This window comes from Chiloscyllium plagiosum, unplaced genomic scaffold, assembly GCF_037043375.1.
Source record: "Chiloscyllium plagiosum isolate Xiang-an unplaced genomic scaffold, Cpla_swu_hap1 HiC_scaffold_2, whole genome shotgun sequence".
Classification (NCBI taxonomy): Eukaryota; Metazoa; Chordata; class Chondrichthyes; order Orectolobiformes; family Hemiscylliidae; genus Chiloscyllium; species Chiloscyllium plagiosum.
The window spans coordinates 30,299,180-30,371,268 of NW_028270140.1; the positions used below are offsets into that span (position 1 = coordinate 30,299,180).

The window sequence follows — 72,089 nt, forward strand, 5'->3', positions numbered from 1 at the left end:
ATATTCTGCCCTGACTTCCTAGCTGTTTCGTTTTCCAATAAATGATGCTCGTTATGTATTCAAAGGTTCAATAATTTCATCCCTTTAATTTCGCTATTCTCATAACAAGAGTGTTTTCTAAAAACACTCCTTATCAACCAATTTGTCAAGGTGAGCCAAAAAGCTGTCTGATATGCAAGATTTTACACAAGAGGTGGGGCAAACCACAATATCTTGTGACCTTTTGAGTTCAGCCCAGTTAAAGCTGAGCTTTAATTCCCTTTGAAGGAGAAGGGCAGCTAGTGTTTGATATGCCCTCACTAGCTGTGCATGCTTTTCTAATAAAAACATTCTCTGGCATTGTATTTCTGTGGGAGCCAATCCCTGTTATGATCTATGATGCAGTTTATAAAGTCAGCTGCAGAGTCACTTACCTTTCATATCTTTGACCTTGATACTTGCTTCCTCAGAAAAGAGCCAGATTGCATTGAGGCAGGAATACAAAACCTCAAATTTAACCACCTGCAACTTTTCATTTGTTTACTGCTAGCGATAAAGTCGTCATATTGGCAACTTGATTTTCATAAAATATGTCTACACATATTCACCTGCTCCCTTCACATCAGCAAGTGTGAAGTATTCCACTAATTTTCTAGTATTAACTGAAACTAAAGTAAGAAGGCTATCTTAAAATAACAGATATTGATCTTATTCCTTACAGTTTACAGGTAATATTCCAACTAATATTCGCATTCCTGCCACTTTATTTTCAGATTGTCTCATCACAAATTAATACAAGGTTTTGAGCTGAATACAAGGAAACAATGTGGTAGAAAACGATATGGGTAAGTGTGTGAGCTGCAGGTAATTACTGTGTGCAATCTACTGTATGCTAGTGTTGCTCCTGAGAGTATTCCCTTAAATGGCTGGGACCAGACTCATCTGTGCCTTCTATTATTATACTATCATTTGTTTATGTGCCTGGTATATTTGTGGAGCAAGATACTATGCTGTTACAAAGAAGGTATGCTGACCAAAGTGTTCAGTGATACTGCAGTGAGATTAGAACACCGGTATTAAGGCTTCTGTAAATGGGAATAACTATTATATTTTCTGCTAGAAGCAAGAGACAGCTAATGTCAAAGGTATAAAATAAATCGTCCCAGCTCATTCCAGTGATAAAGGGTGTGTTGCCTATGATTACATCATCCTAATGTGTTCACTCCATTGTTTACTGTGTAACTTGGAGGAGTACTATGAACTATTGCACTTAAGTAGTTGTTTTAATTTTTAGTTAAAAATGGAAAACACATTAAAATTAAAATGCGAAGAAATATGAGTGTTGTTCAAATGAATGTCTCTTTGAATTTGTTACTTCTTTACAGAATTAAAGCCTTCACTTGGAGAAACATGTTCTCTTCTGTCAGAAGTATGTGACATTCATTCACATCCATTAGTATGCATTCAGCCTTTTTGAAATGGTTGTGAGACAGTGCATCAGAAGGTTGCTGGTTAACAGCTAAACATAATATTTTGGAAAATGTTTTATCATTCAGATGGAAAATCACTCCCTAATTTTTCTGCTTTATCTTTTCATTTCAAGGAATGAAAACAAACTTTTACTACTGCTATTAAGTATTTTTAATCGATTACACAGGTAGACTTTTTGCTTGATGATTTTCTTTATCTTTTCTGAATATGTTAATATTTACCTGGTTCCATCAACAATGATACTTTGCCCAAATGGTCATTCATCATAAGAAATAAGAACAGGAACAGACATGATGCCTCTATATACCCCTATAAAACCTATAATCTCTGCTCTTAACTCTATTTTCCTTTGCGCTCCCCACATCCAATTATTATCTGTCAACGTTAGTTATATTCAACAATATAGCATTGACATCTCTGAGCTGTACAAAAATTCTCTGCTTTGAGTGAAATCATTTCTTCTCATCTTGCTTTTAAATTATCAAGTCCTTAACTTGATACTGTGCCTCTAAGTTCTAATTTCCTCAGCCAGGGATGACAACTGCTCGGTGTCTTTCCTGTCCATCCCCTGAAGATTCTTGTACATTTCAGTGAGGTGTCCTCGTTCTTCTAAGCTTTGGATAGTATCGGCACAATTTACCCAGTCTCTCATTAAAGGAGATGTGTTAATTCTTCATGGTATTGCCAGCCAATGCAAATATATCCTTTCTGAGAAATGGAGGCGTGAGCTATGCACAGTCCTCTAGTTGTGATATGATCAAAAGTCTATCAGGAGTCCCTTGTTCTTATATTGTGCCCACTTACAATTAAGGTTAACTTTTCGATTTAAATTCTTCATTGCTTGGAGAATTATAGAATCCCTACAGTGTAGAAAGAGTCTGCACCAACCCTCCGAAAAGCATCCTACCCAGATCCAGTTCCACTACCCCATTCCTTTAACCCCACATTTACAATGGCCAATTCACCTAACCTGTACATTTTTGGACTATGAGAGGAAATCAGCTCACCCAGTGGAAACCCACACAGACAGTCACCAAAAGTCAAACCTGGGACCCTGGCACTGTGAAGCAGCAGTGCTAACCACTGACCCACAGTGCTGCCCCAGGTGATGTGATGCCTGCATGCTAACTTTCCATATTTCATGTGTAAGTGCACCCAGTTTTTTCTGAAAATCAACATTTTGATGTGTGAAGTATTTGAAATAGTACATTTTGCTTTGTTTCCCACGCTACAAAGTAAATTTCCTCACATTCTAATCCATCAGAGCCAAAATGCTTCAATACTATTGTATTTGATAGTGCATGTTTCTATGTCACGAGGTGCTTCTGTCAAATATACCAATATTTAAGGTGATTTTTACTATTACATATATCACACACATTGGTCCAGATATGCTGATGGGCAATTTCCTTGTAACCAGGTTCCTCAATAAAAGACTCTTAAAGTCAGAAACTTCAAAGTGTTCCTACTCAGATCAGTTTAATAGTTAGCCAGGTGTTAAACCTACTCTAACCCCTGGGTAACAATTAAATTGACTCCCAACTCAGCACTGACCCCACCACCCATTCCCCACCAAATCCCATTGACCAGACAATAAGCCTCTCCCTTGCTGGCATGCCAACAGCTCTGAAGCCCAACCTCTCTGAAGCACTCATTCACTCACAGCATTCCACCTGCTACCCCACAATCTCATTGGCACCTTAAACACTCAATCATGGAACTCTGACTGATGCAAAAGGGGGTGTGGTTTCTACGACGATCTTCTGAAGTCTTGGATTTGAGGATTCCTGGACAGATTGATCGGAGGCAACTTTCTAAGAACATCCAAAGTGTCAAAAGGTGAGTGAGTAATTTTTAATCCAATCATGACTGGAAATCAGGTTTCTGACATTTATTGGAACATCTGGACCATAACATGCAATTTGACAGGAAGTGAGTATTAATTGTCCTCAATGAGAACTTTATAGCATATTCAAACCATGTGTTTTCCATAGTCTGTAAATTGACAGATATGTGTATTCTCTCCAGGTTTAGTGATGGAGTTGCCAACTCCTTTTCAAGTGTACCTGGGGGTTTCAGCACATGGCCTCTGCTTCCAACATCTCTGCCAAATGAAACAATCTTTTCTCCATTTTCAATATTTTTATAACTACTAAAAAATTCAAATAAAATTAAAATTAACAACTTTTTGCAATGCTCCTATGGTTTTCCTATTTGGTTGCTCGTAGCAGTGTCTGAAAGTTTAATTTTTAATTCTTGGAGACGCCAGGGCAATCCTGGAGGGCTGACAACCAGATTAAGTGGTGGCATTCCTTAAAAAAAAGTCAGAAAATGTTTCCTTGTCCAAAAAAATGTCTCAGATCTAGGTAATTTCTCCACATTTGGTCCCATTAATTTCTCAAGTACTATTTCTTTATTTATTTGTTCATTTAAAATCCTCAATTTCACAAGATCCTTGGTTCTTGATTGGTACGAGCACTTATTTATTATCATTAATTTATTTTTCCTTACTCTGCATTAGAATTCATCATGTTTTTCTGTGTGTCATATTTGCATACCTCACTGATGTTTGTGGGATCATACTGTGTGGAAACTCAATACCGTATTTGTCTACATGTTGACAGTGACAACACATCAGAAATAAATAATTGGTTTGAAGAAGCTTTTAACTGCACAGAAGGAAGCCATTAGGCTCATCATGTCAATGCCAACTATTTGCTCCAGCAATCCAAAACAAAACCCAATGTAGTCAGGAACGATAGTAGAATCATAGAACAATATAGCTCATAAGGAGGCTTTTTGGCCCATAATATCTTTAGCATTTATTTGAAAAATCTATTCAATAGTGCCACTCCCTTGTTTTCTCTCCACAGTGTTGCAGATCATGTAATTTTCAATTAAATTTACTTCAACCATTCTTTTGGATAGTGCATTCAAGATCTAAACAATTCACTATATAATTACTTTTTCTCCTGTCGCCTCGGTTTCTTTTGCCAATTAACTTAAATGTGCACTCTGATGACAAACCCTTCTATGACTAGAAACAGTTTTTCTTTACTCAGTCCAAGCCCTATAAGATTTTGAACACCTTGATTAAATTTTCATTTAGGAGAAAGTGAGGACTGCAGATGCTGGAGATCAGAGCTGAAAAAGTGTTGCTGGAAAAGCACAGCAGGTCAGGCAGCATCCAAGGAGCAGGAGAATCGATGTTTCGGGCATGAGCCCTTCTTCAGGAAGGAGGAAAGTGTGCCAAGTAGGCTAAGATAAAAGGTAGGGAGGAGGGACTTGGGGGAGGGGCGTTAGAAATGCGATAGGTGGAAGGAAGTTAAGGTGAGGGTGATAGGCCGGAGGTTTGGGGGGGGGGGGGGGGGGGGTCGGAGACGTCAAGAAGAAGATTGCAGGTTAGGAAGGTGGGGCTGAGTTCGAGGATTGGGCTGAGACAAGGTGGGGGGAGGGGAAATGAGGAAACTGGAGAAATCTGAGTTCATCCCTTGTGGTTGGAGGGTTCGTAGACGGAAGATGAGGCGCTCTTCCTCCAGCCGTCGTGTTGCTATGGTCTGGCGATGGAGTAGTCCAAGGACTTGCATGTCCTTGATGGGGTTGGAGGGGGAGTTGAAGTGTTGAGTCACGGGGTGGTTGGGTTGGTTGGTCCAGGTGTCCCAGAGTTGTTCTCTGAAACTTTCCACAAGTAGACGGCCTGTCTCCCCAATGTAGAGGAGGCCACATCGGGTGCAGCGGATGCAGAAAATGATGTGTGTGGAGGTGCAGGTGAATTTGTGCCGGATATGGAAGGCGAGGGAAATATATCCCTTCCCTCCCCTATCAGCGTTCCGAAAAGACCACTCCCTCCGTGACTCCCTCATCAGGTCCACACCCCCCACCAACCCAACCTCCACTCCCGGCACCTTCCCCTGCAACAGCAAGAAATGCAAAACTTGCGCCCAAACCTCCCCCCTTACTTCCCTCCAAGGCCCCAAGGGATCCTTCCATATCCGTCACAAATTCACCTGCACCTCCACACACATCATTTACTGCATCTGCTGCACCCTGTGTGGCCTCCTCTATGTTGGGGAGATAGGCCGCCTACTTGCGGAACGTTTTAGAGAACACCTCTGGGACACCCGGACCAACCAACCCAACCACCCCGTGGCTCAACACTTCAACTCCCCCTCCCGCTCCACCAAGGACATGCAGGTCCTTGGACTACTCCATCGCCAGACCATAGCAACATGATGGCTGGAGGAAGAGCGCCTCATCTTCCGCCTAGGAACCCTCCAACCACAGGGGATGAACTCAGATTTCTCCAATTTCCTCATTTCCCCTCCCCCCACCTTGTCTCAGTCCCAACCCTTGAACTAGCCCCACCTTCCTAACCTGCAATCTTCTTCCTGACTTCCCCCCCACTCCGGCCTATCACTCTCACCTTATCACCCTCACCTTAACCTCCTTCCACCTATCGCATTTCCAACACCCCTCCCCCAAATCCCTCCTCCCTACCTTTTATCTTAGCCTGCTTGGCACACTTTCCTCAATCCTGAAGAAGGGCTCATGCCCGAAACGTCGATTTTCCTGCTCCTTGGATGCTGCCTGACCTGCTGCGCTTTTCCAGCAACACTTTGTCAGCTCTAAATTTTCATTTAACCTTCTTTGGTTTTCAGCCTCTCTAGCCTCTTCACATACCCCCCTTTGACCTGTCCTATCTGTCCATCTTTTTTCCCACCTATCTGCTCCACTTTCCCCACTAACCTATCAAATTACCCCCCACCTGCATCCACCTATTGCCTTCGCATCTACCTTCCCCCACCCTCACTACCCTATTTACCTCTCATCCCCCTTCTCCTTCCACATCCCTGATGAAGGGCTTATGCCCAAAACGTAGATTTTCCTGCGATGCTGCATGACCTGCTGTGCTTTTCCAATGTCACCCTTTTCAACTGTCCAGCATCTGCAGTCCTCACTTTCTCCACATAACCGAAGTTCTTTATTTCTGGTACCATTCTTGCAAATATCCTCTGCAGCCCTCTCAATGCCTTCACATCATTCCAAAGTGTTGTGTCCAGAATTGACCACACTAATCCAACTGTCGTCTAACCATTGATTTGTAAGGTAATATTTTGCTTTAAACTCTTTTTAAACTTGGATGCAACACGCCTCAAGGGGATGTGTGGGTTTAATTTGTGCTGTAAATCTCTTTGGCATTTTGAACATAATTCACATAAGACCATACTCCGTTAGGGATATAGACATTTAGATGTTTCTCACCTTTCTTCATTGGCAGCATAGTGTGACTTCAAGTTGAACATATAGATGTAAATGTGTTGCTAAACAGTTTTCTTTCATCATTCAAAGCCTTTAGGCATGCAAGATTTAAGAGAAAGCTGAGAGGTGGTAATGGGGCATAAAAAAAGGGAATTAAAAGCAGGGGGAAGAGGTCAGGCAGACACTGAAAGGCCGCTAAATATATTGAAGCAGTCAGACTCTTATCAAGAGCTTAAGCTCTAGAATTCCATCTCTTTGTTTCTCCTTTCTCTCCTATGAAGCTTCTTAATACCTCTCCCACCACCTGCCTTTTTCTAGGTTGTTGTTAAATTGTGTGTGACAAAGCTTCCGTAACAATGTTCTATAAATACAAATTCCTGAATAACAGAGAGTTGCAGATGTATCGCACGAAGCCCTCTGTATCTTGTTAAAACTCAGTGCAGTATGCAAGTGCTGAAAAACTCCAGTTGTATGGGGCCATTGTGTGAGTCCATACTGTTGTCAGGATGATGATGGCAATGCATCAAAACATTTTATAGCAGTTGGACTGTTCATGATGACTCTAACAGGAAACTAATAATATCTGACACTTGCCCAACTGGAGATTAAACTTGTGCTTGTCTGTGTCTTTATGCCCACCTAATGGCTATCCAGCTCGAGGAGAGTAAGGTAGATTCTTTCGACTGCCAGGGTGGCTCCAGGATGACAAATCAGTACCACATTCCATAATTCCCAGCACACGGACACATTTTGCACGTAAAAATGTGCACGCCGTGGAGTTGCTGTTATGCATGTGCTTCATGCAGATGTCTTTTTGGATCTCAAATGCCTTTACTCTCTACAGTGCAACTCAGCATTAGTCCTAGATCAGCAATGCAACATAATTATGGCCTAAAATATAAAATTATAACACATTTTTCAGTATGCCATTTTCAAAACTATATATTTGGATGCTCTGTTGCTCGTTGGTATTGTGCACAATAATAGAGCCTGCATTCTTAATAATTTTGTATGAGTACAGTTGTCATATTTGTCGTGATTGGAGCATATGAAAGTTATATTGATGCCTTTTCCATGAGTGCAAAGTCAGCCAGTAGAGGGTATTGCAGTAAGTACAATTCAATGCTACAATGCACACAGCATTAAACATTTGATAGTAGAAAATTGGTGGTATCATATTAACCACCTGCTACGCATACACCACAGTTTAACCAAGAGGTCAGTTTTTATAGTTGGACACTTAAAAAGCACAATTTACTGTATTTAATTATCAAAGGTACATGTAACTTAAATAGTCAAATCTAGAATTTTTGGGATGGATGTCACAGAGTGAAGGAAAAGGGTCCCTCCTCTGCCAGATTATTCTGCAGTCATTTAATTGGCTTCAGGACCAAGTTAGGGGAGAAAATCCCACCTCCAATCAATGGTTTAAAGTTCTCTGATCACAGCTGTGACATAGGGAGTGTTGACCAATATGATAATATTATAATATTTCAAAGTATCATAAGGGTGTGACTGCGAAAACGTGGCATTGGTTTACTGCCACCAATCCTTATTGTTGGTACTGGGCAATGTTACAGAGACGGGGGAGTCAGTAACATGAAGTCTTTCACAGAAGGCCTCAACTTTGGGCTCAGTCTTGATAAAAAGGTTTATTACGTTGTATGTATTATCTAGTTACATTACTTATAAGATGCATGATGGTCACATGTATGTATGAGATATCAGCTTCAAATAATCAATACGTACACATCCTGGTTACACACAAAACTGTTGTTATGATCCTAGCTGGTATTATTACTGTACAGTTTAATTTAGATAAATGAGGTGCCATATTTTGGAAAGATAAATCAGGGCAGAACCTGTACACTTAATTGAAAGATCCTGGGGAGTATTGCTGAACAAAGACCTTGGAATGCAGGCTCATAGTTCCTTGAAAGTGGAGTTGCAGGTAGTTAGGATAGTGAAGAAGATGTTTGGTCAGTGCATTGAGTATAGGAGTTGGGAGGTCATGTTGCGGTTGTACATGATATTGTTTAGACTACTTTTGGAATACTGCATGCGACATGGTGGTTCAGTGGTTAGCACTGCAGTTTTATAGCGCAAGGGACCCGGGTTCAATTCCTACCTTGGGCGCCTGTCTGTGTGGAGTTTGCACATTCTCCCAGTGTCTACGTGGGTTTCCTCCCACTGTCCAAAGGATGTGCAGGTCAGGTGAATTGGCCATGCTAAATTGCCACGTCAGGGGTAAATATAAGGTAGGGGAATGGGTCTGGGTGGGTTACTCTTTGGAGGGTCGATGTGGACTTGTTGGGCCAAAGGGCCTGTTTCCATGCTGTAGGGAATCTAATCTAATTCTGGTCTCCCTGCCATAGGAAGGATGTCACGAACCTTGAAAGGGTTCAGAATAGATTTACAAGGATGTTGCCAAGATTAACTGGTTTGTGCTGTAGGGAGAGGCTGAATAGGCTGGGGCTATTTTCCCTGGAATGTCAGAGACTGAGGGGTGACCTTATAGGGGTTTATAAAATCATAGGGGCATGGATAGGGTGAATAGCCAAGATCTTTTTCCTGGGCTGGAGGAGTCCAAAACTAGAGGACATAGGTTTAAAGTGAGAGGAGAGAGATTTAAAAGGGACCTAAGCAGTAACATTTTCACACACAGTGTGGTGCATGTATGGGACAAGCTGCCAGCGGAAGTAATAGAGGCTGGCGCAACAATATTTAAAAGGCATCCTGATAAGTATATGAATAGATTAGATTAGATTCTCTACAGCGTGGAAACAGGCCCTTCGGCCCAACAAGTCCACACTGACCCTCTGAAGAATAACCCACCCAGACCCATTTCCCTCTGACTACGGGCAATTTAGCATGGCCAATTCACCTGACCTGCACATCTTTGGACTGTGGGAGGAAACCCACGCAGACATGGGGAGAATGTGCAAACTGCACACAGACAGTTGCCCGAGGCTGGAATCGAACCTGGGACCCTGGTGCTATGAGGCAGCAGTGCTAACCATTGAACCATCGTTGGAAGGGTTTAGAGGGGTATGGGGCAAATGCTGGTAAATGGAACTAGATTAATTTAAGATATCCTGTCAGCATGGATGAATTGGACCGAAGGATCTGTTTCTGTGCTGTACAATTACTGTATGATTATTGCTACAAAGTTGAATGAGTGTATGTTCACTTTAAAATAGAGAGTGTTTTCTGAATCATGGAGTGAATTTGAAGTGCAGGCTCAGCTGCCCAAATGGAATGGTTAGGAGAAGGGCTGTTCAAAAATAGTTACATGTGACAATTTGGCTGTTAAATGGAGTTTTGGTTGCTGTTTTGACAACAATTCAAATTTAACCAATTAATTTAAATTATGACCAGGATACTAAAACCCCATTGAGCTTGAATTTATTGTTTTGACAACATTGGACCAATGAGAGAGTACAATCTTGGGGAGTATAAAATAAAGGCATTTTGAAAATTGATCAGAGCAACTGTCTGAGAGCTAACTGCCCATCTAAAATCTTGCTCTCAATGAAATTAGAAGACACTCTATATCAAAAGATACCTTTTCCTGTAAAACATACTCGCAGTAAAAAGAAAGAAGAAGACCCAAGGAGATCAGCAGATGGAAGATTGAAAACAGAGACTATGTGAACTTGAGATTAAGTTAATGTAATGTTTAATAATTGTATTATTGAAACTGCATGTTAATAGGATTGTGTTCAATTAGGGCAAAGAGTGTTCATTTGTTAATAGTTTTGTTTAGTGTTCTGTAGGAAAATATTTTTTTAAATAGTGAAAATTAGGAGTTCTATGTCACTCACTCGCATTTTAACAGATTACAAGGCAAGGCAAGCTTTTTTGGGTGTTTGGTTTTAATTAACAGAGGGGTTTGATCTCTGCTTCATAACACTGTATAACAAGTCAGATCCCAGACTGAAATCTGGATTGGTAGATTGTACTTTTTCAGTTGGCTTTTACAAGATGAGCTTTCACTGAAACAGAAAACACAATGCATGGACAGGGGTGAAGAGCTTGCAATGGCACATCCAATCAGTACAGAAGACCTATAAAAGTGTGAGCTGTTCCCTCCCTCTTCACCACCCACCAACTTGTCCAATGAAACTTGTTGAGTTGGATACTTGATGTCAGCCTGCCTTGACATGGGGAAGTCATACCAGTGCTGAAAGAAGACCTTTAAATGGCCATTAAAGAAACACTTGTGGACCACAATTTTCTTACAACCAGGACTCCCAATACCTCCTCAGTCTCAGGTATAATTCATAGAATCACTACAGGAAGCAGGCCATTCAGTCCACACTACTCTCCAAAGAGCAGCCCACCCATGGCTCGTTCACTTCGCCTGCACGTCCCTGGACAATTTAGTATGGCCAATCCACTAAACCTGACAATGTAGCAGAAACCCATGCAGACATGGGAAGGATGTTCAAACATCATATAGTCACCTGAAGATGGAATTGAAGCCGGGTCCTTGGCGTTGTTAGGCAGTAGTGCTGACCACTGATCCACCGTGCTGCAATACGATTGGGGCAGTAGGAGGCATATTAATGTTAGGAACAACAGCCATGGCATTGCACCCAACTTTACAGCCCATGTTTCTGCCAAGCAGCTCTTAGAAGGCAATATAATGCAGGGTTTATTCTTATTTTGAAATAACGCTAGAACTGAGCAATTTGAAAAGAAAATCAATGATGTATCAATTTTGATGTTAAAACATCCCAATATAGGAGAATGAGATATACTTTTAAGTACTTTAGGAACTGTTATTTATTTCTAAAATTCATCATGTAATACAGTGCCATGAGTTAGGAGTCTTTAATTCAAAGTTAATTGGAAGTTCAAATTTTAGTAATGCTGTTATTTATTTAATATGTTAACCAATACAATAAAATTTTATGCTCTGTAGAATCTTGATAGAGAAATTAATGTAATAGTCAACTCACTGACAGGCCAACTTGCTGTAATTTGTGCTTAACAATAGAATGGTATTATCATGAATAAGAAAGGGTCAAACAGTTAGTGTGAAAACCACAGAAGACAGCTTTTAAAATATTAAATGAAATGAAAGTCCCTAAAACATTTTCTGTATAAATGAATTGTAAACACAAAAGAATAGTGGTTAGCTATGTGCAAGTGTTTTGTTTAAACAACACGTTTGTTGGAATCATGTTTAGAAAAGGAATGTTTAAATTACAGTCTGAATCAGGACATAATTTATCTAGTACCCCCTTGTTCAAGCATCATAGTTTCTACAAGGATCTTTTATCTGCCCTGTCTGATCCTGCTTGAAGCTACTCCAATCAGACCTGCTGATGCATGATATCACATTTGTCTGTCTCACACAATCCCCTCACGCTTCCATGGTGTGAGTTCGTATGCAACCGAACTCTAATATCTTGCCATCAAAATGAAGTTTAGCTCAATCCCACTTACTGTTATCCTCTAAAAGAGTTCACTGTCCTCTTTTGTTCTAATCAAATGGTTAAAGTATTGACATTCCCTTTTGTGAATGTCACTTTCTAGAATTCCCTTTGGTTTTAAGCATACAATGCAGCATCCACATTTCAAAGGCCTTCTACAGATCCTTACTTATTGTCCACATATCTGAGACACACAATGAAGTGGTTAGAATGTGGAATCTTTTGAGTTTATTTTCCCTTGTTCAAAGCTTTTCTGTTGTTATTACAACCTTCATTTTCACAAAATTAGTGCTGGCTTCCTCTGTCCTTCTTCTGACTTTGGTTTTGCATCCATCATCATCTGTTATCATTTCTCTTATTTAGATAAAGCTTTCCACTTGTTCCAAGATGACATTATCAATTTCAATCTTCACTCTAGCTTCTAATTTATTCCTTCTGATTACCACTGTGTTTGTCTTTTTGGTCCATATGTTGAATCTATATTCTTGGTTAACTCAGTTGGTTGGAAGGCTAGTGTGTGTACAGAGTGATACCTGCAGTGTGGATTCAATTCCTATACTGATTGAGGTGACCATGAAGGATGCTACTTCTTAACCTATCACCTCACCTGAGTGTGGTTACTCTGGGATTAAACTGCTATAGCCCTGTAGTTAAGTAGGACTATGGTGACTTTATCTTTATAATCTACTTTTTAAAATTTTACTTGGTCTATGATATTTTGTAAGGTTTCTTCTGATTCTTTGAGTAGCACTGTGTTGTCAGCTTGCTGCAAATTTTGTTATATTCTTGCCTCTAATTTCTATCTCTAGAAGTAACTCTGATTCTAGGAATATTTGTTCTGTGTACAGGTTGAACAGTTTTGGCAACAATTCACAGCCTCTCACACCCCTCTCTTCGCTGGAAGCATCTCTGATTGTCAATCTTCTAGCCTCATGTTCACTATTCAATCTCAATGTTTGGGGAAGCTATAGCCTCCTGGTAGGAGAAAGTGAAGACTGCAGGTGCTGGAGATCAGAATCAAAGCGTGTAGCACTGGAAAAGCACTGCAGGTCCTGATGAAGGACTTATGCCCAAAATGTTGATTCTCCTGCTCCTCAGATGCTGCCTGACCTGCTGTGCTTTTCCAGTGCCACACTTTTTAACTATAGCCTCATCATCAAAAAAAACAGATAATGGTCTAGAGATCTGAGTTTGAATCCTGCTATGGCAGAGAAAATTTGAATTCATTAAAAAGCTGGAATTAAGTGTGTAATGATAATAATGAAACTGTTGTTGATTGTCAGAAAAATCCCACGAAGTTCTCAAACGTCTTTCACAGAAAGAAATCTGCCATCCTTACCTGGTCTGGTCTTTCTGTGACTCCAGACCCACAGCATTGAGGTTGCCTCTTAACTATACTCTCGACAACATGGAATGGGCAATAAGTGCTGGCCTAGTCAGCTCTACACACATCCTGTGAATGAATAAAGAAAAGCTCTGGATATATCTCGCATCTTTCCTGTCAATGTTACACTTCAACATTACATCTATTAGCAGGTCTTTTACGAGGACATGCATGAATTGAGTGCATACGTCTCAAATGTCATGCTAAGAATTTGAATATGTTTGAAAGGCCAAGACATGAGAAGATGTTATACTATTTTGTCTGTGGCAAAAGATAAAATTAGATAAACGTGTGAGAAGAGCATATTACATTATTTGTATTATCTGAGTTTGATAATACATGTATTCTTCTCCAGGTAGCAGTTTCAATTATTCAAAGATTGGTGAACCATTTAACTAGAGGGCAGGGTGAGAAGTCTTAGCCAGTACAGGATTAGAGTTCCAAGCTGTTGGCACTATTTGGAACCACATGTTAACTATCAAACCCAACTGAGGTAACCAACTCTCCATTAATATATTAATGTATTATTTCCTAACGTTCCTATGGATTTAAATCTTTTTGACTGGCTTGACTTTAATGCACTGTCTTGGTTAAATCTTGCATTCTAATTAAAATCTAGGGCTCTTGTAGTTGGCGAAAATGATAATTGATCTATTTTTCTTTGCCACTATCTGTGGAGCAATTTATCTTCATAAATGTGCATATTCAATACATAAAGCCAATTGCAAAAACCAATACTAACAAGGCAAAAAAAGTGTAATCAAAGGCAAATGTTGAGAGTATATTAAAATTTCTTTAATCTTTTCTTTTGGTCTGTACTTGTGTCTCCACATTTACACTTTAGTGTTTTGAGTGTTTTTTTTTAAAGTGAAGTCCTGCTCCAGTGTCTCTCTTTGTGGATCAGGAATTATCATAAGCTTCTTAGCAGGAATCGTGTGGCTTTAAAACTGAGTAAGTGAAATCCTTGCTATTGATTGCAGCTTCAATTGTCTAAAGAGACTGCACCTGCAATCCTGGCCTGTTCACTTTCTGGACTTCAGTAGCTTTTTATGTGCATTGTTGCTAATTGATTCATCTGGATTATTTTCCTCTAAGAACAGGGAAAACTTAATAATTAGCCATGATTCAGAGATGCCGGTGTTGGACTGGGGTGTACAAAGTTAAAAATCACACAACACCAGGTTATAGTCCAACAGGTTTAATTGGAAGCACACTAGCTTTCGGAGCGACGCTCCTTCATCCATCACAATCACCTGATGAAGAAGCGTCGCTCCGAAAGCTAGTGTGCTTCCAATTAAACCTGTTGGACTATAACCTGGTGTTGTGTGATTTTTAACTTTGATAATTAGCATTATCCTATCTGCACTGGTTTTGGCACTTCTTGTCCCATTCCCAATGCTCTGCATTTCTTCCAATTATTAATGTTTTATGGATATCTATTTCTAGCAGAATACGCGACCTATTATGGGCAGTTGTAGCCACAGTATTAAATGGCTGGTCTTGTTACGTTGCTGCTCGGTGGTGATTGCAGGATGTTGACACCAGGAAGTTCAGTAAGAGTAATGCTGTTAAATGCAAGCAGTTGCTTAGACAGCCTCTTGTTGGAAGTGGACATTGCCTGCTGTTATGACCAGACCTCAGGTGAGGTTGCCAAATCGTTATTGTTCCAGGCAGGATGTCCCAACTCATTACCTCCCCAGCTGCTGAGGGATGAACTGGCTTTGCTTGATTATTCAGTCAATCCCACTGGTTGGTTGCAACAAGGTTAACTTGAAAGGTATTCATGATTTGGCGATGCTGGTGTTGGACTGGGATGTGCAAAGTTAAAAATCACACAACACCAGGTTATAGTCCAAAAGGTTTAATTGGAAGCACTAGCTTTCGGAACGCCACTTCTTCATCAGGTGGTTGTGGAGTACACAATTGTAAGACATAGAATTTATAACAAAAGTTTACTGTGTGATGTAACTGAAATTATACATTGAAAAATACCTTGATTGTTTGTTGAGTCTCTCATCCATTAGAATGACCATGATAGCTTCACTTCTTTCATATGTAAATCACAAAACTGTAGCAATTGGTGTCAACCTGTTAAGATGTTGAAGGTGTTAGCTCTCTGTGTTCCCTGTCTGTGCCAAAATGTTTAAACTGATTCTGATCTAAAAAGTAAGTTAACAGAGTCTTACATGGATTCATGCAGTTTTTGAGCAAAGTACAATGAAACTCTGCAAGTACAAATTCACCCCACAAACGTGTATGTGTGCATGTGGGTTTTTGTGTGTGTCTGTGTCTGTGTCTGGGGTGGGGGATTGTGAGTGTCTGTGAGAAAGAGTGTATGTGTGTGTGTGAGCGTAAAGTGGTCTAAGTCTGTGAGAGGATGCATGTGAGTGTGGGAGTGTGTGTGTCTGTAGGAGTGTGTATGAGTGTCTGTGTATACGTGTTTCTGTGTGTATGTGTGTGAATAGGAGTGTGTGTGAGTGTAAAGTGGTCTAAGTCTGTGAGAGGATGCATGTGAGTGTGGGAGTGTGTGTGTCTGTAGGAGTGTGTATGAGTGTCTGTGTGTATGTGTGTGAATAGGAGTGTGTGTGTGTGTGTGTGTGAGTGTCTGTGTGTGTGTGTGTATAGTGCAATGGTCGTCACCTGTAGTGTGACATGAATCCAAGGTCCTGGTTGAGGCCCTCCCTATGGGTACGGAACCTAGCTATCAGCCTCTGCTCAGCCACTTTTCACTGCTGCCTGTCCCGAAGTCCGCCTTGGAGGATGGTCACCCAAAAGTCCAAGGTTAAATGTCCTGTACCGCTGAAGTGTTCCCCAACTGGGAGGGAACATCCTGTCTGTTGACTGTTGTGCGGTGCCCATTCATCGTTGCCATAGCCTTTGCTCAGTTTCCCCAATGTACCATGCCTCAGGGCATCCTTGCCTGCAACGTATGAGATAGACAACGTTGTCTGAGTCGCATGAGTACCTGCCATGTACATGGTGGGAGGTGTCCCCATGTGTAATGGTGATGTCCATGTCCACACTCTGACCTGTCTTGCAGCGCCTACAGTGACAGGGTTGTATGAAGTTGTCCTGAGAGCTGGGCAGTTTGCTACAAAAAATGATGTGTTTGAGGTTTGGCGGTTGTTTCAAGGCGAGCAGTGGAGGGGTGGGGAAGGTCTTGGCGAGATGCTCATCCTCATTGATAATGTGTTGCAGGTCGCCAAGAACATGGCGTAGTTTTTCGGCACCTGGAAAATACTGAACAACGAAGGGTACCCTATCGGTTGCAGCACGTGTCCGTCTCCTGAGGAGGTCATTACAGTTCCTTGCTGTGGCACGTCGGAACAGGCGGTCGATGAGTTGAGCATTGTACCCCGTTCTTATGAGGGCATTGCTGAGTACTTCCAGGTGCCCGTCATGTTCCTCCTCATCTGAACAGATCCGGTGTAGCGTAAGGCTTGTCCATAGGGGATGGCTGTTTTAAAATGTTTTGGGTGGAAGCTGGAGAAGTGTAGAATTGTGAGGTTGTCTGTGGGTTTGTGGTAGAGTGTGGTGCTGAGTTGTCCTTCCTTGATGGAGATGCATGTGTCCAAGAATGAGACAGATAGTAGAGTGTAGTCCATGGTGAGTTTGATGGTGGGATGAAACTTGTTGATATCACTGTGTAGTTTTATCAGTGACTCCTCACCATGGGTCCAGAGGAAGAAAATGTCGTCAATGTACCTGGTGTATAATGTTGGTTTGAGGTCCTGCGTAGAGAAGAAGTCTTGTTCGAACCTGTGTATGAAGATTTTGGCATATTGGGGTGCAAATGTGGTCCCCATGTGTCTGGATGAAGAACTGGTTGTCAAAGGTGAAGACTTTGTGATCGAGGATAAAGCAGATGAGTTGTAGGACGGTGTTCAGAGAGTGGCAGTTGTTGGTGTTGAGTACTGAGGCTGTTGCCACGATGCCATCATTGTGGGGAATGCTGGCGTAGAGTGCTGAAATGTCCATTGTGATGAGGAGTGTTCCCTGTTCGACTGGTCCATGGGTGCTGAGTTTCTGTAAGAAATCTGCAGTGTCACGACAGAAACTGGGGATCCCCTGTACAATGGGTTTCAAGATGCCTTCAACATAGCTGGAGAGATTCTCACACAGGGTCCCGTTGCCTGAAATGATGGGGCGTCCTGGTGTATTGGCTTTGTGTATCTTTGGAAGGCAGTAGAAGTCGCCTACGCAAGAAGTACGTTGGATTATGGGGCATAGGGAATTCTGAAGGACTGGATTCAAAGTCCTGATCAATGTATTTAGTTCACAGGTGTGTTCTTTAGTCGGATCAGCCGATAGTTGCCTGTAGTGTTCCTGGTTGTTCAGTTGTCGGTACACTTCCTTGCAGTAATCAGTTCTATTCTGAATGACGATAGCTCCTCCTTTATCTGCTGATTTGATGACAATGTTGTGATTGGTTTTGAGAGCATAGACTGTGTTGCAGATCCCTGTGATGACTGTTCCAGTTTGTCAGTTGGCTCATTAGGATCACTGCTGGCATGTATGTAAGACTGCTGTGTCTTACAATTGTGTACTCCACAACCACCTGATGAAGGAGTGGCGCTCTGAAAGCTAGTGCTTCCAATTAAACCTATTGGACTATAACCTGGTGTTGTGTGATTTTTAGCTTTGTAAAGCATTCCATCCCTTATTGATAACTTCTTGTTGATTCTTGCAAATGAATTATTTCAAATGATTTAAAAGGAGCCACATTAACCAACAATAAATTGTAATGCAACACACACAACTCCAGATTAGAAATAACAAGTGAGTCCAAAAAAGCAGTCTCCGAGTTGTTTGTGAACAGCAAATCTGAACATTTTGTAACTTTAATTGGATGGCATTGGTAGCATTGATATTGGCAATTGAGCAGTTAATCCTGAAAATATTGAGTTTGTAGTTCGATTGAAATTCCTTTGTTCTGATATCTTTTGAGCTGACTGGCCACACTCAGAGTAACAGAATTATTCCCTTTTACCTGCAGCGCACGGATGTTAAAATGGCTATTGTATGGCTCTCACAGGACTCTAGTCCACACATTTAGATGTCTGGCCAATAACACAGACAGACTATTGCTGCAATTAGCTTTTAACCTAATTTTTGTATATTCTTGGAGAGTAGAACAGACTTGTTTGTGAAAGCTTTTCACATAAAAAGGAGTAGATAGCCAACCATTCTTATTTCTTCTTGTTATTGTCATTCTCTGTTTGAAGTATCTCAGACTCTTTACAAATGTAGCATTCCAATGGATTCACACAGGACTTTGCCAGTTAGTCACTGAATTTACATCCACAGCTTTTTCTTTATCTGTGATTAAAGAAAAACAGATTTTGGAATTAAGAACAAAAACTAACTATAGATACTTTGGGATTCTGATTCATTGTCATAATCCTGGCATCTGTGTGACACAAACATTACCAATCACTTATTAGCCCAAAGCGGAGTGTGGTTGTGGTCTTGCTGCTTACGGACAGAGTGTTTCATTGTCTGATCAGTTTTGAATGGACGGGACCACTGAGCAATCATCAGCAAGCATTCCCACATCTGACCTTAGGATGGAGGACAAGTGAAGACCTGAGGCAGCCAAAAATAGTTAGGCCTAGGTAGTATATCCTGTGAAACTCCTTAGGTGATGGCCTGAGAGCTGAGATTGCATACTTTCTGCTTTTGGATTGGGTTTGATTCCAGTCAGTCCCATAAAGAGCATTTCATTTTAATTTTCAGTACTTTTGATTGTAAACTAAAATGGAAAGTAAGAACTATTTTAAATCCAAAGAACTGGACTATCATTTGATTAAACCAAAATGGTATAACTCAACCCTAGTATAACCCATTTGGTGCAATAAAGTTGATGTTGAAAGGGTGTTGAAGGGTGCCGCTCGGGGTGGCACGGTGGCTCAATGGTTAGCATTGCTGCCTCACAGTGCCAGGGACCAGGTTCGATTCCAGCCTCAGGTGATAGTCTGTGTGGAGTTTGCAAATTCTCCCTGAGTCTGTGTGGGTTTCTTTTGGGTGCTCCGGTTTCCTCCCACAGTCCAAAGGTGTGCAGGTTAGGTGGGTTGGTCATGCTGGCAGCACGGTGGCTCAGTGGTTAGCACTGCTGCCTCACAGCACCAGGGACCTGGGTTCAATTCCCGCCTGTCTGTGTGGAGTTTGCACGTTCTCCCTGTGTCTGTGTGGGTTTCCTCCAGGTGCTCCGGTTTCCTCCTACAATCCAAAGATGTGCAGGTCAGGTGAATTGGCCATGCTTAATTGCCCACTATGTTAGGGGTAAAAATAGGGTTGGGGAATGGGTTTGGGTGGGTTACTCTTCGGAGAGGTGGTGTGGACTTGTTGGGCCGAAGGGCCTATTTCCACACTATAGATAATTAATCTAATCTAATCTATTACCCATAGTGTTAGGTCTATTAGGCAGAGGGAAATGGGTTTGGGTGGGTTATTCTTCGGAGGGTCGATGTGGACTTGTTGGGACAAAGGGTCTGTTTCCACACTATAGGGAATCTAAAAATCTAATCTAAACCTTGTTAAAGCATCTGGAGTTCACCAGTTGTGTTGGCTATTAAACCAGATAAATTAGTTCGATTCCATGTTGCCCTCAGAAAGGGGAAGAAAATCACGAAAACAGATTTGTACCCAATTCTACAATTAAAAGACTGTATCGGCAGGGTTACAATCATAGAATTCCTGTAATGCAGAAAGATGATCCCATTCAGACCACCCCATCCCCATAGTCCCACATGGGCTTTTACCATGACTTAACCTGCGCATCTCTGGACCCTATGGATCAATTTTAGTATGGCCAACCCTCCTAACCTGCAAATCTTTGCATTTTGGAATGGAACCGCTGCACACCCACACAGATATACTAAACTGGAAAGAAAGAGCTATTTTAAAGCCAATTGACTGGGCAATCATTTGATTAAACTAGTTAAAGCATCTGGGGTTTACCAGTTGTCTTGGTTCAGTGAACTTACAAATTCCACACAGACAGTCACCAAAAGCTGGGCCCTGGGCACTGGGAGGCAACAGTGTTAATCATGGTACCATCACGCCACCCATTGACAGTGCTTCATTCCTTTTTAAAATTGATCTATTGAAGGGGCATTAGCAGGTGTCATTAATATCAAGCTGAAAATGTGTTGCTGGAAAAGCGCAGCAGGTCAGGCAGCATCCAGGGAACAGGAGAATCGATGTTTCGGGCATAAGCCCTTCTTCAGGAATGAGGAAAGTGTGTCCAGCAGGCTAAGATAAAAGGTAGGGAGGAGGGACTTGGGGGAGGGGCGTCGGAAATGCGATAGGTGGAAAGAGGTCAAGGTGAGGGTGATAGGTCAGACTGGGGTGGGGGCGGAGAGGTCAGGAAGAAGATTGCAGGTTAGGAAGGCGGTGCTGAGTTCGATGGATTTCACTGAGACAAGGTGGGGGGAGGGGAAATGAGGAAACTGGTGAAATCCGAGTTCATCCCTTGTGGTTGGAGGGTTCCTAGGCGGAAGATGAGGCGGTCTTCCTCCAACCGTCGTGTTGTTGTGGTCTGGCGATGGAGGAGTCGAAAGACCTGCATATCCTTGGTGGAGTGGGAGGGGGAGTTGAAGTGTTGAGCCACAGGGTGGTTGGGTTGGTTAGCCCGGGTGGCCCAGAGGTGTTCTCTGAAACGCTCCGCAAGTAGGCGGCCTGTCTCCCCAATATAGAGGAGGCCACATCGGGTGCAGAGGATGCAATAGATGATGTGTGTGGAGGTGCAGGTGAATTTGTGGCAGATATGGAAGTTTCCTTTGGGGCCTTGGAGGGAGGTGAGGGGGGAGATGTGGGCGCAAGTCTTGCACCTCCTGCGGTTGCAGGGGAAGGTGCCGGGAGTGGAGGTTGGGTTGGTGGGGGGTGTGGATCTGATGAGGGAGTCACGGAGGGAGTGGTCTTTACGGAATGCTGATAGGGGAGGGGAGGGAAATATATCCTTGGTGGTGGGGTCCGTTTGGAGGTGGCGGAAATGACGGCGGATGATGCGCTGTACATGGAGATTGGTGGGGTGGTAGGTGAGGACCAGTGGGGTTCTGTCCTGGTGGCGGTTGGAGGGGCGGGGCTCAAGGGCGGAGGAGCAGGAAGTGGAAGAGATGCGGTGGAGGGCATCGTCGACCATGTCGGGGGGGAAATTGCGGTCCTTGAAGAAGGAGGCCGTCTGGGTTGTACGTTTTTGGAACTGGTCCTCCTGGGAGCAGATGCGGCGGAGACGAAGGAATTGGGAGAATGGGATGGCATTTTTACAGGGGGCAGGGTGGGAGGAGGTGTAGTCCAGGTAGCCGTGGGAGTCGGTCGGTTTGTAGTAGATGTCCGTGTTGATTCGGTCGCCTGAGATAGAAATAGAAAGGTCGAGGAAGGGGAGGTAGGAATCTGAGACTGTCCAGGTGAATTTGAGGTCGGGGTGGAAGGTGTTGGTGAAGTGGATGAACTGTTCAACCTCCTCATGGGAGCACGAGGCGGCGCCAATACAGTCATCGATGTAGCGGAGGAAAAGGTGGGGGGTGGGGCCAGTGTAGTTGCGGAAGATGGACTGTTCCACATATCCTACGAATAGGCAGGCATAGCTGGGGCCCATGCGGGTGCCCATGGCTACTCCTTTCGTTTGGAGGAAGTGGGAGGATTGGAAATCCTACAACCGCCACCAGGACAGAACCCCACTGGTCCTCACCTACCACCCCACCAATCTTCATGTACAGCGCATCATCCGCCGTCATTTCCGCCACCTCCAAACGGACCCCATCACCAAGGATATATTTCCCTCCCCTCCCCTATCAGCATTCCGTAAAGACCACTCCCTCCGTGACTCCCTCATCCGATCCACACCCCCCACCAACCCAACCTCCACTCCCGGCACCTTCCCCTGCAACCGCAGGAGGTGCAAGACTTGCGCCCACACCTCCCCCCTCACCTCCCTCCAAGGCCCCAAAGGAAACTTCCATATCCGCCACAAATTCACCTGCACCTCCACACACATCATCTATTGCATCCTCTGCACCCGATGTGGCCTCCTCTATATTGGGGAGACAGGCCGCCTACTTGCGGAGCGTTTCAGAGAACACCTCTGGGACACCCGGACCAACCAACCCAACTACCCTGTGGCTCAACACTTCAACTCCCCCTCCCACTCCACCAAGGATATGCAGGTCTTTCGACTCCTCCATCGCCAGACCACAACAACACGACGGTTGGAGGAAGAGCGCCTCATCTTCCGCCTAGGAACCCTCCAACCACAAGGGATGAACTCGGATTTCACCAGTTTCCTCATTTCCCCTCCCCCCATCTTGTCTCAGTCAAATCCATCGAACTCAGCACCGCCTTCCTAACCTGCAATCTTCTTCCTGACCTCTCCGCCCCCACCCCAGTCTGACCTATCACCCTCACCTTGACCTCTTTCCACCTATCGCATTTCCGACGCCCCTCCCCCAAATCCCTCCTCCCTACCTTTTATCTAAGCCTGCTGGACACACTTTCCTCATTCCTGAAGAAGGGCTTATGCCCGAAACGTCGATTCTCCTGTTCCCTGGATGCTGCCTGACCTGCTGCGCTTTTCCAGCAACACATTTTCAGCTCTGATCTCCAGCATCTGCAGACCTCACTTTTTCCTCATTAATATCAAGGGCTAAGGATATATCTACTTTGTCACACCAAATAGGTTTTACTAGGGTTGAGTTATACCATTTTGGTTAAATAATGCCCCAAAGGCTTATGAATCAAGTGATAGTTGAGGTCCGTAACTATATACTTTATTTAAATAATGTAATAGTATTTAGTAATACATGGGAAAAGCATGTGACAAGAGTAGAAGGCCTACTTAAGCAAGCCTTTACCCAGATGTTAACTGACTTATCTCCATTGATGCTGCCAGACCGGCTGAGTTTTTCAAGCAATTTCTGTTTTTGTTTCTGATTTCCAGCAACTGCACTTCTTTTGTTTTCTATCCAATGAACTCTGGCAGACAGTGCGAATCTAAGTGAGGAGACAATTTGATAAGACTGCAAAGCTCCCTGTCTGATAATTTGCTGACAATCATTGCTCAGGCTAACAAATTAAATTCAGCAACCAAACCTGGATCAATAAACCCAGCCCGAGTCAGCATCATCAAGAGTAACGGAGAAGTTTGATAAGAAATCAAAATCCAAATTGATCACAGCTGAAGTTACTTACTGCACCAAAAATAATGCAATGAATGTCACATATGTAAGCAGAGAAAAGAATAAGTTCCTTTTGTATATTGTGTCTAGTTGTTCAGTGGGCTGACAGGTTAGAGTACGACACATTAGGAAATACAAAATTATTTTGTGAACTGTAACATAGTCAACAAAACCATATAACAATGTAGATTGCTTTAAATCTGTTTTCAGCTCCTAGTTAACCAGTTCTGCTGGAGGATTTGTCTTTTTTGTGGGTTATCAGAAGCACCTGGTAATTCCCACAGGTCTGTGTACACATACTGCAACCAGGACTTCCAGCTGCTGATCATCTCTCATACATTGGGGTGCTTGTTGCCCAGTTAGTTTGGCTTAAGTACAAGAAGGACTGTATCCATAGAAGCCCTGCTATTTACTTTACAGCTAATCACATTCTGATGGTTGCTAATAGAAATGTTACACAGCTGCAACAAAAAATCTACATGCTTCTCTGGCTCTGTGTATTGTCTTCTACTTCAAGCATCAGTCTGTTTCTACCCTCTGAATAGAACTCCATTGAAAATCCAAGAAATTAATTTCAAGATTTGCAAGCTTTTATTCCACACCTGTATTAGCACCTTTTCCTCCGGATTTACCTAGTTTAAATTTGTGCATTATCACGGCTGCAGATTTTATTCAGTGCTAATACTGTTAATAAGTAGGCAGCAATACTGTAGGCATGAAGTGGTCTGATTTTGATCAAGAAAGAAAAGCTTTACTTTCAATAGCATCTTTCATAACCTCAGGATTCTCCCAATTGCTTCACAACTAATTAAAATACTTTTTATTAAAGTATAAGTTGCATCGTAGAACAGCAAATTTGCACAAATCAATCTCTCCACAGCATTAAACAAATTCAATTAGACTTTGTCTCACACAGGACAAGAGAAACTATGTGCATTGTATCTCTTTTGCTCCATCTATCGTGGTATCCTCTCTTGAAGGTGCTCCTTAAATGTATTTCACAGATATTCTTTGGTCAGCCTGTTCTTTCTCCATCTGGTTCGGCCCATTCTGCTGCCACTCTGGTGGGTCATATGTCTGAAAGACAAAATATGTAATCTGTCAGTCACTGTCATCTCTCCATCACAATATCATGCAGGCACACCTAACCAGTCCTATGTACCATTTCTTCATTGGTGACATTTTCTCTCCTTGTAATGATCAAGATTGTATGTAGACAATGTTGATGAAATGCATGTGACACCTTTGCTGTTCTCTTCCATGTTTCATGAACATATATTACAGTTTGTACTCAGAACAAATCATGTGGCATTGCAGCTTTATGACTGCATTGATTGTGTTGGGTGCCTAGACCAGACGTAGCCCTTGGACAACTGACACAGTTTTGTCAATGCTGTGTGGACTTCAACTCTACATCATACCCTTGGAAAAAGTTGCTTTCTGAGTAGGGAATATTGTCAATGTCCTCATATTCTGTTGCTCAGTAGTGAAGGGAGGGCTTTGTTGTTATTCAGTCACCATTGTCTTGGTCTTGATCAACCTTGATTCTGCTTCTTTCAAGGAGATGCTCATATCTCAGAGGATGTGTAATTCTTTGGCCAGCAACGTGATGTTATCTGTAAATTCCAGGTCCGTTACTAAGTGATATGACTGCAGGATGACAAAGTCTGACTTCATCATTGCTTTCTTCATTATAAAATCAATTACCAAGAAGAAAAGGAATAGAGAGATTATGCACCCTTGCCATCCTCCTATAATGATGCTGAAAATGGTGCTAATGAAACAAAAACAGAAATTGCTAGTGAAACTCTGCAGATCTGGCAGCATCTGTGGTAAGAAAATTGAGTTAACATTCTACATCTGGTGGCTTCATCAGAACTCAATGAACATGCAGAATGCGGGCAAAAGGCTAGAAGGTGGAGGGAGAGTTTTGGAGGCTAGTGAGGGTGTCTGTGGGATAGGAAGAGGACTCCTGTCCAAAGTAATAGGCACAAAGGCAACTGAAGAAGAGTTTAATATCCTGTCTAGCCCAAAATTCATGAAGGTGTGGGCACAGATGAAGAGTCACTGACAGCAATATTATGCTTTCCCTATTGTTGCGGTCATTGAGTTTTGCTTTCTTTGGCAAATTGATGATTTATTTTTGCCTAAGTCATCTGGAACGTCTTCAGCAGTTCAGATATTGTTGAACAGGTTTATGAGCTCTTCTAAGATTATGTTCTTGCCATGTATCAATGTCTCAGCTGGTATCTCATCAAACTGAGGTATCTTGTTGTTCTTCAGGAATTTGGTGGATCTTTGGTTCAGTGCTCTGGCAACTTCTTCCAGGTTGATGTTCAGCTGCTGACATGAGGTGCTGCCATCAAATACAAACACTGAGCTGTGGTTTGGCAGTTTGAGGACCTCCCAAAAACGATCCATCCAACTTGTATCCTGCTCCAAATGCTAATTCTAGTGATGGTTTTGACAGTGAAGATTGAGCTTGTCAAGGACTGAACTATTATTCAGCTTTCTTCCAATCCCATTTTGTGTGCATCATCAAACGTCCTGGAGTTTCCTGGTATGGCTAATTCATGCTATGAAAACAGCAGTGTTTTCTTTTACAGGTAGAATTGTAGAATTGTAGAAGACTTAGAATCCCTACAGTGCAGATAGAAGCCATTCAGCCCATCGAGTCTGCACCGACCCTCCAAAGAGCTTCCCTAACCCCACCCTATTCCCAAAATCCCACATTTACCACAGCTAACACACTGAGCATGCCCAACCCTGGACACTACAGAATAATTTAGCTGGCCAGTCCACCGAACCTGCACATCTTTGGACTCAAAATCATGATATCTCTGATAGTGTTTGATAGTATCCATCTGCCCCAGCAGCTCTGAAGGCATATTTAAATTCCAGGTTGATGTCTGATGTTAGGCTCTACAAAATGGTCACAGCAATGTGAGCAAAGGAGTGGTCCACAATTCTTAACAAGGAAATACCTTGGTCTTTGTTGCCTTTTCTGCAGTCCTCTTTTTACTTGGGCAAGGTAACTATTGTTGCATCTTGTATGTCTTGAGATGCAGATTTTCCTTCCCGCAGGGAGACAAAAGTTCATGAAGATGCTGCTACAGCGCTGGCTTTTCACTTTTAATGATTTCAGGTGGAATGCCATCCTTTTCTTGAGCTTTACTCCTGGCAAGATGATAACTGGCTCTTTGAGTTCTAATACAGTGGGCTAGCTGTGCATTTGCTCAACAGCAAACTCTAAAGAGATGCTGAGGGCTTCTTCAGTGACACCATTCTCCATTGGTTACACTTCAAGATGGTGCTTTACCTTTTTGTTTGGTTGTTAGGTTTAATGATGATTATCCCTGCCTTTATCTTCAAGAAGGCTGATTTGGTTGTTGCTGGGCCTGGAACTTCCTGGATTCTCTTCAATATCCTCAGATTCAGCAGCATATTGTTTGCTAATGCAGAGTTTTAACCAAATTTATTAGTATAGTGCCAAGTAGTTTGTTGAGGCTTGAATGTGGCAGTACTGAGAGTGTTCATATTTTATTTTCCAGGAATTTGTTTATCCTTTTTAAGGGTTACCTTTTTGGCTGCAAACATTGACTCCATTTTCAAAAAGTTTAAACCAAACTTAATTCCTGTGATCTCTTTTCTCATATACAGTGAGAATTATAGATGGTGTTGGACAGATATTCTCACTTTAACATCACACAGTGGTCTGGATAGTATTGTCAGAAAGAGCCTTATTGAGGATGCTAATGAATTCCTGATTCCTTTCTGAATCAGCGTTACAATAAGTATTGATCCAAGGATGGTCTTTCTTCTTGGAATGTTGTAGTATCCTTGGCTGTAGCCTGACCTTGATATATAACACAGAGTGGTCAGTGTTGCAGCCAATATTACAATCGCATTGAGTGATGAGGATATATTTAGGGTGGTATATCTGCTGATGATAAGATCTCGTTGGTGCCTGTGGCATGATGTCTCTGGGATACCTTGTGGCATGTATTGGTTTAGAAGTAGCTATTTGTTGCACACAATCCATGTTAACAACATCACTCCAATAAACTGTCCATTTTTAAATTATCTTCCAATTCTCCAATGCCCTATTCATGTTGGCCAAGCTATTAACAGGCAAGGAGTGAGAAAAGTCATGCCCCAGACTCAAAATATTAAATCTACTTGCTTCTCCAAAGATGCTGCCAGACCTGCTGAGTTTCTCCAGATTTTCTGTTTGCATATTGAAGAGTGAGAATTCTCTCTATGTCTTCTGCTGGGAGTGGGGTGTGTTGGGGAGGGTGCAGGGGGCAGTGGGAGTACTCAGCCATCACGAGTACAGTGTTTCTTTCTGAAAATGCCACTCCATGGTGATGTATTCCCTGTTGAGGTGTCCCCAGCCAGACAAACACGCAATGTTTTGTTTAAAGAATCCCTTTTGAGTGAATCTAATTTCTTGTAGTACAACAATGTCCACATTGAGCCTTGAAAGTTCTTTGTCGATTACAGCAGTCTTACACTTGTTATCAACTGGAAAAAGATCATCTTTATGGCCATGAAACATGGTCTTTCAGTTCAACTTGCAATGTATAAGATTACTTTTTTTGGTGAGTTTATCCTGCCTGGTGCAAAAATTAGTGACGTCAATCAAGATGACATTATAAACTCCAGGTATCCATTAAAACAAGCAGACTGGGCAGGATGACACCTAACTGATTAGGGGCTCCCCAGATTGAGGTGGGTGAAAGCAATCCAACGTCATATTATGATCGCTCCCACCTTCAGAACTAATTTGCAGCATTAGTGCTCTACATCATTCAAGCGCTATCTTATAACCGGTAACGCTTTCTTGGTGTGTTGTGCCAATGTAAACCATGAAGCTGGAGAGCCCTCTATAGGGTGCAAGTCTGACAAAATAGAATAGGGAACCTGTATTGCCCAAATTTTGGGCCCTCTCTCCTGGCATTGCTGGTGTTAATGACAGGAAAGGATGAAACCACTACTGTATGGTATCAGCTCTGCTGTATGAATTCCAAGAAGCTGCCTGACAGATGACAAATTACTGTCAAAAGACTTCACTTTGGATTTTCCATCAGCATTTACTCCCTTAGCCTTTATCTTTCCTGGAACACCCACAAGACAGTGAACCTACTTACCCATAGCTGAGTGTCTGGTTCATGGGCATCAGGGCATAACCAGAAGGTAATGGACCTGTATGTCATCCATCTGGTGACCAGACCATCTCAGAGTTCCCTACAGTTTAACCAAGGTGCACAGTTTACTATGTTGCTGCAAGGAAGCGGTACATAGGACTTGCTGATTAAATACTGGATGCAAAACAGTACACAAAACAACACTTTTCATTGTATTTTGGTGCGTATGACAACAATAATTCAATCAATCAATCAATCAATGGAGGGAAGCAATTGCATCTTCGATTTTCAGTAGTTGAACTGCTAGGCAACAGTGGGAGCTATAACCAAGAGCAGTGCAGTGGCTCAGTGGTTAGCATTGCTGCCTCACAGCACCAGGAACACAGCTTCGATTCCACACTCAGGTGACTATTTATGTGGAGTTTGCACATTCTCCCTGTGTCGACATGGGTTTCCTCCACGTGCTCCGGTTTCCTTCCACAGTCCAAAGATGTGCAGGTTAGGTGGATTGGCCATGCTAAATTGCCAATAGTGTCCCAGGATGTGCAGACTAAGTAGATTAGCCATGGTAAATCAGGGTTTTTGGGTATAGGGGTTGAGTCTGGGTGGGATGCTCTTCGGAGGGTGGGCATGGACTCAATGGGCCAAAAGCCTACACACTGTAGGGATTCTATGAAGAGGTGACAATCAGGCTGACTGCTGCGTAGCATCCACTGTGCTAAAACAATTGGTATGCTGCATCAACCAGAGACGCATTTTATTTGATAACATGTATTTGAGGGGTGTCTTGGACCATTTTATTCTGTTAAAGATGCTACATAAATATAATTTGGAGACACCAGTGTTGGACTGGGGTGTACAAAGTTTAAAATCGCACAACACCAGGTTATAGTCCAACAGGTTTATTTGAAAGCATTAGAATTTGGAGCCACCTGATGAAGCAGCAGCACTCTGAAAGCTAGTGCTTCCAAATAAACCTGTTGGGCTATAACCTGGTGTAACATAAATATAAGTAATTATTGATGTGCTGTACTAATCATTGCTGGGATTATTATGACATGAGTTTAAAAGTGTGGAAGGTATGCCATATAGTAAAACAAAACATAATATTTGAAAATAGTGTGTTATTAATTCAGCTAACTTACCATTGTGAACTTTGCCAGAATACCTAAGTGAAAAAATGTATTAGTACTACGTTGAATGCTGGAAAGTTAAATAATGTGCTGCTATTCAATGCACAAGAAAAAGACTCATAACTTTTGGATTTGACTGATTAAATCAGCTTGCTAACCCTGAGAAATTAATTTCATGGTTGGGCCTGATATAAGTTAAAATGAATTGACAGGAAAATAAGCGCAAATTAGTGTTTTCCACGGTTGTCAATCAATGCAGCAGGACACACTGTATAAAGTTAATTTAAATTCACATGTTAAGCCCCAGTAAAACTTAGATGTTTCTGTTATCTTCCATAATTCATCTATTTTAATCTGATTTTACCACGGTCTGTAATATGAAAAATGAATTAATTAATTATGTCATTTTCTTCCAATCATTCCTTTCTATCACTAGTCACAAGGTACCATCCAGTGTCTCAGGAACTAACTTGAAAATATTATCTTCTTCACTGTTCTCAAAGATTAGCAGGAGGAAAACCCAGCCTGTAGCACTAATGGAAATCTCCTTTGTAGAAATATTATCTCTATTTTCCTTTTGCTCATCTTTTACTATTGTTTCCGACCTTTCTTTAGTTCCAGAGATGTCCTCCCACTGTCCCACCTCTTCTTTGATAAACAATAGACATATTTTTATTCTGACAACTCTGATTGCATATGTTCTTGGAAATTTTAACTTTTGTCCCAATCACTGCTATATTTTTAACCCAAATAGATGAAAGTGAACCAAGAAAAAGAAAAAAATATACAGAATTTATTTTAATGTCCTTGCATTTTATTCCTTGCAAGTTGCTGGCTGCAGTAAGCTAGAGATTAACTTTTCAGTTCTGAAGACTTTCTGACAACCCTGGGGGATTGACAATCTGAATCTCACATTACAATTTCAGGTTAATGCATCAAATTAAAAGCCTCTTCTGTGAAATCTGCGCATCAGGGTGATTCTGTCGAACAGAATGACCAGTGTCCAAACTCCTAACTCTCCCTTCAAAAGTAGAGAAGCCTTAGCACACAAGAAGAAAATTTTTTAAATGACCAAAGGTATTGGCAGCACAAATGAGTCCGTCATTCTCCACAAACCAAGAGAGGTTGTCTTTGGGTTCTACCAAGGTCGCTTTTGTTGAATTGATCTATCAACAGGCCAATATTTGGAGGGTAAACAATGAAGGACAGAGAGGCATCCATCCCCTTCATTCATTCTTTTGCATATAATTGTGATATCATTCATACTGCCCATACTGCCCATCCTGCCCAAAGAGCATGAGATTTCCCAAGCTAAGCAAAAATAAGGGATAAAAGTCTAAGCCAGTTTGGGGCTTTCATTCCAACTCACTTAGGCAGTGAAAATAGGCTTTAGATTTCCAAATGAAGCATGGCATAATTATAAGGAAGTAAGAAATAATACGTCTTATTTTCTCTGCCACTCATTCAGTTGCCTCCAATTGTGTTTGAGGATCATTAGTTAGGCTATTTGATGCCTGCTACAAGTAGGCTAGCAATATATAGCATGCATTCTGTTCAGTGGATAGTAACCCCCAGTGACTATAAAAACAAACGTAAGAAATTTTCTCACTGTACTTGGACATAGCCCCTTAGATAGGACATATTGACCTTTGGAGGGGTTTGCAGTGCAGTGGCTGAAAATGTTAAAAAGGAAGAGTTCACAGAAACTCTTGTGTTCACCTGAGTGCAGAGTTTAACAAGAGCTCTAATTGAAGTGCTTCAGTTGATTAAGGGAGTTGATATCGTCATAAAGAGAAACTATTTCCTTTGTTTGGGAAAGCCAGATCAAAGCGACACAAGATTAGAACTAGAGCTAAGTTATTCAAAACAAATTTAGGTGGCCTGTTGTGCATGCCATTTTGTAATTACTCCACTTTAGGTGCCTTCAAACGCCAAGGCCTAAAGTTTTGCAATTCTCTTCCCAAACCTCTCTACCTCTCTTACCTCCTTTAAGGTACTCATTAAAACATACCTCTTTGATCAAGCATTTGGTCATCTACCTTAACGGCACCTTACATGGTCTGATGTCAAATTTTATAATGCTACTGTTATGTGCATTGGGACATCTCACTGAATTAAATGCACAAGATAAATACAAATATAGGTGTCATTGGTTTTCACTTAAAAGGCAGCGGAGATTTGAAACTCACACCCAAAAAGCTATCTAGGAAAGATTATTGAGAACTTCAAAGCTGAAGTTAACGTTTTTTTAAAAAGATAAAGACGCCATAGAACATGATTCATAGTGTGTATCTGCAGCTCAAATATGGATGAGTAGTATTATAGACTGGATGGCCTGAATGGCCTCCAAATGTTTGTACATATGGAAGCTTATCATTGGTACAACTGAAAAAGCAAGCATATTGATATACAGTATAAGATTTCTTTATTTGTATAAATGATTGAAAAATGACATTACGGTATATTTCTGTGGAAATAAATTAAATAGAAACTCAATGCTTTCAAAATAGATGAATAATGACAAAACATATTTATAACCTCACATCCCAATTGTTGTATGCTTCTTCGAAGGCACCCATGATGCTTTGGCATTTACAATACTTTTTAAATTTATAGCAGAACACAAGACTTTACATTGATCAAATAACGGATGTTAAAAAGTAGACCTAATAATTAAATGAAGGTAATTATTGTTAACATATCTAAAATGGGGATATCGTTCAGAACATGTGAAGCACCAGGGAGAGGATTTATCGCATCTGAGACCAGTTCGCTAGAATTAATGCAGCAGTCTAAGAGGCCACAATCGTAGTTGAATTGCTTTATCCAGCAACAGAGAATGCAAACATTCTTTGTATTACGATGGATGGTACACACAGCTGAAGTGACTGCTGTTAAGGGGGGGACTGCTCAACTAAAGATCATTTATGTTTGAGTTCTTCAATTCTTTGAAACAGAGGGACCTATGATAAATATAACCTTGTTCTTTTTCTGATACTAAGACTACTCCTTGACCCCCGATTACAAAGGTTGTGTACAATATTTCCTCCACAGGTGAATTTCCAAAAAAATTGTACAAATAGTTGAACTTCCAGGATTTTCTATTTTTCTTTTCTATGTCTTTGGGAGAATTAACTGAGCCTTCCAAAGGGGTTTTAAAAATAACTACCAAATAATATTTTGCCAGTAGAAAGTGATCATAACCTTTATACAGGGCAATCATTTTTCTTCCTGTATGCCAGCCTCATTTGTGGATTTATATACAAAAATTACATAACTAGTCACCAGGACTTCTTTAAATAAATAAACATTAATTGCTTTTAACTTACTTTAATCCAACACATCCATCAGTAAATAAATTATTTAAAAGGGCTCTTTTGCTTTATGCATGTGTTTTCACAGACTTCAATATGTGTTACACCAATTCCTTGAATTTATATGTTACCACTAAATTAGTAAAACTTCCCTAGCTGACGCATATGAGCATTTTCACATCAGCTCTCCAATTCCACACTGAGCCACGTTATGAAGTATTAAGAGGACAAAGTTTGAACAAAGAGTTGGTTTTAAGAAACATCTTAATGGAGAACAGTGAAGTGAAGAGAGTTAGGCAGGGAATTCTAGAACTTAGGGTCTTGGCAGCTGAAGTCATAGGCCACCAAAGATAGAGGCTAGACATAGAGGAATCCAAGATTACAAAAATATCTTGATCAGTTGGGACAACGGACTGAGGAGTAGCAGATGGAGTTTAATTCAAATAAATGCAAGGTATGACATTTTGGTAAAACAAACAAGGGCAGGACTTATAGACAATAGGTGCAGGAGTAGGCCATTCTACCCCTCGAGCCAGCACCACCATTCAATATGATCATGGCTGATCATCCTCAATCAGTATTCTGTTCCTGCCTTATCCCCATAACCCTTGATTCCACTATCCTTAAGAGCTCTATCCAACTCTTTCTTGAAAGTATCCAAAGACTTGGCCTCCACAGCCTTCTGGGGCAGAGCATTCCATACACCCACCACTCTCTGGGCGAAGAAGTTTCTCCTCAACTCTGTTCTAAGTGGCCTACCCCTTATTTTTAAACTGTGTCCTCTGGTTTGGGACTCACCCATCAGCGGAAACATGCTTCCTGCCTCCAGAGTGTCCAATCCTTTAATAATTTTATACATCTCAATCAGATCCCCTTTCAGCCTTCTAAACTGAAGTGTATACAAGCCTAGTCGCTCCAATCTTTCAGTGTAAGATAGTCCCGCCATTCCGGAAATTGACCTCGTGAACCTACTCTGCACTCCCTCAATAGCCAGAATGTCTTTCCTCAAATTTGGAGACCAAAACTGCGCGCAGTATTCCAGGTGCTGTCTCGCCAGGGCCCTGTACAGCTGCAGAAGGACATCTTTGCTTCTATACTCAATTCCTCTTGTTATGAAGGCCAGTATGCTGTTAGCTTTCTTCACTGCCTGCTGTACCTGCATGCTTGCTTTCATTGACTGATGTACAAGAACACCTAGATCTCGTTGTGCTGCCCCTTTACCTAACTTGACTCTATTTAGATAGTAATCTGCCTTCCTGTCCTTGCCACCAAAGTGGATAACCACACATTTATCCACATTAAACTGCATCTGCCATGCATCTGTCCACTCACCTAGCCTGTCCAGGTCACCCTGTATTCTCCTAACATCCTCCTCACATTTCACCCTGCCACCCAGCTTTGTGTTATTATGCAATTAAAAGTTGGGCCTTGAGTAGAGTTGTAGAACAAATGGACCTGGGGTTCAGGTTCATGATTCTTTGGAGTTTGTGTCACATGTACAGGGTGGTTAAGAGGACATTTAGCATGCTTGCTTTCATTGCTCAGACAATTGAGACCAGGAGTTGGAACATCACATTGAGATTGTACAGGACATTGGTAAAGGCTGTTCTGGAGTATTGTGTCCACTTCTGGTTGCCCTGCTGTAGGAAGGATATTATTAAGCTGAAGGGTTCAGAAAAGATGTTGCCAGGAATTGAAGGTTTGAGTTACAAGGAGAGGCTAGATAGACTGAGACTTTTTTGATTGGAGCCTAGGGGATTGAGGGGTGACATTATAGAGGTTTATAATATCCTGAAGGGTATAGATAAGGTGAATGGCAAGTGTCTTTTCCATAGAGTGGGGGATTTCAAGACAAGGAGGCATATTTTTAAAGTGAGAGGAGAAAAATTTTAAAAAGACATTGGGGCAGTTTTTATTTACAGGCCATGAGTCCACTTCCTGATAGGTATAATCTGCCAATAAAACCATCACCGCTTTTCTGCTCTGGTCTCTTCTTGAGTATTATGTCCTTGGGTCTCAATCCACATATTTAAACTTGAATTCTTCCCGTTGAATATGGCATCAGGGTTGGCATATATGATTGAACATATCCCTGGACACTTCAAATCCTAAAGCATTGGGTGAAATCTTCCCAGCCCTGAATGGCATGGGCATTGGTGATTATTTGGACAAATAAGGTGAGTGTAGCAGATATGAGAATTTCAATGTCAAGAGCAAAAAGTCCATTTCTCCAGCCAAGATTTAAACAGTGAGAGAAAATCTTGCTAGAGAGCGATGAGAAGCCTTTATGCAAATGTTTGCATATATTAAATTGTCATTATTACCAAACCTCAACTCATTGATATGCTGTTTATCATTCTCCCATCTGCCATATAGAAACTAGATGGTGACAATTCAAGAATAAAAGTCAGAAAGGGTATCTGGTGATACCAACTCACTGGTTGCATCTCTGGACCTACATCTTAGACACTTGACACAGAGGTTTCATGGCATCCTTGATGGGTGACCTCACACCTACACCCCAGTTCATGGATGCTGTTGGACATGTAGCAATCTCTGTCCACCCTCGTGGCACATTTCTGAACCCCTCACAGTATGGTTCTGCACTTAAGTTATGAACATTGGAGCACACTAGCACCTTTCATTGTCATGCTGTTGCTAGGACATTGTGCAGAAGGAAAGGGACCCATCTAATGGATTCAACAAGGGTACCTCTCAGGACTTCTTTCTTGCTCTTTTAATGCTCACTTGCTTTGCGCCTAGTTGAATGCTCATGGCATCCTTACCTTGCTTTGCCCCATCGACCAGACTTTAAAGAGCCACAGTTCTTCTCTCATGCCTTATGGTTTAATGCAGAAACAAAGCTAAACAAATTGTCATGGTTGTCAGCAATCATCAGCCTAGGAGGTGGAAATGTTGCTGTATGGCACATTGCTATGTCAATCTCAAACCTGCACTGTGTGCCGTCAGCTAACATGGCAAACAATTTGCATGTGCTTCCCACAAACGGCCGTGTCTCAAAGTCTAAAGGAGTAGTTCTCAGTCAAATCAAGGAAGACACTTCAGTCAAGGGTCCCTGCACAGTAAGTAAAGGATACCAAATGCTATCAGTCCAGGATTTTGGTCATGGTCAGTTGGTTGCTTTGAGTAGTCAGGGAGATGGGTTCTATGTCTCTATTGTCCATGAGCAGCCATCTAAAGTCCAGTGCAACCAGTCATGGGATTTTCAGTAAGTCAGTTAGGGAGTTGCATACAGTTCAGGCAGGGGTCTGCTAATTCACCAGTCCAGGTTGTCCATCCATGTTGGTTAAGAGAGTGGGCCATGGTCAATCCTGCCAAAGTCAGAAGTGGTGGGTAGTCACCATTGCAGTGAAGCAGACTAGAAAATTGCAGGAGTTGCTCACTTTACACTGATCATAAGACATTGTATAGTGCTAGTGTTAGCCCTTGTATCTTCAATCTTGTAGTTACAACTACAATGACACTCATCCACCAGCTGATGGTGAACACTGATCATAGATTTACATGTGGGAATGCATTTATAATGGAGTTTCAATTGGGCCACCTATATGTCCTCAAGTCTTTGTTCTTTTCCTCCCAATACATTTTGGTGCAGACTTGGGTTCCACAACGGAAGTGAAGGGAGCCTGTTCTACAGAAGAGCCTATTGGCCTTAGATTTTGAGTCATTTGTGCCTAGAAGGCCCAGATGTGCTGAATGTGTCTGGCCAGAGGCAGGTGCATACATCCTCCTGGGCTGAGAGTTGCAGGCAGAGTGGAAGAAGAAGACCCAGGCACCTTTGGACTGATCTCCAAGGAGATTTCCTGGGGGCTGAGTGCTGAATTTGGTTTCTTCCTTGTCATCTTCTGGGGAAGGGCACATGGGGTAAAGTCAAGAGGTAATGAGGGACATGAGAATTACTGACAATTAGCACCACCCTAGTTTTGATGGGGGGCAGAGCAATACTAAGATGCAGTATCCCTGGAGTTCAGGGAGTATAGAGAGGAACAGTTAAGTAAAAGCGTTTGGTGGAAGTATAGGAAATATCGAAGTCAATGGGGAGAGGAACCAAAAATGGATTTTGAACGCTCGGAGGTCACCTAGACTGAGAGGCTGAGACTATGATTGACTCTGTGCAGTACAAACCCTCTTCCATTCCATCTTCACCCAAACAGCAAATGTGAAATGAAGCTGAAAATGGCTGCCACCACACCCAGAGTGGACAGGAAGAAAATATGTTTTGTTCTGTGAAAGAAGGATTTCCACTTTCATTGCTCAGGACCAATGGCTCGAGTAATGGCATGTAGGTCTGTGTGTACATCTGGCAGAGACTGAGCGTGCAGGCAACTTGACTATGGACGCAGCTTGATCTTCACGTCAGAGGCAGCACAGTACAAGCAACACTGGTGGGTCTTCCAATCTTCCAGTCAATTTATCCAATGCCTCTGACAAACTTGCCTGTTGCTTTCATGTCTGCCTGTACACTTATATGAAATTATTAACTGCTGCCAACATGGGTTCACCTCCTGCCTGACAATGAGCAGATCCCTGATCTTTGACAGTCCTCTCAGTGCCAGCAAGTTGGGTGGCTTCTTCCTCAATCAGCTGCAGAACCTTTTGGCAGTGGTGTGCATTTGCTGCCAACTCTAATCCAGCTAATGTACCTGCCAATATCTGAACTGATGAGCAATCTGTGGCTTCCTCCTCAGAGATGAAGGAATAAATGTCTTGAAGGGCTGCCCTCTTGACAGTGGCAACTGTATAGATTCCACTGCTGCCTGCAGAGAGAAAAAAATGGAGAAGGCACTGTGAGAAAGAAGTGGAAGTCTGTGAGAGTATACTCCCAGTGGCAGTAATGAGAGAGCAGCACAGCAATGAGTAATGAATCTTATTTAGTAAACAGGATGTGGAGGTTTTGACATTACAACAGGAACAATCATGGTCCTCACCAACAAATGCCAGGGTCCGCCCCTTGTAGGAGGTAAGATGGTGAATGTCAGACATTTCTGCTCTATCTGTCCTATTGTGTCTTTTTTCTTCCTGGAATGAGGCAAATGGAAAGATTGAGTGGGATGTAAGTGGTTGGTAGAATGCTTAGTGCAATAACAGATGGGTAATGGTGGTGTACAATGTTCCCCATATGCTGCATTCCAAGTGTCCAGGCACTGTGTTTGACATGCTGACAACATTTGCAGGATTAACTTCCAATTGCAGAAGTCACTGCCGTGCACGGACCTCGAAGGTCTGCACAAAATATAAAAAGAATTAACAGGAGCACTGGTGATGAGCTGTCCCAAGTGAGCAAGCAGGCAAGACAGAAACCATGAAGAATAAGTAGTGTGGGGGTTGGGAGATTGAGAACAACTGAGGAAAGATGTTGCATGCAATAGTGAAAGTGGTAAAGCATGATCCTTGATCATTGAATGGCAGAGATAGAGTGAGTGTCAGACAGCAGAAAGAACATAATGGCACTTATCGTCACAGCATGCAGAGGGTAATTGACCTTCTTCCTGCATTGCCAGTTGTCCTCGAGATTGTGGATAGTGCACTGAACCAACAGGACACCTTGGACCAGGCTGGCTAGGTTTAGTGTTGTGGTCTGCAGGCTGACAGTGCTTGACTTGGTTCTCAACTGTATTTGAAGCATGTTACCTGCACCAGAAGTCTTGAGGTCTCAGCAACGACAAATTTTTCCATCTCTGACAAAGTGGAAGATAGAATGAGCAGGGCATCATAGCAACAGGATGTATAGCAAATAAGGTTTGAAGAATCGCATGAGAAGTCTTGCTAGGGCTCACTTAGAGAAACTTTCCATGCACCTCCCCAAAGTTGACACTTAACTGAAATTCACTTAACAAAATTCAGCTCAGTGAGTCCATCAGGTTAAGTTGCCTTTATTTCTCATCTCCAATTTTATTTCTATAAAAGCACTCATCAGAAATAATGGTATTAATGCTTCTGTTTTTTTTTTCCTGCTGTTTTGTCCTTCCAGTATTGTCTTGGTGTTATTTATTAAACCCTGGAAACTCCAAGAAAATCTGAAGAGTCGGCAACTCTATATTGGTGCCTGGAACTTAAAACTACCATAGGTAGAATTAGGTTCAGATATCAGCAGTTCAGCTGCTTGTTCGATTTTTAACTGTCTCTTCCATGCCCAGTTTCTGAAAGGTAAGGGGAAGATTATAAATCCCCCATAACTAGGCAGCTTAGTCCATTCAGAAGGTTCTCCTGAACTCTGGGGGAATACAAAGCATTTTTACTGCTATATTTGCAGAATATTTGCAGAAATATCTCAATTTCCAACAAATATTTAAAATTCAGTATACATGCAGAGCTTGCTGCAGTGTGAATTCAATTCAGGGCTACATCAAACAAAAAAGAGAACTATGAGTTGAATCCATTTTGTAGTTATTGGTCTTAGACCTTAAAAATAATGGAAAGTACAAATGAGCCATGAACTAATTGAATGACAGCAGAATAGGCTTAAAGGGTTGTATGGCCTCCTCTTGTTTGTACCATATAAAGAATTCAGCCTTATAGTTCATTAAAAATATTTTGAAGCCAAGCATTATTTTGTTAGGTTGCACAGTACAAACCTCCTTCACTGTCAATGTGCAATAAGCATATCTCTTATAGCTTAGATCTAATATAGGACTACTTCATATCTTCAGTGATGTTTTAAAATGGTTCCACAGCACCTGCCTCTTTTATGTACACAGTAAACTAAGTTCAGCGAGGATTACCATGAGTAATAAAAGGCTCATTCTCAACTGACCTTTGCTGGGCAGGTCATGAGTTAGGCAGTCCGTCTTACCACTTCTTTTAGTATGTTCCTATAGGAGAAACTTCACACAGTGTTCAATCTGGTGTAGTGCAAATGATTTCTTATATTTATGAGAGAATCTATTAAAATAATAAATTAATTTGTTTGATGAATTATATTGTTGGTCCAATTGATTTATTAGCATTTCACATGATATTATGTTATTTTCTTTCAGCTGAAAATGGCTAGTGGTTTTCAATTGAAGCCCGGAGAAAGGCAGGTATGAAGAGATTCAAAGCTTTGCTCCTCTTTTCTGGAAAGTTTTAGATGTAGTTTTGACTGAATCATGTGAATTTGCAAATCTGCCTTAATTTTAGTCCTATGACTTCTCACTTAATCCACCTTTGTAACACTTAAATTCCATTTATATCAACAAGGCAGTGATCACTATTTGCAAGATCCAACAACTGATTGCCAATTACAGGGAATCTGGCTTATTGAATATCCATAGTTAGTATTAGTTCCAGTGTCAAACACTATTCATTTTGAAATAGAAATAGATATGTTGGAAACGCTTAGCAGTTCTGGAAAAATCGGTAGTGAAAGAAAAACAGAAAAAAAAGTTAATATTTCAAGCGGAATACGATCCTTCTTCAGAACAATCTGAATGAAGAGCAGTTATATTCAAATTGTAAAATTAGCTGTTTCCTTCTCCACAGATGCCAGTGAAGATGCTAAGTATTTTCCATAATTGTGTGTATTCATTTCAGATTTTCAGTGTTTTGCTTTTACACTAGTTATCTGAGGTATACTTTGATTCCAGTTTTCCAATCTAAAGGGATTGCAGGTAAGCCAAGCACTCTTTTCATGCAGTAATTGAACCTTAAATGGCTTAAGTCCCCTTCTTACTCACTCACCATGCCCAAATATACAGATTCATCAGTGATAGCTCATTATTTATTTTTGACTAATGTCCTCCATAGCAAGCATATGTGTAATTCCTTTTGTATATGTGTGAGGTAATCAGTCTCAGTATTCTGGTGTCTTGCTTCATCCAATATTGGAAGCAGGACTACTAGCTAACATCTCTAGCCTGCATACAAGTGACTGAGACACCTGATATTCTCATGTTTAATAGTCTTATATCAATCAACTGGGCTGCTTCAGATGACAAAGTTTGTAAGGTCATAGATTAAATAGGATGGCTGCCATCATGGTTTCCTACATTGCAACAGTGACTGCACATTACAAGTACTTAATTGACTATTAAACACTTTAGAACATCTTGTGGTTGTGAAAAGTGCTGTAGAAATGTAGGTCTTGATTTCAACATGGAATTGGCTCTCCTTCGCTGAACAGAAATATTTTGCTTCCACTGCAACTTCACTCAAACGCAAATGTTGCTGTCAAAAGCATGCCCAATTATGATGTTGTATTTATGCTGGAGCATGAAACATAGTTACTGCAATTATGCTTATCCATGGTTACGTAATATTAAAATCTTAGAAAATGGCTGCAATATATAAAAGCAAACTCATTTTGTGGAAACTGGCATCATCCCAGTTAAAACATTCTAATGAACAGGAGCCTTTATTGTTTTATTGTTGGATATTACAATAGTGATAAATGCTTTTGAAATATGTGCCATAATGATGTATTGTGGTATTTCAGATTGTTATTGTGAGGAGACTTGTTGCTGATTGTATATAGTGAGTCCCAGGATTTTAATTTAGTTTCAATCTAATGAGCTAACAGTTATCCAGCATTCTTAGGAGAGTGAAAGTGAATCTTGGGGAGAATCTGCTCCTGTTCTTACTCAAAAACATATCTGACTTGAATTGAGATGTCTTCAATCCAGAGCTTTTATAGCAATTCTATTGCAACCCTAGATAACAATAACAAACTTATCATAGTCTAAGCACCAAAATTTGGGTCCCTTTGGCTCCACCAGTCAATGGGTAGCCCGCTAAGCTACCAGGAACGAGTTCTAAAATACATGAAGAAAAAATATATTGGAAACATTTGAGAAATGTTGGTTGAGAATGGTTCAAATGATTTGAAAGATTGTTGAGAAACATACGTGTAAAGTTCCCAGCCAGCGATCAGACCATCTTCTAAACTAAACTCTGGGAAGTCGTAATTTTTTGAAAATGCATGTTTCCTTTGACAGGAAAAGGATATTGCCAGTTGGTAAACGTTCATTAATCTCTTTATCCAGTAGTAGCATTACCTGTCTATTCAGTTAAGAAACGGCTTGTAAGATGGGAGGCCCTGATGAAGAACAACAGCAACAATTGAAAGAAACAGAGACATGTTTGACTCACTTTTCTTTATTTTCCCTTGCCTTTGCCACTTTTATGATAAAAGGCTTACAGACGACAAAGTATATTCTAGCAAGTTACACAGAATACATATATTTATTTGAAAGTACCAGTGATCATGAGGCTACAATGTGATTGGTTTAAAAACATTTAGTAATAAATACATTAAACTCAGAATTGAGTCAGTTTGAAATGCCTGTACAGCACTATATTCTATAATCTTCTTTGCTGATCAATAGTAAAGACAACCACAGGCATTTTATAAATTTGCAGACTCTTTGGCTAGCTCAACAAAACATTTTTTTTCCTTTTCCCAATATATTAATATACTTTTAGTTAGTTAAGTTAAAGTAATACCAATTTAGCCAGGACAGAAACAAAACAGTAAAAATATCAAGGAATTGTTCAAACATTCAGATAGCAATATACACATATTTCCCGTAAGGCTTTTAGAAGTGTACTTGATTGTGGATTAGATTTACAGACCAGATAGGCATGCAGTGGACAGCAGTTAAATCTCAGTGAAGCCTTTGGACACTGACAACGATCCCACTCTTCCCCTCTGTACAACGGCTCACAAACTTACATTTGTAATCTCACGAGAAAAAAATGTTTATTTTATGTTTATGCCTTTGTGTAATCTTATTTTACAAATTCCATCCACCAGAAAGAATAAAATAAAAACATTATAATTATTGGAACTAAAGTAACAGCATGCATCAGTCAGTGAAATGTGCTCATATCACTGATTCTCGTCCCAGGACTGAGCTCCAGTTGAGATTAACCAGTTTCCACGGAGGAAGGTCAGCTCAGACATGCACCAAATTGTTCAAGAGACTTGGCTGCACGATTTGTCGCAGGTGAGTGAAATTCCTGTAGTACATTATTGCACACAAATTGGTATCGGCAGCGCTACCCACCACAAAACCTAGCATCTGCAAATGAAGTGGAAATGTATCCTCCCCTACGCCGGTAGATTTTCAATACTGCATCCGGCCGGTTTCCCATTGAATTCAAAATCATTACCCGCAGGAAGATTCCGTTCCCCCCGGCCCGGTCAGTCTAAGCTTAGAAAAGGGCAGCATGTTAATAATCCAACGGGTGGAGTTTAGAAATAAAACGATTCGTGCTTCATAGCGGAATTCACTACCTGAGGGGTAATCATTTACCAGTGTGGTCCTCAACACCTTTGGCTGGTGCATGAATGTCACGGCAATGATGCGGAATTTATTTTGTTTCCAGGTTATTATTTTTTGTTGTTGTTGTGAATAGATATAAAGGATTTTGTGACCAGCATTTCGCGGAGGTCAGGGAAGAACTAAATATGGACAAGCACACATTTAGGGAACATGACGCTTTCTAGGAGCTACAAAACATTTAACTTTTTTAACAGAGCAAACTGATACAGAATGGCAGTGGACGGTGCTACGGCGCTGTCGGCTGCGCAGGACTGGTCCTCGGGTAAGCTGCTGGGACTGACTGATCTCTCATTCCCGCTGCTGCTACCTGACACTGGTGAAGGGGGGGTGCTGCTCCCATCCACCGGTACTCTCTGTCCTGGGGACCATCCGTGGGTAACCTCCGGAAAGGATGCTGAGTTGCTAAACTTCCCACTTTCTTGATCTATTCCTTGATCTTTAAGCAGCTTCACCAGGAAATCGATGTATTTCATCGCCAGGCGCAAAATTTCGTTTTTGCTCAGTTTCTTATCTGGAGGGTGAGTCGGGACCAGTTTGCGCAACTCTGCAAAGGCGCTGTTTACGTTTTGCTGCCTCCATCTCTCCCTTGTGTTGGTGAAAACCTTTTTAGTCATCCTTTTCGGCAGCTCTGCAATAAAAGTGCAACTGTAATATTTTACAAATAAGTCAAGAATAATATTCAGTCTAAATATGGTGGTTACACTTGGAATGTTGCAGGCAATTAACACATCTCCTGACTCCCTAGAGTGTGTCCATCATCTATAAGGCACAAGTCAGGAGTGTGATGAAATATTCACCACTTGCCTGGTTGGGTGCAGTTCCAAAAACACTCAAAAAGTTGGACACCATCCAGGACACAGTAGCCCACTTAATTGGCACCACATATACCAAGTTAAGTATTCACTCGCTTCACCAATCTGCAGATTGGCATTAGAATGTACTATCTGCAGCAACTCACCAAATCTGCACCAACTTCCAAACCCAAGATCTGAACTTCCTGGAATCACAAGGTTCGGCGGCTGCTGAAGATGGCCACCATCTTCTTAGCAACAATTAGGAAATAAACACTACTCCTGTCTGACATTAATGAATAAAATTCAAACAAACTTGAAGCAGTATCTTCTGCCAGATTTTATTTCCGGTGATTGGCTGAATATGTCAAAATGTAATGCAACAGACCAGAATCAAGGTTTTAAAAGATCCATATTCATAAAACACTTCTCACAACAACCGGGACATCTCAAAGTGATTGTAATGTAGAAGACACAGCAGCAATGCACCCCCTGAGCTGCGTGGCTGCATGCATGCAGCTGCTCTGAGGGGTTGTGCACTGCGACCAGCATGTTGACACAGTTTGCAGCATTTACATCCAATTCTTCTGCTGCACAAGGACCTTGGGGGTCTAAGCAAAAGAGAAAAATAATTAGCAGGAACGCTGCGCAGTGGTCAAAATTGGCAAAGTATCCTCCCACAAACAACGATGTGATAATGACCAGATACAGTAATTTGTTTTGAGATGTTGATTGAGCAATAAGTGTTGGCCCTGTCACTGGGATTCATTCATTGGGATCTAAATGTAAATTCAGTTTTATTATTGTTAAGTAGCAGAGCATTTGTTAAAATCGATGGTTTGGCTGGGTAATGGACAATAATATACTGTACAGTATAGACCTGTTTTCCTGTTAAAGATTTTAACATTATTCATTATTAATTTTCCTGTTAAAGATTTTAATATTATTATTTATCAGTAATTTTCAATGTTCAAATTGACACTGTTTCCCATTCCTGTTTCATCATGATTCTATGTTAAGCAAGCGATTTCAAGTCAGTTGAGTTGGATCTTAAACAAAGGCAACATTTAAAGTCAAAATTTATAGTGGTTATAGTAGTCAGACATGGGAGTTTTATTCTAACTTCAATACTTATGTAATCTAAAACACTACAGATGGATCATTATAATCATATTAATTTTGTGATGTCCATATTTCTGTTTTCATAATCTCTGCCCTCTGTCCCACCTCAATATATCCTTTCTGCTCAAATACTATATATGGTGCTGCTGCTAGAATGGGCAACTGTCTCATCTTAAGGATGAATACCACTAGTTAAGTACAACAATCTCTATATCCCATACATTAGGCCAAACCCCAGCTGCAATCCCCTGCTCAATTGCGGCACTACACCTTGAGAAGGTCATATTGATCATGGAGGCAGTGCAGTGTCAACTCATGAGTAAAATACAAAGGCTAAAGGGGCTAAGTTATAAGAATATCACAGATTAAGTGGATAGCCTCTAAATTTAAACCAAGTCATTCAGTGCTGATTCACTTCTCCACACAAAGTCTCTTAAAAATCAGAAACTCTCTCTCCCAAAAAATTGTTGTGGCTGGGGGATGGGTTGGGATTTAACAAGTGCCCTGTTACCAAATAATAATAAAATCTAGTTTACAATTAGCTCTGAATGAATATCAGTGGCCAGGCCAACATTTATTCCTTCACCAAAATCACAAAATAAATTATGTTGTCATTGAGGTCATGCTCTTATAATTGTGGATATCAAAACTGAGACTGGTTAAAAAAAAGTTCAGTAGGTGTGTTAATTAGAGTTACAGAATCAAGGCAAATGAAAAGAATTAAGATACAGATTAGATATAAACAGATTGAATGCTAGAAAAGGCATGAAGGCTAGAATGGCCTCTACAATGCTTCCTCCTATACTTTCATATAATTCACAGAATTGTTATGGAGCAGTAGACAGCTTTTTTGGCTCATTGTAATTGCACTAGCTTTCTGGATGAGGATTATGATTTAGTGCAATTCTTCTGCCCTTTCCCTATAATCCTGCACATTGTTACTCTTCATTATCATCAAATGCCCTCTTGAATACCTCAAATGAATCCTCCTCCAACATGCTACCGGGCATCGCATTCCAAACCTTAGGTACCTACTGTGTGAAACTGTTTTTTCTCATTTTGCATTTTATTAATGTTATTTTAAATTTATGACCTCTCAATGCTTTTTATGAATTGGAACGGGCTTTACCCATCTAATCTGTCCCAGTTCCCCATGATTGTGAAAACCTCTTTCATATCTCTCTCAATCTGCTCCTCTACAAGAAAAACAATCCTAAATTCTCCAATCTTCCATCATAATTGAAATATCTCATCCCTGAAACCATTGTTGTAAAATTCTGCTTCATTCTCATCAATAAATTCATAAATGTACATAAATTGTTCCCTCATTTATTAGTGACAAGTCTTGGCAAAAAAACCATGAAAAAAGCTTGATACATTTAATTGAGAGTCCAACCTTCACTAGTTGGGATGTATTTTGTAATCATCAATTTCTCAGTCATGGGCTGCATAGAAAAAGCATAATTAATGTGTGATGTGTGATATATTAATTTGGGTATTAAAGTTGGATTTTATTTGCCATACATCCTCAAACAAAATCAGAAAATGATCCTAAACACATCTTTGATTCTCTTCCGTGGCCTCTACTGTCTTGCATGATGATGAAAAATATTTCTCGACCCCATGATATCTAGATTCCATCTTTTAAAATCTGGCTGGTTTAAAATTGGGATTCTTAATTATTAAACAAACCATTCCTAATGACAGTTAACATTTACACTGCAGCAGAATGGAATTATGATGTTCAAGGCACAATATTGAAGAAAAAGTAACAGAAAAAAGCCAACAGAACTGTAGCTTGAACAGAATGCAATATATCATACCTCATTATCAATATATTGTGATTAAATAGGCTGAGATTGAAATGCCATTGCCTTCATCAAATTTGCTGAATCTAACTACCAATTAATGAAACAGGATACAAGTTGCCAAATCAGTTATTGCAACCTAAATCTGATTCATGGATAATAAATAATACAAACAGAAGCACATTTGGAGGAAAGTGACTGCTATTTTTAACACAAGATGTAGAGATTCAGGAAACAATTAGCCGCAGAAAGGTATGACCGCTATTTACAGTTACATTGTTGCAAACACACAGGGTCCACATGCTTACTATGATGCATCTATCTGCAGTCTTATCCTACTCCTGTGTCAAGTAAATCCTAGAATCATCCCTTACCTGCTTCAAAAAGTATTGGCTGCTGCTGATGACACCAGGCTGAAGGAGCTCAGATACGACCTGCACAGTGCGGTGTGCAGCAGTAACAGTGATACTCAGACTCCGTGCGGCCCCGTGCTATGGATTTTGTTTAGGGGCGGGGAGGGGTGGAGAACCGAGGGAGCTGCTGCCACTTATATTGTGGCTGTCCCTTTGTTTGACATGTGTCCCCACTATGTGCTACAAGTGAATATATTTATCTCCTTGGAGACTGGCAGCACAATGCGTCAGGCACCCTTCCCGTTTTTGTTCCATTTAAAAAAAACCTTCCATTTTCGACCCAAAGAGTGTCGTTTGCTCTGAAAAGGTGAATGATGCTTTGGACAATATTCGAACGGGCGAGACATTTTATTACGTTAGAAAGACCCATAGCTGTTTAAACCCGCCGCAGAACAAAAATAGAGATGGGAAACTTATGTTTCAGTCAACCGCTTGGAGAACGTATCGTGGTGTTGGAATTTAAAACCTTTATCACCTTTCCAAATAATCGGACACATCTTGTGTGATGCTGAGTGATCGCCCTTTGACAGTTTGTGATTCTGCCACACATTTATATTCGCTAATGGAATCAGAAATAGCACAGCACCCACAGCAAATTTTTTTTTTGAAAAATGGAAATGTAATATTTGGCATGAAACACTTTGGGAGGAGGTAAATGGTTACTGTTAACATATCCTTCAGCGGTTGTTAACCAACAGACTGCTGCTGGGACAACGCCTTAATACTTGCCACAATTGAATTTTGTCAGTATATATAGTAAATCAGCATTCTCATCATTTGCTGTGGCCTTTTATTGTTTTTAATTTATGCAGTTATTAATTTTTTTCCCTCAAGTGCTTTGTTTCAAAGTGACAGGCTGCTATGGGACTTTACTTTGTGGAGTAGGAATTTACATAATCCGATTACAGGGATTATCATGTGGTTGCAAAACTGCCCCAGTGGGTTTGAGTTTTAAAAAAAATCCTTACTATTCATTGCGCTTTCCTCTGCCCACAAAAGTACTGCACCTGCAATTCTAACCGGCACTCTTTCAGGACACTCTAGTAGGATCTACATTTGACAAAACAAAACTGCTTCATGTATGCATCGCCTTTAATTGATCCATCTGGATTAGTCTTGAAACTGAAAATGAGCGTTTGGATGCTTAGTCTTATCGAAAAGGGTCATCGGTTTCTTTAAAAAAGGTCCAACTTGCATCGTGCCTCAGTACTTCCCCGTTCTGATGATTTGCATTGTCCCGGTCTTCAGGCAGTGGTCACGGCGGCAGTGACAATAAACACTACACTAGTTTACTTTTTTAGGTCCAAAGGAGAGTGACTTCAGTCAGACAGCAGCTCAATTCCCACAATAAATCTAGTTTAAAGCAGCCTCCTCAGGGCCCGCTGCCGAAACTCCAATTAGTCACTCCGCCAAGTCGGAAAAGGACAAACGAGCTTACACAAATGTTTACTTTGGCTGAAGGTTGTCCCTCCTTTTGGTAATAATCATTGGAAAATAAACGAAAGATTTGGCCGTTCACTGCAGTGAATTGGGGGTCGGGGGAGCGGGGCTGGGGGCGGTGAGTTTAACATTTTTTTTAAGGTATGTAAGTCTTTGAAATGAAATAGTGAAAGTGGTGAAGGTGAGCGGTGTGGGCGTGCAGTTCGTGTCAATACTTTGCTGTTTGCAGCTATTGTGAGCCTGGGCTTTTGATTTGCCATTCAGCGTGGACTGGGGGGGGCTCAATCCAGTCAAGCTGCCTATTGCAGATAAGAATTTTACAGCCTCTGGGAGGACGTGATAAGGAAGCTGTAATTATTAATCAGGCATTAATTGTCATACAGTCAGTAAATAGATACAGTGGATGGGTTTAACTCCTCGACTGCGTTTTGCAGCGTTTTGCTTTCTACGACAGATGCTATATTGGTTTAGTGCTATTAGACTCATAGCTTCATAGACCCAAGATTAGCTGCCTTTCCCCGGGAGAAACTCGGCGTTGTCAATTTGAAGAGAGAGAATCCTGGAAAGGGAGAACTGGAGATGGAGGGAGGTTTGACATCTTTCGTTAATTTCATTTGGCTTCATGCTTGTGACTGTCTCAGCTCAGGTCTTCAGTGTTAACGTACACTTTTGATCAATTTTGGCATTCCTCAAAGGTCACTGCATTAAAGGATTTATGGTTGGGACTCTACCAGCCCTGAGTGGCATGGGCTATGACAAGAAATTTGGAAAAATGTGGCCAGAAAAACAACAAAATATGAGATTCTCCCATGTTGAGCAAAAACAAAATCTGATTTTCCTAAAAAATTCAACTATCTGAGAATCTAACTAGTGTCAGGCTAGAGTCCTATTTCCATATATTAGCATATTATTATAACCTAACCTTGCCTTATTTATATGCAGGTTGCTATTATCCAAGGCGCCAGTGAGAAATTAGATTATGACAATTCCAGACATGAGAGTCAGAGCAGTGGCTGGGCCTGCTGCTGGCTGGAGTCTTACCTGGGCCTCCACCTTAGCCAGCATTCCCCAACATCTCAGGGCATGATGCATGGACTAATGACTGCCTCTAGCCTCCGTCCACAGAGGTTGACATTATCAAAACACCAGTCTCATCACATCAGCATTTCATCACTGTACTTTGGAGCTAAGCACCTCATATTTCAGTTCTCCTACCAGATCACTTTGCACAGAGTGACATATACCCATCTCATGCATCTGCACAGGATACAGCTCAGGGTTCTTTAATTGCTTTCTTAGAGCTAACTCATTTTGCACCTATTTGGATGACTCAGATCATCTCTGCTTTGCCATGCTCTCTCATGCAGACAGAAAGCCAGGGAGCTGAAATGTATTGTATTTGTGTTTTTTGTTACTCGCAAGAGATCTGATCTCCTATCCCCTTCGATAACGGGGGGTTTACAGGTACAGGTAGCCATAGAGGCTTGTTCAGCTTGTCTCAGTCAGGACTGTCCTCAGTTGGGACATCCTGGATTGTGGGAGACAGTCAGTCCTCAGGGTCTGTGCAGTATTCATCAAGGAGGCATACCAGGCACCTGTAGAGGCAAATAGGAAAGTCAACTATGGGAACTGGAACCATTATGCTAGTTGAAGGGGGAAAATATTAAGTAGGGAGTAACTCCGAATATAATACTGGGATCTGACATAGCAAGGAAAACATGGGATATTGCAGGAGGTTTATTTTCACAAGTCAGCACCACCGAGGGGGTTGGGGGGGAGGCGAAACAGAGTGTTGTGGTAATGACATGTCTATGCATAGGCAAAGGACTGAGGGGAAAAATGGCCAATATTGATAATTAAGTAAAACATTTGAAGCTTCAAATCTGACAAAGTTTACAAGGTTAAAAATTACACAACACCAGGTTATAGTCTAACGGGTTTATTTGGAAGTACTAGCTTTTGGAGCACTGCACCATCATCTGTTGGACTATAACCTGGTGTTGTGTGATCTTTAACTTTCTACACCCTAGTCCAACACCAAGCCCTCCAAATCAAAGTTTACAGGAACAGTGATACAAAAGGACACAGCATACTCACAGTTGGTGGAGTAAGTTTATTATGTCTGTTGGGGCAGGGTGCAATTGTGGTTCATCTGCAGCAGGTAATTAATCAGGTATGAAGATTTAATGATGATACACAGCTGGCATCAAATTACTCTACATGAGAAACTGTGCCTTGACCAACTATACATATTACAAACCTTGGTTTCACATATGGCAATGTAATTGATTATGAAAAATTAATCCAACTTGCTTCGTAAAGCAGCATCATAGGATCACTACAGTCTGGAAGCAGGCCATTTGACCCATTGAATCCACATTGACCTTCTGAAGAGCATCCGACCCAGACCCACACCCATACCCTATCCCTATATTTCCCATGGCTAATCCACCTAGTCTGTACATTCCTGGAAATTGTGGGCAATTTAGCTTGTGAATCCACCTAACCTGCACATCATTGGACGATGGGAGGAAACCGGAGTACCCAGGGTAAACCCACGCAGACACAGGGAGAATGTGCAAACTCCACAATGACAAGATTGTGCTACACTAGGTATAATATCTTACAGGTCCACATAGAATCAATTCAATTCCCTCCTCCTGTAGGAGCCTCCATGTCCTGTTGTATCAATCAGGTATTATGTTAACGTATTAAGGTTTTAATATTCCCCACATTAGTTAATTGCACCCAAACTGAGTGGATCAAACAAGGCTTGTGTTATCATCACTTTTATAGTTAGATGAAGACAATGTTGACACATTGAAGAAAATGAAAGACATCAGCAAGCCCAGGAATAACAAGAGTAGTCTCCAGAATGCCAAACATCCTCCTCATAAAGAATCAACAGCAGAAGATCCCCTTTCCAGGATAGTGGAGGAGACTGAGAAGGCCAAGAGTACATCAACCCAAACTGTCATTTCTTCTGGATGATTGAATCCCAGTGCAGGCACAGACTGAGAATACCTTGGGACACAGTAACAGAACTGGGATATCAGCTTGAGTGGGACTCGTGCTCCAAGGGCTATCCTGTTCCAATAGCCTTCAGACATTCACTGGGGCCCTGTGTGGAATCTCCCAATCATCAACCCACAAATGATTTGAGGATGGTACAAATACAGTTTGTGCAAGATCACATCAATTAATGTCTTGTCCCCATGATATAGCCTGTGCAATGGGATTTGTAAGGTCCAGGATACTATCGATCGTACGCATTTCATGTTGAGAATACTACATTTTCATAATGCCGAATTAATTAACAAAAAAGCATTCTGCTCAAACAAGTCCAACTCGTCTGTCATTATTGTTACCACTTTCTTGAGGTCTTTGCAACATCTTTGCAAATATTTTCTGAACCCCTCAACTTTCAATCCTTTCTTATAGAAGATAGACCAAAATTACACGCAATATACCAGAAATGGCTGAACCAATGTCCTGTACAGCTGCAACATGACCTGCCAACTCCTATACTCAATGCACTGACCAATAAAGCAAGCCTACCAAATGCCTTCTTCGCTATTCTATCACAGTCCAACAGACAAGTGAAGATCTGTTGGCATACAGGAAAGGGATAGAGAGTTAAGTGGCATGTGTAAAGCCAACAATTTCTCCCTAATGTCAGTAAAATGAAGGAGTTTGTCATTGACTTCAGGAAGCAGAGTGTAGGACATGCCTCTATCTGTGTCAGTGGTGCTGAGATGCTCGAGAGCTTCAAGTCCCTTGGAGTAAAGATCAACAACAATCTGTCCTGGTCCATCCATGTCAACACTATAGTTAAGAAAGCACACCAAAGCCACACATCCTCAGAAGGCCAAGGAAATTTGGCATGTCCACTATGACTCTTACCAATTTTTATTGAGGGAGAGATTGTTGTCTTTACACCATGCTACCAAGCTGTCTATCTCTTTCTTGTACTCTGTCATTGTTTAAGATTCAACCCACCATGGTTGTGTCATCAGCAAACCTGTAAGTGAAGTTAAAGCAGAATTATCAATCTTCACTTGTCTGTTTGACTGTCATTCTAGCTGTAGGACTGGTTTAAACAATCTGTACTGTAGCTGCAATCTGCTTCATTAAACCAAGACCATAGAAAGCATCCTAACTGGATTCATTACAGCTTGGTATGGCAACTGCTCTGCCCATTACAGTAAGAAATTACAGAGATTTGTGAATGCAGTCCAGTCCATCACAAAAAACAGCCTTCCTTCCATTGACTCCATCTACGCTTCCCACTGCCTTAGGAAAGACCCCTTCCCACCCTGGTTATACTCTCTTCCACCATCTTCTATTGGGCAGAAGGTACAAAAATTTGAAAAATAACATCAACATATTCAAGGACAGCTTCTTTCTCGTTGTTGTCAGAGTTTTGAATGTACCTTTTGTATATTAAAATCGATCTTTCTCTGCACCTTCTCTGTGGCTGTAACACTATGTTCTGCATTCTGTTCTATTATCCTGATGTACTCTTGTAAGGTATAATCTGCCTGGATAGCATGCAAAACAATACTTTTATCTGTATCTCAGCTACATGTGACAATAATAAATCAAATCAAACAATTCATATATTTACTGGTGAGATTTTATTTTCAATGCAGTCTCATCTGTGCAACCTTAGGTGCCCTCTGAAGATTTCCAACTGAAAGGTCCTTTCATTTCTGAAGGAGAGTCACACTGAACTCAAAAGCACCAAGTCGCTAAGCTCTGGAGTCCTTTTCATACTTCTTTCCAACTTTCCTGCTCTCATTCCTTGTTTAAAATACTCCTCGAAACCAATCATTTTAACCAAGCTTTGGTCATGTGATCTAAATCTCCTGATACAACTCTGTGTCAATGTTTGTTGACTATGCTCCTGTAGATTACCTTGGGATATTATACCATATTAAAGGTGGTATAAAATGCAAGCTATTGTTGCTAATGATAGTCAGCTTAAGAATGAAAAATGGAAGTAAATGATCACATTTCAATCCTTTCGAGGCAATCATGCAAGACGCATTTTAGATTGCACACAACCCATAAATGAGCACCAACTTTAAGATGTCGAAATTTTCCAATTTGCACCATCGATCAGAATAATTTTCTGCAGATTTCCAGCATAAAATTCCATAAATTAAATAGAAATTGCAAGAAATAAGAAGGTACCCTATGTTACAAATTAATTCACTCTGCTCTGAACAGGGTGCTGCTTTGCTTGGGTAGGGTAATGCTGTTGTTCTGTTCATTCTGCATTCTAGAAATTGAACCAGTGGGATGATTGGGAAGAAGTGCATTTATACAGTGAGTTGTTGTAATGTGCTGCTTGAATGGAAGATGGAAGCAGATTTTGCTAATTAACCTGTACAGAGACTTTTTTTATTTCAAAAATGTACTTTATTCACAGAAAATAAATCTTTGGTACATGGACAGTTAATGAACCTGCTCAGATCTATACTCTTTTTACTTACAGACAACAAATTAAGTGTTTGATGTCCACCATACTCTATATTTACAAACAACCTCTTGGCAGATAGCTGAGGAAACAGTAGGGCCCAATTACTGAATGAGCACCCCTTATTCTTCAGCAGACGGACCATACATGCCTTGGCAGCAGCTGCCCCCACAGAGATATTATTATATATCTCTGGAGCATGTGGGATTTGAACTTACGCTTCCTAGTCTAAGGGTAGGGGGTCTACCAATGCATCACAGGACAGCCTTTATGGAATTTGCAGTAAAACTACACTTGATCATTCAAAGCAGCTTCTTCAAATCACCATTTTGAAATGGATTGTTAAAAAGTTGTTTGCCTAATACTGTGAGCTAACCAATATAATCTTGGTCTAACACAATGTTTGGTTTTCAACCTGTCATCACTAAATCGTGTCAAAGAACATGATAATGATTTGTAAACTTATGCAAATCATTCCACTATTGGTATTTTAAGTTGTTTTGAAAGGAGGGGTTACAGCACCTGCCTTTCTATGTATACAGCATGTCGTGGAGAAGGCGTACTAATCCTGTTCATTGTTCAGATCTCTGGATTTAAAGGTGTATTTTCAGATGAATATTTTTGGGCCATGTCACTTCCTGAATCAAGCCCTCTCTAGCCATACTGTTTCTTACTGCGTGCTTTTGTGCTTGTCAGTTTAAATAGAAGGCAAATTTTAAATATGTGTCTTGTTTCTGCATAGAACATAGAACAATGCAGTGCAGAACAGGCCCTTCGGCTCTCGATGTTGCACCGACCTGTGAACTAATCTACACTATCCCATTATCATCTATATGCTTATCCAAGGACTGTTTAAATGCCCTAATGTGGCTGAGTTAACTACATTGGTAGGCAGGGCATTCCACACCTTTACTACTTTCTGAGTAAAGAACCTGCCTCTGACATCTGTCTTAAATCTATCATCCCTCAATTTGCAGCTATGCCCCCTTGTACAAGCTGACATCATCATCCTAGGAAAAGGACTCTCACTGCCCACGTTATCTAATTCTCTAATCATCTTGTATATCTCCAATAAATCCCCTCCTAGCCTTCTTCTCTCCAATGAAAACAGACCCAAGTCCCTCAGCCTTTCCTCATAAGACCTTCCCTCCAGACCAGGCAACATCCTGGTAAATCTCTTCTGCACTTTTTCCAATGCTTCCACATCCTTCCTGTAATGGGGTGACCAGAACTGTACACAATATTCCAAGTGAGGCTGCACTAGCATTTTGTACAATTGCATCACGGCTCCAGAACTCAATCCCTCTACCAATAAAATCTAACACACTGTATGCTTTCTTGACAGCACTATCAACCTGGGTGGCAGTTTTCAGGGATCTATGTGCATGGACACCAAGATCCCTCCGCACATCCTCATTACCAAGAATCTTTCCATTGACCCAGTATTCTGCCTTCCTGTTATTCTTCCCAAAGTGAATCACCTCACATTTATCCGCACTGAACTCCATTTTACCACCTCTCACCCCAATTCTGTAGTTTATCCAAGTCCCCCTGCAACCTGCAACATTCTTCCACACTGTTCACTACTCCACCAACTTTAGTGTCACCTGCAAACTTACAAACACATCCACCTATGCCTGCGGCCAAATCAAGTATAAAAATGACAAACAGCAGTGGACCCAAAATAGATCTTTGTGGCACACCACTAGTAGTCAGAGTCTAGGCTGAATATTTTCCATCAACCACCACTTGCTGCCTTCTTACAGAAAGCCAGTTTATTCAAACTGCTAAATCACCCTCAATCCCATGCCTTTGCATTTTCTCCAAAAGCCTACCATGTGGAACCTTATCAAAGGCTTCACTGAAGTCCATGTACACCACGTCAACTACCCTACCTTCAAGGCGCTTGGTCACCTTCTCTCAATGACATTTGTGAGACACAACCTGCCCTTGACGAAGCCATGTTGATTATCTCCAATCAAATTATTGCTTGTTAGACTATTATAAATCCTATCTGTTATAATCCTTTCCAAAGTTTTTCCTACAATAGACATAAGGCTCACTGGCCTATAGTTACCTGGGTTATCTCTACTGACCTTCTTGAACAAGGGCACATTTGCAATCCTCCAGTCCTCTGGTACTAAACCTGTTAACAATGACAACTCAAAGACCAAGGCCAAAGGCTTCACCATTTCCTCCCTAGCTTCCCAGAGAATCCTCAGATAAATCCCATTTGGCCCAGGGGACTTATCTACTTTCACATCTCCTCCTTACTAACCTCAATCCTTTCTAGTCTTCACCTGTACAATATTCTCCTTTTCCTGAATGAAAACAGATGAGGAATATTCATTTAGCACCTTTCTGATCTCCACAGGGTCCACACCACATAACTTCCCACTTCTGTCTTTGACTGGCCCTATTCCTACCCTTGTCATCCTTTTATTCTTCACATACCTATAGAAAGCTTTAGGGTTCTCCTTTATTCTACCTGCTAAAGACTGCTCATGTCTCCTCCTTGCTCTTCTTAACTCTCCCTTTAAATCTTTCCTAGCTAATCTGTGACTCTCCATTGCCTCATCAGAAACATCTAATTTCAATGTCACATAAGCCTCCCTCTTCTGCTTAACCAGAGATACAATCTCTTTAGTAAACCACAGTTCTCTTCCCTTATCACTTCCTCCCTGCCTGACAGGGATATACCTATCAAGGAAGGTCCTAAACATGCACTGGATGAATTGGCTGATGCTCTGAAATTAGTCATTATTCAACCAATTCATTTACAAAATAAAATAAAACTTTTAAAAACTGCTATGCGCCCTGATGAAGGGTCCAGCCCGAAAGGTTAACTCTCCCTGCTCTTCAGATGTTGCTTGACCCACTTTGCTTTTTCCCGCTCCACATTTTATCAACTCTGACTTTCCAGCGTCTGCAGTCCTGCAAGATCAGTGCAGCACAAATTCAGAAGCACATTTTGGAGCTTCATCACAGACTTCCCTTAAAATGTAGATAGTGAAGACAATTGAGATAGCAGGAAATTATGAAAGATTCCAAAAGCCTAAGTAAGGAAAATAAATGATTTCCACTGACAGGAAGGCCAGTAATCAGAGGACTCTCCGCTTGCCTCTTCTTTGTCAAACTTGAGTTTGGTCATACTTGGAATATTGCGTATACCTCTGGTCACCACACTGTCAGAAAGATGTGCATGAATGGGGAGGGTTACCAGGATGTTGCCTGGTATGGGGGATTTTACCTACGAAGAAAGGTTGGATAGACTGGATTTGTTTTCAATGGAACTCAGGAGGTTGAGGGGCAAACTGATAAAAGTTTACAAGATTGTGAATGGCATGGAAAGGATATGTAAAGGATGAATTTTTTTCCCCAGGGTGGAGGGGTCAATTACCAGGGGACGCAGGTTCAAGGTGCAGAGGGGGAAGTTTAAAAGAGATGTGCGAGGCAAGTTTTTAACACATATGGTGGTGAGTGCCTGGAACACGTTGCTAGAGGAGGTGGTGGAAGCAGACACAGTAGCAGCATTCAAGAAGCATCTGGACGAATACATCAATAAGAACGGAATAGAGGGATAACGGACCCTGTAAGTGAAGACCATTTTAGTATGGAAGGACAAAATGTGTCAACACAGGCTTGGAAGGCTGAAGGGCCTGTTCCTGTTTTATATTGTTCTTTGTTCTTTTTTCTTTAGCTCAATGATGAGTTGTTTCTATGATACTCCAAAGCACAATATTTTCAATAACCATCTCTAAAAAACAACCTCCTTAGATTGGTTTCATTGCTTTTAGAAATAGCATGGCCATCTCATGGTATCTTAGCAACACAGAAAGAGCCCAGTACGCCTTCAAAAATATAACTAAATTAACTATACAGGCCACACCCTTTAAATTCTCATCTCCTCAATTATCTTAACAAGTTATGGGCCACAGAGTTTGGTCAATTACATTTATATTTCAACTTTTCAACTTTAGTGGGAATACATCCCTTACAAAAGCCTCTATGCCTTGTTCTTTAACACTGGTGTCTCTTTTAGAGTCATAGAGATGTACAGCATGGAAACAGACCCTTCGGTCCAACCCGTCCATGCTGACCAGATATCCCAACCTAATCAAGTCCCACCTGGCAGCACCTGGCCCATATCCCTCCAAACCCTCCCTATTTATATAGCCATCCAGATGCCTTTTAAATGTTGCAATCGTACTAGCCTCCACCACTTTCTCTGGCAGCTCATTCCATACACATACCACCCTCTACGTGAAAACATTGCCCCTTAGGTCTCTTTTATATCTTTCCCCTCTCACCTAAACCTATGCCCTCTAGTTCTGGACTCCCCCACCCCAGGGAAGAGACTTTTTCTATTTATCTTATCCATGACCCTCATGATTTTATAAACCTCTAAAAGGTCATCCTTTTATCATTGAGTCAGATCCTTCTCTCTTCCTTACTTATCTCATACCTTGTATCCATCAAGGACCATAGCTCATTTCATCCTATCTTGCTATCATCCACCATTTTCTTATTCTTGAATTTGAGAGACCCTCCTTCAGCTAATGAATTCAATCCTCGATTTCCCTTTTCGCTTTCCCTTTTACACTTCTGAATTCCCAATATCTCCTCCCCTTTGTAAGCTCATATTCATAGGCATGCATTTGATCTTGCTGTAACCCTAGTCTTTTTACCCACCTGGCATTTACCAGAGACAAGAACATCACTGTCAAGTCTTTTCTCTTCCTCAGCATGTTTATCCTTCTATTCATGCTTACCATCCTTAATTCCCATTCCACCTCTAAACCGATCACTTCTACCTACACTTTCAAACTCCCATCCACACAATCTTCCAAAGAAGAGTCAAATGTTGGTCTCAAGGTTTCTCTGTTTTTCTCTTCAAAGATATTGCCAAACCTGCTGAGTTTCTCCAGCATTCTTTGTTTTTATTTCAGATCTCCAGCATTCACAGTACTTTGTTTATTTTTAACCCAATATTTGAGTCATCATTTCCTATGCTATTTTTGCAATTGTCAATGTGCTAAGCAATTCCCTAATCCCACCTTTCATGCCCTTCCCTTGTCCCTAAGTTAAACTGTTCTAGACTAATGCTCTGGTACAAATCAAAACCCAGGAAAAAAAAACAAAAGTATTAATGGAAACTTACAAAAAATAATGGAGACATGTCAAGATTAAACTAAAACATTGTTGTTAGTTGCTGATGATACACCCCAGCCTCACAGAAAATGCCAGCAGACTCAGCCTGCTCCCTCTCCACAGACATTCGAATGTGGAAGTAACCATGAAAGAAGGACAGTTTTGACCCCCTCCATAGCCCACTGTCTGGACTTGTTGATGGCCCCTATGGCCTAGCCCAGACACAGATCGATGAGAGGCTATCCAATGTACCACCACTACTGGGTGCCCATTGATCAGCGGTGTATGACTGATGAGCAAACAAAATTTCAAAAGTAGGCCCCTTAAATAACCAGGTGAAAGTGAGTACTGCAGATGCTGGAGATCAGACTCAAGATTAGAGTGGTGCTGGAAAAGCACAAGTCAGGCAGCATCCGAGGAGCAGGAAAATTGACATTTCAGGCAAAAGCCTTCATCAGGAATGAGGCTGGGAACCTCGGGGGTGAAAAGATAAATGGCAGGGAGGTGGGCTGGGGAGAAGGTACATTGGTACATTGGTGCACATTGGCACCAACGACATAGGTAGGAAGAGGGGTGGGGAGGTCATTCAGGAGCTTAGGGAGTTAGGCTGGAAGCTAAAAGCTAGCACAGACAGAGTCATCATCTCTGGGTTGTTGCTGGTGCCACGTGACAGTGAGGCAAGGAATAGGGAGAGAGTGCAGTTGAACACGTGGCTACAAGGATGGGAGGGCTTCAGGTATTTGGACAATTGGACTGCATTCTGGGGAAGGTGGGACCTGTACAAGCAGGACGGGTTGCACCTGAACCAGAAGGGCACCAATATCCTGGGGGGTAGGTTTGCTAGCACTCTTCGGGGGGGTTTAAACTAATTTGGCAGGGGGATGGGATCCGGACTTGTAGTCCAGCAAGTAGGTTAGCTGTTTTTCAGGATGTCCAAGAATGTAGGGAGGCTGTGGAGAAGGTAGCACTGACAGGGAATACTTGTGTACATTTCAACGCAAGGAGTATCAGAAATAAGGTGGGTGAACTTAAGGCATAGATCGGTACTTGCGACTACGATGTTGTGGCCATCACGGAAATGTGGCTAGAAGAGGGACAGGAATGGTTGTTGGAGGTTCCTGGTTACAGATGTTTCAGTAAGATTAGGGAGGGTGGTAAAAAAGGAGGGGGGTGTGGCGTTGCTGATTAGCAATGGTATAACGGCAGCAGAAAGGCAGTTCGAGGGGAATCTGCCTTTGGTGGTAGTATGGGCTGAAGTCAGAAATAGGAAAGGAGCAGTCACCTTGTTGGGTGTTTACTAAAGGCCCCCCAATAGCAGCAGAGATGTGGAGAAACAGATTGGGAAACAGATTTTGAAAAGGTGCAGAAGCCACAGGGTAGTAGTCACGGGCGATTTCAACTTCCCAAATATTGATTGGAAGCTCTTTAGATCAAGTGGATTGGACGGGGCGGTGTTTGTGTAGTGTATCCAGGAAGCTTTTCTAACTCAGTATGTAGATTGTCCGACCAGAGGGGGGGCCATATTGGATTTGGTACTTGGTAACGAACCAGGACAAGTGATGGGCTTGTTAGTGGGTGAGCATTTTGGTGATGGTGACCACAATTCTGTGACTTTCACCTTGGTTATGGAGAGAGATAGGTGTGTGCAACAGGGTAGGTTTTACAATTGGGAGAAGGGTAAATACGATGCTGCAAGACAAGATCTGAGGAGCATAAGTTGGGAGCATAGGCTGTCAGGGAAGGATGTCGTTGAAATGTGGAACTTTTTCAAGGAACAGATACGACGTGTCCTTGATATGTATGTACCTGTCAGGCAGGAAAGAGATGGTCGTGTGAGGGAACCTTGGTTGACGAGGGAGGTTGAATGTCTTGTAAAGAGGAAGAAGGAGGCTTACATAAGGTTGAGGAAACAAGGTTCAGACAGAGCGTTGGAGGGATACAGGATAGCCAGGAGGGAGCTGAAGAAAGGGATTAGGAGAGCTAAGAGAGGGCATGAAAAATCTTTGGCGGGTAGGATCAAGGATAACCCCAAGGCCTTTTATGCGTATGTGTGAAACATGAGAATGATGAGAACGAGGGTAGGTCCGATCAAGGACAGTAGTGGGAGACTGGGTATTGAGTCTGAAGAGATAGGAGAGGTCTTGAATGAGTACTTTTCTTCAGTATTTACAAATGAGAGGGACCGTATTGTTGAAGAGGAGAGTATGAAACAGACTGGTAAGCTAGAGGAGATACTTGTTAGGAAGGAAGATGTGTTCGGCATTTTGAAAAATTTGAGGATAGACAAGTCCCCCATCCATGACGGGATATATCCAGGATTATGTGGGAAGCAAGAGAGGAAATTGCAGAGCCGTTGGCAATGATCTTTTTGTCTTCACTGTCAACGGGGGTGGTACCAGGGGATTGGAGAGTGGCGAATGTTGTGCCCCTGTTCAAAAAAGGGAATAGGGATAACCCCGGGAATTACAGGCCAGTTAGTCTTACTTCGGTGGTAGACAAAGTAATGGAAAGGGTACTGAGGGATAGGATTTATGAGTATCTGGAAAGACACTGCTTGATTAGGGACAGCCAGCACGGATTTGTGAGGGGTAGGTCTTGCCTTACATGTCTTATTGAATTCTTTGAGGAGGTGACCAAGCATGTGGATGAGGGTAGAGCAGTGAATGTAGTGTACATGGATTTTAGTAAGGCATTTGATAAGGTTCCCCATGATAGGCTTATGCCGAAAGTCAGGAGGCATGGGATAGTGGGAAATTTGGCCAGTTGGATAGAGAACTGGCTAACCGATCGAAGTCAGAGAGTGGTGGTAGATGGTAAATATTCAGCCTGGAGCCCAGTTACAAGTGGAGTTCCGCAGGGATCAGTTCTGGGTCCTCTGCTGTTTGTAATGTTTATTAATGACTTGGAAGAGGGAATCGAAGGGTGGGTCAGTAAATTTGCAGACGATACGAAGTTTGGTGGAGTTGTGGATAGTGAGGAGGGCTGTTGTCAGCTGCAAAGGGACTTAGATATGATGCAGAAATGGGCTGAGGAGTGGCAGATGGATTCAACCCTGTCAAGTGTGAGGTTGTCCATTTTGGAAAGACAAATAAGAATGCGGAATACAGGGTTAACGGTAGAGTTCTTAGTAAGGTGGAGGAGCAGAGGGATCTTGGGGTCTATGTTCATAGCTCTTTGAAAGTTGCCACTCAGGTGGATAGAGCTTGTAAGAAGGCCTATGGTGTATTAGCGTTCATTAGCAAAGGGATTGAATTCAAGAGTCGTGAGGTGATGTTGCAGCTGTACAGGACCTTGGTAAGGCCACATTTGGAGTACTGTGTGCAGTTCTGGTCACCTCATTTTAGGAAAGATGTGGAAACTTTGGAGAGGGTGCAGAGGAGATTTACTAGGATGTTGCCTGGAATGGAGAATAGGTCGTACGAGGATAGGTTGAGAGTGCTAGGCCTTTTCTCATTGGAACGGCGAAGGATGAGGGGTGACTTGGTAGAGGTTTATAAGATGATCAGGGGAATAGATAGAGTAGACAGTCAGAGACCTTTTCCCCGGGTACAACAGAGTGTTACAAGGGGACATAAATTTAAGGTGAAGGGTCGAAGGTATAGGGGGGATGTCAGCAGTAGGTTCTTTACCCAGAGAGTGGTGGGGGCATGGAATGCGCTGCCTGTGGGAGTGGCAGAGTCAGAATCATCGGTGACCTTTAAGTGGCAATTGGATAGGTACATGGATAGGTGCTTAAGCTAGGACAAATGTTCGGCACAACATCGTGGGCCGAAGGCCCTGTTCTGTGCTGTATTGTTCTATGTTCTATGTTCTATGTTCTAGGGTAGCTGAGAGTGCAATAGATGGATGAGGTGGGGGTGAAGGTGATAGGTCGGAGAGGAGGGAGGAGCAGATAAGTGAAAAGGAAAATTGATAGATGGGACAGGTCATGAGGATGGTGCTGAGCTGGAAGATTGAAACTGGGATAAGGTGGGGGGAGAGGAAATGAGGAAACTGGTGAAGTCCACATTGATCCCGTGGGGTTGAAGGGTCCTGAGGTGGAAGATGAAGCGTTCTTCCTCCAGACGTTGGGTGGTAAGGAAGTGGTGATGGAGGTGGCCCAGGACCTGCATGTCCTCGGCTGAGTGGGAGGGGGAGTTGAAGTGTTCAGCCACGGAGCAGATGGGTTGATTGGTGCGGGTGTCCTGGAGATGTTGTCTGAAGCGCTCTGCAAATTGGCGTCCAGTCTCCCGTATGTAGAGGAGACTGCAATCGGAGCAACGGATACAGTACATGACATGTGTGGAAGTGCAGGTGTAACTCTGATGAATGTGGAAGGCTCCTTTGGGGCCTTGGACTGAGGTGAGGGGGGAGGTGTTGCCACAGGATTTGCAATTCGTGCAGTGGCAGGGGAAGGTGCCAGGAGGAGAGAGTGGGTTGTTAGGGGGCATGGACCTGACCAGGTATTTCAGGAGGGAACGGTCTTTATGGAATGTGGATAAGGGTGGGGAGGGAAATATATCTCTGGTGGTGGGGGCCATTTGTAGGTGGCAGAAATGCCAGAAGATGATGCGATGTATGCAGAGGTTGGTGGGGAGGAAGTGAGGACCAGGTGGGTTCTGTCTTAAATAACCAAACAGGTGCTGCAAGTAAAACATTCAAAATAAACGTGAAAAGACTGTTTCCTCCAGACCATAAAAACTGCATGTGGCAGGCATCTTGTGAACCTACTTAGGTTTCTCTGTTCTGTCCTTGTAAATGACCACCCTAATTTCAATCATCCTCATTGAGACTAATTCGATAGTACTGACAAACAGGCAGCACAGCTACAATGGTCCTTTTCTGTTTTACTCCCCAAATCTGAGAAAAGAAGAATTAAATTTCACCTGTGAAGTAGGTTTAGGCATTCAAAGTTTTTAAGGTCTTTGGCAAAGTTGTCTTTGTACTGACATCACATCTATCTGCAAGAATTGAAGACTTTATACCTTTATAAAGCTGCTATATATTCATTGATCAGATGAGGGCAGCTGTGAGTCAAATACACAGCTTCTTAATAGTTAAACCGAGTTGGTTGAAGAAACTCTTAACAAGTACCAAGAGTAGACTTGAAATAAATTTAGATGAGGGAATTAAACTGACTGAAAACCTGCTTCAGTCATACAGGGCACTTGTGAGAACACATCTGGAGTACTGATGCACAATGTTGGGTCACTTATATAAGGAAGCGTTGGTGGCAGCTTACAGAAGGTTTGCCGGTCTAGTACCTGGAATGGGTATGTGGAATGTTTGAATAGACGAGGGTTATATCTGCTGGAATTTAGAATTGTATGAGATGACTTGAGAAAAGCATATAAGATTCTGAGGGGTCTTGACAGGGTGGATGTGGAGAGAATGTTTCCACTTATGGGAGAATCAAAAGGTCCATGTTTAACATCAAAAGCTATCCATTTGAAACAAAGATTAGGTCAAATTATTTTACTCAGAGGGTTATGAATCTTTGGGAAAAGGCGTTGGAAGCACAGTACTTGAATATTTTTAATTCAGAGAAGAATACATTCTTGTTAAGCAAGAGATGAAAGGTAGTGGGCAATGCATGTGAATTTGAGGTTACAATCAGATCAACCATAATCTTACTGACTGGTGGACGAGGTTCAAAGGGCTGATTGGCCTACTCCTGCTTGTTGCTTTTTCACAATAAAGAAATTTCCATTTTGTCATCTTATTGTCTACTAAATTACAGCACAAACACATCTCCAATTATTTCAGTTAGAAGACAATAAACATTTGCATTTAGAACTGGATCGAAAGTGTTGATCATTCTTCATGTGAAACATGTACTGATATCTACTCACAATCCTTTGTGTTAGTTAAGCTTGTAATAAACCTGCCTTCCTTTGCATGAACAGAATTCGCAAGTCAAACCCACTGCATCATTCCTGGGGTGTTATTCTTTCCTTGGGGAGTGTTGTGTGTGTTTGATCAGACCAAGGTGCATGTCTTTCAGATTCAATGTCTCTTGTTGGATTGATGAATTGCAGAGTATGTTGCTAGATTTTGCTTTGAGTGAAAGTTGCTTCTTGTTACCTGTCCCAGTGTGGCTGTGCCTCCTTAACAGTGACCTTGCATAGATGGTCCCATTCTGAGTGGGAGATACTTTGGAGTATGCAGAAAAGATAAATTCCAGTGACAAAGAAAGACTCCAAGTGGAATATACACTGTCCATAGCTAAAACAAAATGTTAAAATTGTATCAAATTGAAGAACAGGTGTATAATTTCACATAGGAATGTGGCAGCTCAGAAGTTTGGATAGGATATAAAGCACAGCAAAAAAGTGACTAAAATATGAATAAAGAGGGAAATATGGAGTGTGAGAGAAAGCCAGCTAGAAATATAAGAGCAGATAGAATGTTTAAAGATATAGAGTCATACAGTATTAGAAATGTACAGCATGCAAACAGACGCTCCGGTCCAACTCATTAATGCTGTCCAGATATCCCAACCCAATCTAATCCCACCTGCCAGCACATGGCCTATATCCCTCCAATCCCTTCCTATTCATATACCCATCCAGATGCCTTTTAACTATTGCAATTGTACTAGCCTCCACCACTTCCTCTGGCAGCTCATTCCAGACACGTACCACCCTCTGAGTGAAAACGTTGCCCATTTGGTCTCTTTTATCTTTCCCCTCTCACCCTAAACCTATGCCCTCTAGTTCTGGAATCCCCCACCCCAGGGAAAAGACTTTGTCTATTTATCCTTTCCATGCCCCTCATGATTTTATAAACCTCTATAAGGTCACCCCTTAGCCTCCGATGCACCAGGGAAAACAGTCCAAGTCTCTCCCTACAGCTCAAATCCTCCAACCCTGGCAACATCCTTGTAAATCTTTTCTGAATCCTTTCAAGTTTCACAACATCTTTCCGATAGGAAGGAGACCAGAATTGCACACAATATTCCAACATTAGCCTAACCAATGTCCTGTACAGCCGCAACATGACCTCCTCGCTCCTGTCGTCAATACTCTGACCAATAAAGGAAAGCATACCAAATGCCTTCTTCACTATCCTATCTCACTGCAACTCCACTTTCAAGGAGCTATGAACCTGCACTCCAAGGTCTCTTTGTTCAGCAACACTACCTAGGACCTTACCATTAAGCGTATAAGTCCTGCTAAGATTTGCTTTCCCAAAATGCAGCACCTCGCATTTAAGTAAAAAGGAAAAAAGTAAACAATGTTCTTTACAGAGTGAGAATAGCAAGTTAATAATAATAAATTAGGAAATAATGAATGAATTGAACAATTTTTATTTTACTCCTGGGATGTGGGCATTGCTGATTTGTCATGTAAGGAGGGGTTGAGGACTCTAGGTCTGCATTCAGTGGAGCTGAGAAGGGTGAAGGGAGATCTCATTAAAGCTTACTTTGAGGCCTAGATACAGTGGATATGGGGAAAATGCTTCCATTAATATGAGTGACTAGGAGCCAAGAGCACAGCCTTAGACTGAAAGGACGACCTTTTAGAATTGAGGTGAGGAGGAATTTCTTCAGCAGATGATGGTGAATCGGTGGAACTCATTGTCACAGATGACTGTGGAGACCAAGTCATTGAGTGTATCTAAGACAGAGATGGACAGTTTCTTGATTAGAAAGGCGATCCAGACTTACTGGAAGAAGGCAGGAAAATGGGTTGAGAACCATCAGCCATATTCAAATTATGGAGTAGACTCAATGGCTCGAATAACCTAATTCTGCTCTTATGTCTTATGGTCTTATAGTTTGGTTGGCCAGCATTTATTTCCCGTCCCTAGCTGCCCTTCAAAAGGAGCTGGGGAGCTGCCTTCTTGAGCCACTGCAGCCTACATGCTATAGGTTGACCCACAATGCCAGGGAATTCCAGGAATTTGACCCAGGGACAGTGAAGAAATGGCAATATAAGTCAAGACCTTAAATGGGTTGGAGAGGAACATGCATGTGGTGGTACCCCCATATATCTTTGCCATTGTGGGTTTGGAAGGCGTTGTTTAAGGATCTTTGGCGAATTTCTGCAGTGCATCTTATATATGCACTTGTGGTGCATGGATATTGCAACCCTGGACAGCCATTGCTCCCCAAACGTTGAATTCCACACCATCAAATGCCACCCCTTCTATCTCCCATGGGAATTTACCGCTGCTATATTAACTGCTGTGTACATACCGCCACAAACAAAGGTTGAGGAAGTTATGGATGTACTGTACTCTACCACTAACACCCTGGGAGATGGTACACCCCAAGGCCCTGTTTATTGTGACTGGCAACTTCAATCAAGCCAGTCTAAGGAAGGTGTTGCCCAAGTACCACCAGAACATTACCTGCCCCACTAGGAGCCCAAACATTTTAGACCACTCCTATACAATTGTGAAAGATGCCTCCCGCTCCATCCCCTGCCCTGATTTCAGAAACTCAGACCACAATACCGTGTTTCATCTCCTGGCTTACATACAAAAGCTCAAGCAGGAGACACCCTCAGGGATACAGGTCCAGCGATGGTTGGAGGAGGCAGAGGATCAACTCCGGTACTGTCTGAAATTGGCTGATTGGGCCATGTTCAAACAGTCTGCAGGTACCTTGGACAGGTATGCCACCACCATCACAGACTTTACCAGCAAGTGTGTGGAGGACTGCATACCGAGGAAGTAAATCCAGGTGTTCCCAAAAGGAAACCCTGGATGAATCAGGACCTACAAAACCTGCTAAAAACAGAACGTGAGGCCTTCAGATCAGGAGACCCACTCAAATATAAGAAATCCAAGTATGACCTTCGCAGACCGATTAAGACAGCCAAGGACCAATACCGATCCAAATTAGAGTCCCAGACAAACACTATGGCAAGGACTGAATTACATCACAGGTTCCAAAAAGAGACAGTGCAAGAAAGCAGATCCCTCTTAGATCATCTCAATGCCTTCTATGCTCGATTTGAGCAGAATTTTGGAGAAGACGTAACACCTTTTCTGACCAGTCTGGATGAACCTATCCCAACAATCACTAAATCAGAGATCAGATCAGTTTTCCTTCGTGTGAATCCAAGGAAAGCGATGGGACAGGACGGAGAACCAGGCCGTGCACTCAGAGCATGTGCAGATCAATTTGCAGAGGTCTTCTTGGACATCTTCAACCTCTCCCTGCAGCAGTTTACTGTCCCTGCCTGTTTCAAGAGGGCCAACATCATCCCTGTGCCTAAAAAGGCTCATGCAGCATATCTCAATGACTACCGCCCAGTGGCCTTAACTTCAGTGGTCATGAAGTGCTTTGAAAGGCTGATCATGGCATTAATCAACTCCAGCCTCCCCACTATTCTTGACTCACTCCAATTTGCCTATCGGACCAACAGATCCATATCAGATGCCATATCATTTGTCCTTCACTCCTCCCCAGAACATCTTGACACCAAGAACAGCTACATAAGAATCCTACTCATTGATTACAGTTCAGCCTTCAACACTATTATCCCCTCGAGACTGATTACTAAACTTAGTGATCTTGGACTGAGCCCCACTCTCTGCAACTGGATCCTCATTTTCCTGACCCACAGGCCACAATCAGTGAAGGTTGGGAACAATATTTCATCCTCACTAACACTCAATACTGGAGCTCCCCCAGGGGTGCATACTCAGCTCCCTACTCTTCTACTGTCTACCCATGACTGCATCACCAAATACCAGACCAATGCCATTTACAAGTTCGCTGATGACACGACCATAGTCAGTTGAATCTCAGATGGTGACGAAATAGACTACAGATGGGAGGTGGAAGACCTGGAAAAATAGTGCACTGAGAACAACCTAGCTCTCAATGCCGGCAAAACCAAGGAACTCATTAGTGACTTTTGACGGGATGTCACTCATGCCCCCCGACACATTAACAGCACAGAGGTGGAACGAGTGGAGAGTGTCAAGCTCCTGGGAGTGGTCATCCACAACAAGCTTGCTTGGATTCTTCATGTGGGCGCACTGGTTACAAAGACCCAATAACGTCGCTTCTCCGTCAGGCAGCTGAGAAAATTTGGCATGACAGTGAATACCCTTGCCAACTTTTCTAGGTGCGCCATCAAAAGTATTCTGTCTGGATGTATCACTATCTGGTATGGCAACTGTACCATTTTAGATTGGAGATGGTTACAGAGAGTTGTGAATTTGGCCTGGACAATCACAAGGGCCAACCTCCCACCTATAGAATCCATCTACCAGGCCCACTGTCAAGGAAAGGCCGCCAGCATTCTCAAAGATCCATCCCACCCTGGTAATGTTTTCCTACAACCTCTACCACCGGGGAGAAGGTACAGAAGCCTGAACACATGCACCAGCCAGTTTGAAACAGTTTCTACCCTATTGTTTTAGAATACTGAATGCAAACTCTTAACATTCGCCTGTACCTGTGTTTTTGTTTTTGCCGCTGTTTACCTATTATTTACTTATCTATGCTACTTAACTATGTGATCTGCCTGTATTGCTCGCAAGACAAAGCTTTTCACTGTGCTTTGGTACACATGACAATAAATTCAATTCAATTCAGATCATTCACACTGCAGGTACTGACAGTCAGTGATGGAGGGTGTGGATATGGTACCAATCAAGTGGGCTGCTTTGTCCTGGATGGTATCAAGCAACTTGAATGTCATTGGAGCTGCACCCATTCAAGCACCCATCACACTCCTGACTTGTGCCTAATGGATGGTGGACAGGCTTTGTGGAGTCAGGAAGTGAGTTACTTGCCGCAGTATTCCTCACCTCTAGCCACTGTGCTTATATGGTGAGTTCTATTGATGTCTAGTTAATGGTAACCGCCAGGACACTAATGCTGGGGGATTCAGTGATGGTAACACCAGTGAATATCAAGGGGTGGTGGTTAGATTATCGATTATTGGAGATGGTCATTCCTGGTATTTGTGTGGTGAGAATGTTACTTGCCACTTGTCAGCCCAAGACTAGATATAGTCCAGATCTTGCTGCATTTGAACATGAACTGCTTAACTCTCTGAGGAGTTGCGAATGGCACTGAATATTGTGTAGTCATTGCAAACATCCCCATTTCTGACCTTATGATGGAGGAAAGGTTATTGGTGAAGCAGTTGGTTGACTTAGGACACTATCCTGAGGTACTCCTGTAGAAATGCCCTGGAGCTGAGAGACTGACCTCCAACAATCACAACTATCTTCCTATGTGCCATCTATGACTCCAATCACCAGAGAGTTTGGTCCCCAATACCCATAGGTTCCAGTTTTGCTTGGGCTCCTTGACACTCGGTCGAAAACAGCCTTGATGTTAAGGGCAGTCATTTCACCACTGGAGTTCAGCTCTTTTGTCCATGTTTGAACCAAGGGTATAATGAGGTCAGGAGCTGAGTGGTCCTGACAGAACCCAGACTGGTGCTAACTGAGCAGACTTGGTGAGCAGGTGCTCCTTGATAGCATTGTTGATGATACCTTCCATCACTTTACGATCGAGAGTAGACTGATGGGGCTGTAATTGGCACAGTTGGATTTGTGTACAGGACATACTTGGGAAATTTTCCACATCATCTGGTAGCTGCCAATGTTGTAGTTGTACTGGAAGAGCTTGGCTAGGGATGCATCTAGTTGTGAACATGTTTTCAGTACCAGTGCTGGACTTTTGTCAGGGCCCATGGTCTTTGCAGTATCCAGTACCTCCAAGTGTTTCTTGATACAACGTGGAATGAATTGAATTGGCTCAAGACTGGCATCTGTGACGCTGGACACCATTATAGGAGGCCGAGACAGATCATCTAACCTGCACTTCTGGCTGAAGACTCATGCCAAAGCTTCACCCTTACTTTTTGCGCTGGTGTGTTAGGCTCAACAGAAGTATTTGTAAATCTTGTGATTTGTGAAAGGGAGGGAGGAACTTAAAACAATTACAATTATGAGGGAAAGGATACTGGAAAAAATATTAGAACTCAAAGATGACTAATTTTTGGGTCCGGAATGTTTTTATTCTAGGGTCTTAAAAGAAGTTGCTGCTGAGTTGGCAAATGCATTGTTTTTAATTTTTCAAAGTTCCCTAGATTCTGGAAAGGCTTAATCAGATTGGAAAATAGTGAATGCAAAACCTCTATCCGAGAAAGGTCATAGAGTCGTAGAGTCAAAGAGATGTACAGCACGGAAACAGACCCTTCATTCCAACCCATCCATGCCGACCAGATATCCCAACCCAATCTAGTCCCACCTGCCAGCACCTGGCCCAAATCCCTCCAAAACCTTCCTATTCATATACTCATCCAGATACCTTTTAAA

General features: G+C 41.9%; 1 protein-coding gene and 3 long non-coding RNA genes across 5 annotated transcripts; 3 read left to right on the forward strand and 1 right to left on the reverse strand.

The window, feature by feature from the left end:
- The first annotated feature begins 547 nt into the window (after window positions 1–547).
- Window positions 548–1,402, forward strand: LOC148151842 (uncharacterized). The gene is made up of 3 exons (XR_015759885.1): window positions 548–652; window positions 753–824; window positions 1,365–1,402. It is a non-coding gene; the product is annotated as an uncharacterized LOC148151842 (long non-coding RNA).
- A 1,005-nt stretch (window positions 1,403–2,407) lies between these two features.
- Window positions 2,408–43,203, forward strand: LOC148151843 (uncharacterized). The gene is made up of 4 exons (XR_015759883.1): window positions 2,408–3,309; window positions 40,322–40,366; window positions 40,857–40,933; window positions 43,075–43,203. It is a non-coding gene; the product is annotated as an uncharacterized LOC148151843 (long non-coding RNA).
- On the reverse strand, window positions 42,401–48,949 carry tal2 (T-cell acute lymphocytic leukemia 2). 2 transcript variants are annotated; one of them, XM_087995565.1, is made up of 2 exons: window positions 48,709–48,949; window positions 42,401–44,234 (listed from the first exon to the last, which is right to left on the reverse strand). In XM_087995565.1, exons 1-2 carry the CDS (start codon window positions 48,713–48,715, stop codon window positions 43,774–43,776), a joined length of 468 nt encoding a protein of 155 aa, XP_087851691.1. In that variant the 5' UTR covers window positions 48,716–48,949; the 3' UTR covers window positions 42,401–43,773. The 2 variants fall into 2 exon arrangements, with proteins under 2 accessions (XP_087851691.1, XP_043530152.1); XM_043674217.2 differs by lacking the exon at window positions 48,709–48,949 and adding an exon at window positions 47,702–48,245.
- Window positions 48,950–49,661: 712 nt separating this feature from the next.
- LOC148151844 (uncharacterized) lies at window positions 49,662–53,796 on the forward strand. Its single transcript, XR_015759888.1, has 2 exons — window positions 49,662–49,769; window positions 51,977–53,796. It is a non-coding gene; the product is annotated as an uncharacterized LOC148151844 (long non-coding RNA).
- The last annotated feature ends 18,293 nt before the right edge of the window (window positions 53,797–72,089 follow it).